The 72,089-nt window shown below is 38.1% G+C and overlaps 1 protein-coding gene across 1 annotated transcript; it reads right to left on the bottom strand.

The window, feature by feature from the left end:
* Nucleotides 1-37,183: 37,183 nt before the first annotated feature.
* On the bottom strand, nucleotides 37,184-68,236 carry fn1a (fibronectin 1a). Its single transcript, XM_077215875.1, has 46 exons — nucleotides 67,899-68,236; nucleotides 67,583-67,708; nucleotides 67,230-67,367; nucleotides 66,998-67,129; nucleotides 66,348-66,485; nucleotides 65,883-66,041; nucleotides 64,760-64,957; nucleotides 64,468-64,650; nucleotides 63,897-64,073; nucleotides 61,981-62,136; nucleotides 61,759-61,887; nucleotides 61,408-61,551; nucleotides 58,927-59,048; nucleotides 58,618-58,786; nucleotides 58,026-58,211; nucleotides 57,778-57,906; nucleotides 56,989-57,078; nucleotides 56,690-56,890; nucleotides 54,793-55,071; nucleotides 53,545-53,808; nucleotides 53,353-53,447; nucleotides 53,014-53,182; nucleotides 52,834-52,920; nucleotides 52,220-52,411; nucleotides 51,513-51,785; nucleotides 49,334-49,525; nucleotides 49,137-49,226; nucleotides 47,838-48,104; nucleotides 47,625-47,741; nucleotides 46,763-46,927; nucleotides 46,505-46,660; nucleotides 46,263-46,376; nucleotides 45,230-45,499; nucleotides 44,031-44,218; nucleotides 43,514-43,601; nucleotides 43,255-43,434; nucleotides 43,064-43,153; nucleotides 42,634-42,822; nucleotides 42,389-42,478; nucleotides 40,943-41,397; nucleotides 39,943-40,081; nucleotides 39,693-39,860; nucleotides 38,699-38,824; nucleotides 38,479-38,585; nucleotides 38,280-38,396; nucleotides 37,184-38,003 (listed from the first exon to the last, which is right to left on the bottom strand). The coding sequence occupies exons 1-46, from the start codon at nucleotides 68,026-68,028 to the stop codon at nucleotides 37,935-37,937; spliced, it is 7,443 nt and encodes a 2,480-aa protein (XP_077071990.1). The 5' UTR covers nucleotides 68,029-68,236; the 3' UTR covers nucleotides 37,184-37,934.
* Between the last annotated feature and the right edge of the window lie 3,853 nt (nucleotides 68,237-72,089).

The following is a 72,089-nucleotide window of genomic DNA, read 5'->3' as shown; positions in this document are numbered from 1 at the left end:
ATATCGCAATCCATGGACGTAAATCAATGCCATAGAGGGTGAGGTGTCCTCCATCAAAAGACAGTAATACCATCCTCCTCCAGAGTGGCTGATTGGTGATGATGGAGAAGAGTCCTTCTCGTCTTGTTAAGTTCCTTTTCATTCTGTCCTCTTATCCGGCCTGGCGGCCTGCCGATAATGGAAAACAGCGCCCGTGTGTCCAGGTTCATGATGACGACCAGGGACAAACAGAATGAATTAGGCCTGCTTAGACAAAAAAAAAAAAAAAAAACTCTAGAATAGTGGGGGTTGTGGTTATGTGAAAAATAAGCACTTTACCTTGAGGAAGATGGGCAGCACGGCTGAAGTACTAATTTTAAATGAGCAATTCGGTCCTGCTGAATAAGATTTCAAGAGATATGTCCATGAGGACACACAGTACTGACGAATGAGCGGACACTACAAATGATCAATATCCTCCATCACTCTATTCACAAGGCTCAATATGTGTAATGTTAAGATAGGAAGTAAATAAGATTTTGAATAAAGTCTAAGTATTTCTAAAAGCACATACAACACTAAATAAGGTATATTTTCTGCTAGTACGGTTGTATGTAGTAATAAAATAAAATACAAAATTAAAGCTGTAGACCGTAAGTTCCGCCTCTTTGTCGCCATCTCTGTTTGAAACCTGCAATTGCAGTTATTTGTGGAATTATCTTCTTTACGTGCGTTTGGTATCGGCACAGCTTCTCAGTGTGGATGAATCTAATGTCTTGAGGTGTATGTGTTTGTTATTCAACGCACCAGTGTGGAAAGTCAATGTACTTCAGATATACAGATGCTACATCTTGGAATTTTACCCGAAAATGTCATCTGAATAAGTAAGTAACATGTCTGCCACTTTTGTTCTGACTAACCGGGGGGAAAAAAAGTTTTACAATAAACTGCGCTACCAATGGTGATCAAATCTAAAAATCACAAAGTTAACTCAGATCACATCCAATCATGCAAACTATTATTATTGTTGTTATAGTTTGTTCTCCAATTGTCAATAATATCAACATTGCGTGACTGTGTATTTAAAGCTCCAGTAGGTAACTTTTGTAATCAAATATTTGTTAAAACTGTCATTAAGTCCTGACAGTAGAATATGAGACAGATAATCTGTGAAAAAATCAAGCTCCTCTGGCTCCCCCCTGTGGTCCTATTGCCATTTGAAGAAATACACCGCTCCCGGTCAGAAACAACCAATCAGAGCCAGGAGGAATGTCTTAGCAGTGTCAATCACGCTCGTGTACGCGCTGATCACCCCTCTCTTGCACAGCGCGAGCGCGTACCGTCGTTCGTGACTCTCCTGTTCGAACTCGTTCATCCAAATGAACGAATCTTTTTTAGAGTCGAAAAGATTTGTTCATTTTGATGAACGAGTTCTAACAGGATCACGAACGTGCATCACAGAACAGAGCAAGGTGAGCATTTGTGCTTATAAAACTTAAAGTTTTTTATTTATTTTTGAAATGACCGATCGTTTCGCTAGATAAGACCATTATTCATCGTCTGGTATCGTTTAAAACCCTTTGAAGCTGCACTGAAACTGTCATTTGGTCCTTGAAACGTTTGTGTCCTATTGAAGTCCATTATATGGAGAAAAAGCCTGGAATGTTTTCATCAAAAACCTTAATGTCTTTTCGACTGAAGAAAGAGACATGGACATCTTGGATGACAAGGGGGTGAGTAAATTATCAGCAAAAGTTTTGTTAAAAGTGAACTAATCCTTTAACGTTATCTTACTAGCTATTTATAACTTATAGAAAGAGTGCAATGTTATAAAGTTACATGTATTGCAAAATACATAATGATTTGAGGACCAAGTTTGTAGTCAAAGTATGGGCAGGCCATAGTCAATGTAAAGCATGTTGTTGATGTTTCGTCCCTATTAGTGAATGTTCCATAACTGTTTATAATCCGCCGTCATCGGTGGTCCTGCTTACTAGCCTGCGCGTTCACGGCAGGCTCCGCTGTGGGGGAGGAGCTGTGGAGGGAGGGCTGTAGCGCAGCAGAGAGCAAGGGGGTTGGACCTGTAAGTTGTGCTTGTTCAAATTTTCAGGCTAAGTCAACATTTTTTCAAAACTCCCTACTGCAGCTTTAAGGCTATATTCCGCCACCTGCAGCATCCTCACATGCGATATAGCCTACTAGCTGGGACTCCTTCTTTATGTAAAAAGACGTGACGTAATGACGCAAAGACAAACGACGGCAAGCTCATATTTCCCACGGAAACCTACCCGTACCACTCAAATTAGAACACATAGTTTTGAACACTGGCTGGGTTATGTACTTGCTCAAAAATTGATTTTGGAAAATTTGTAACCAAAAAAAGTTACGTACTGCAACTTTAAATATGTTCATTGTATAAAGCGATCGAGTCTTTTCAGAAACTTTGGACTAAACCACTCAATTCATTTGGATTAGTTTTACAATCTCTTTATGAACTTTTTTAAGCATCTACTGTAAGTGGTAGATGTGTAGCTGTCAATGGAGGGACAGAAAGCTCTCAAATTTCCTCAAAAAGATCTTCACTTGTGTTACGAAGATGAATGAAAGTATTACGGGTTTGAAATGACATGAGGATGAGGACATGATTTAAGAGGACAGTGATAATTTGGGAGGGCCAAGCTGTGCTTGTTAAATAAGTTAGCTGGTTTCCAGCTCTTGGTGACTAAAGCTTCTATAATCCTACTCAGCACTACTGGATTAGTAAAAGCACGGGGCTAATGAACTCTGCATGGATGCTCCCATTACAAGCCGTGCTGAGATAATAGAGCAAAGGTGTAGGAGAGAAAGCTTGCCATCCTCCACTTCTATCCTCTTACTCCCCATCACTCGTGACCTGGAAGATGTCTGGACTAATCATCAGGTTTGTAAGCCACTTCTGAAGCAGAGGTAAGTCCCAACCCCTGCCTAGATGGAATCGGAACGGCGCAGCGAGAAACAAAATGAGCCAGTCCGTCCAACCGAGACAGACTCGGAAAATTCAGCTCCGGCATCCGCAGGATAGCTGTTTACCTGGTCGCCATGAGCCCGGAGCACGGTGGGGACAAAAGGGACAAAAACCTCTGCCACAGACAAGCTCTGTGGGGAGGGGATTGCACTACACCTGATTGGATGATTGATGGCAGCAGGAGATCCAATCAGGGCCTTTCAGTGAGTACAGTTTGTTTAAGTGGACTGGCAGAAGGTATTTCAGTCAGTCTGGCCCAGCAGGGTCGACATTTGGATTGCACGTTTCTGTTGGATGAGGGAGGAGGAGCTGGGTTGGGTTGAACGGCGCAAAGCGATATACCAGCAAGTTACCAGCGTCGGCTGCCAATAAAAGCCTCATAACCATGGCAACTGGCGAACGGAACGCAGGCCCTCTTTTCGAATGTTATTGGCACACATGTCCAAAGCTTTGCTTTATTTTTCTTAAGCAAACAGCTGTCTCTTGTTCCAGGGGGAGCATAGACCACTGTAGATTCTCCTTGTTTAATGAGCGGTTTGACAGGAAACGTCTTCACCCAGGGGGCTTCTGAGGAGCCGCTCGACTGGGAAAACATGCCGCTACGAGCCCAGCTCCACCCTCATGCAATTAATCACAAATTCAATTGCCTAAACATCTGACGGGAAGGATCAAAGACATGAGATGTGAAATTGGTTGAAGATCGGTTTGACAGAGCTTATCCTTAACTCAGTTAAGTCTTGCAAAACAATGCTCTTTTAACGTGATCTCCCCCCTCAGGAGGTGCCATTGTTCATTCATTTACCCATCATCATTTGTAAGGAAAAAAAAAAATAGCTGCTATGTCATAATTCTGACAGTATGTAGGTGTTGCTAATGGTTTCTTTGGGAACGTTTTCAAAATGAAATGGGTTCGGTGTTGCGTGTCATTTTCGGTCATTGTATATGTCTTCTGTGGCATTGTATTTCCACAAGTCATTGATCTGTATTGGACAGAAAACATTCTGCATTATGTGCACGAATTCTAATAGATCCGACAAAGATTACAAAAGGTTTTGCCGTGTAACCCAGTGAAACAACTATTGATTCGGTCACGGTAGCTGGTTCGCACCGGTGACAGATATAAGTGTTAGAGAAAATGCTCAGGATGGAACTCATTTTGCTTTCAAACCTATAAATCTACACTCGTGGACTCAGTGGTGTTTTTACACAGTACATCGCTGTTGACATATAGGCTACAGGTAACTCTCAAACGGTGTCCTTTCACTAACTTACACACACGCGCACACACACACACGCGCACACGCATGCACAAAGTTCACCATATACAAATGTCAGAACTACAGCAATAATCAATCTACAAAAAAAAAAAATGCTGGGTTGTTTCAACTCATGTTTGGGTCAAATATGGACAAACCTAACCGTGCATTTAGTGATATGAAAGTGAAATATGGGTCAGTCACAAAAAAAAGTCCAAAAAAAGGAATATCTATGTTAGCCTACATTTAACTGAATATCCTTAGTTAAAAATCTAGTTTAAAATCCCACATGGATGATGAACAAAAGTTTTTGAAATATTAGTAAGCAGTACTGCTAAAATATTGCTTTCTAAGAAAAATATTTTCAAGGTATAATAATAATAATAATAATAATATGAATGGATTATTTTTAAATAAAAATAAAATAAAAAAAGAGTGCAACGTAATTTCTTCAACATTTCACATTTAATTCATTGAGCTACTTGCTAATTCTTTGTAGAAAAAAATAAATAAATAAAAAATTAATAAAAAACTGACATTTTATGAATGTCCCCACCCCGCCAGCATACTACCAGCTGAAAACATTAGAAGAAAATCCAGCTTCCTCTCTGTGTTGGTACAGTTATCAGAACGTTCACACATCATTAATCAGAGATGGGTTTGTGTGTGTAGATTGTGATTTTCAGAGGAGAGAATAGAGTTTAATAATCACTAAGGTGAAATTCACACCAGGATTCCACCTCCAACCAACGATGCCTCGAATAACCCATCCGTGAAATGTATCAACACATGGAAATTAGGTTGTGTATAGCCTATATTTGTACACTATTTGCTTAATGTTTATTCATTACTCTCTTTTCAGCTGCGGCTGGAGAATGCATTGCGGTGAAGGTGGGGTTGTATTTATGCACAATCCAAAGGTTTGTTTCTAGATTCAATGCACTTCCTGCAAACTCAAAATTAGAATTCTACAGGCAAATCACAAGGAACACTTGAGTCGCTCGATCAGCAGAGCAGACAGGGCACTAGAGGTCATTGTGTTACACTGCTGGATCATTACAGTATTCAGAGTAGGGGTAACCCCATCTGTTAAACAGTGTCATCTAGTGGTGGAGAGTGAGAAGACCGTAGGTTACATTCAACTGAATGTGCTATCACAATATCAACCATACACATGGGAACTGTATTCCCACATATATGACTGAAGAGGTACTTTTATTTTAAGCAAGAAATAAGCTGTGATTTAAAACTTATTTTACATCATATAGAAGATTCTAAGACTTTGAAGATTGGTAACAATATATCACCAGAAATGTTGGCATAATGGACTGCAACCAGGGGTTAAACTGGGTTGCAACAGCATTCCAGCACCTTTAATAAAAAATACAAAATAAATTTGAATTTTCTAAGAAATAATAATACAAATAAATAATTATGTTTATTATTATTATTATTATTATTATCATCTTTGAAATAATGTAATTTTCTTATTTTTGTTCCAGAATTCCATTGTTTTAATGGGGTTTTCTTTTCTTTTTAACTTTTTTTGGCTCGTCCGTCAGACTCATTAAAAAGCGTGCTATTTTCATTTGATCCATCCAACAACAAGTGTAAATTCTTCAATTATGTAATAATGGTGTTTAAAAGAGCTTTTTTTCTGGATTAGGGTTACTATGAACAATCCAGTTCCGAAATTCCTCAATTCCCTACCCACCTTTTTAAAATTAAACATATATAATATTATATGGTAAATCGGACATAATATCATGTAGTTCAGTTGATGTTTTAATATTTTAACACAATAAATGGAAAAAAGAAAAAACAAATATTTATTTCAAAATGAACAGAAACCTTTATCTGACAGTGTTAAATATTGATGAATTTGACGACAAAAACTGACAGAGTTGACAAAGGTCCAACTGAGGTTACAACAACTGATAAGACAAACAAATTAAGTCAACAAACTAATTTTTAAGCTAATTTTTAATATAGAACAACAATCCTTTAGTGGTTTGTTTTCTCCATTTAGCAGTACTTTCTCCATTAAGTCACAGAAGCGTATGTTAGGTTGAGTGTGATGGTAAGCATTATTATGTGCAGCCCTAGCAGCAACAGAAATGTTCCAATGTGGATCCAAAGGATCTGTAGCCTGTCTTTAAAGCGCATCAATTATGTACATTTTATTTGTTCCAACCTGCATGACTTAAGCAGTGGGAAACTAGCATGTTCGCTCTCTATGAAGTCCATTAAATCAGGGTTTGCTATTGCTGGAATCTCATGTGAGTGACAGGTTGCTAAAAGAAAGAAAGAAAGAAAAGATGTGTACAAATGAATAATTTATAATAAGAACTGCAATATATATAAGGCATGGAAATCAGGCCAAATATATGTAAATAAAATCGTGAAACAACATTAGAATAATTCCCCACATGCAAAAAAATAAAATGGTTACACTTTATTTTAAGCTGATTGTACTTACACAAATAAGTACTGAGTAATATTAATTATCTACATGTACTTACTATAGAGTTACAGTAGGGTTAGATTCAGGGTTAGTTACTTGTAATTATGCATAATTTACTGTTATTACTATAGTAAGTACATGTAGTAACGTGTAATTACGTCACCTTAAAATAAGGTATATTACTATACCAATATATATATATATATATATATATATATATATATATATATATATATATATATATATATATATATATATATATATATATATATATACACTCACCTAAAGGATTATTAGGAACACCATACTAATACTGTGTTTGACCCCCTTTCATCTTCAGAACTGCCTTAATTCTACGAGGCATTGATTCAACAAGGTGCTGAAAGCATTCTTTAGAAATGTTGGCCCATATTGATAGGAGAGCATCTTGCAGTTGATGGAGATTTGTGGGATGTACATCCATGGCACGAAGCTCCCGTTCCACCACATCCCAAAGATGCTCTATTGGGTTGAGATCTGGTGACTGTAGGGGCCATTTTAGTACAGTGAACTCATTGTCATGTTCAAGAAACCAATTTGAAATGATTCGAGCTTTGTGACATGGTGCGTTATCCTGCTGGAAGTAGCCATCAGAGGATGGGTACATGGTGGCCATAAAGGGATGGACATGGTCAGAAACAATGCTCAGCTAGGCCGTGGCATTTAAACGATGCCCAATTGGCACTAAGGGGCCTAAAGTGTGCCAAGAAAACATCCCCCACACCAGGGGCGTCGCTAGGCCCTTTTTAGGGGGCCTAAACTTCTGCCTAGCCCCCCTAAAAATGTGTGATTAATGTAGGCTACACAAATTCGTGTACGCTTCAGTCTTGTTATAATCAGATTCAGCGCGTTCTTCATCTTCAATCCGCAGCGGCGCCGAGCAGAGAGCACGTCAGAAACACAGGACAGGGTGTGTGTGTGTGTGTGTGTGTGTGTGTGTGTGTGTGTGTGTGTGTGTGTGTGTGTGTGTGTGTGTGTGTGTGTGTGTGTGTGTGTGTGTGTGTGTGTGTGTGTGTGTGTGTGTGTGTGTGTGTGTGTGTGTGTGTGTGTGTTAATCTAAGCCTAATTGGTCTGTAACTGATCGTCAATGTCAGAATTTTTGAGATGACCAATCAAATCAAAGTATGCGGGCTTTATGTTCACAGACGCTGCTGAGTGCGAATTTTAACAGTGCGACTCGACGAGTACGGTCAAGTGCGAGATAAGATGTAAGTAGCTAAACTTAACATTTTATATTTGAATTTTTTTTAGGTCATAAATGTTAAATGAATGACAAAAAATAATCAGGCAAACTAATATAGTTTTGTCTATTTTCACCATTTTGAACTGAAAATAGGCCTATGTAACGTGACTCATGTAATGTGGGCTAATAATTAGTTTACTGTCATTGTGAGGGGACAATAAACATTAACAAAGCCGTTTTCATCATGTTAGGCACAAGATTAATAATGAATGTGTACATATTGAGAATATAATACACATTGTAGCCTTTAGTAAATTAAAAAAGCTCAGCTTTAGGAGGGGAAGAGAAAGGGATGAAGAAAGAGTGATGGAGATGAAGAGAGAGCAGCTATTGACAAATAATCTACTGCCCACTAACATGGTTTTAAAGCTATTTCTTATAATTTTTTTGGTCTTCAAACGTCTTGAAATGCACATATCAGAGAAATAATTTTTTTTAACCCCCTACCAACCTCAAATTTAGGACCTCTTTGATCATAAAGCCCTGTCTACGGCCCTGTATTAGGCATAAGATCAATAATGAATGTGTAGCCTACATATTGTGAATGCATTTAATAAACTTAATTACCTAGCTTTAGTAGCTTTCAGTAAATAAACGCACCTGAGAAAATGATTCATAGGCATAATCAACCTATCAGTTGACCCTATGTTTACTCTCTTCACTGACAGACAGTCAGAAAAAGAGTGTGATGCTGATGAGGAGAGAAAAATAATCAGCTGCCCACTGACATGGTTTTAAAGCTGTTATCCAATTTTTTTGTCCTTCAAAACATCTTAAAATGCAGATGTAGATCAGAGAAATCAAAATTTTCTCGGGAAACCCTGAACCGCCCTATCTGCCCTACCTGCACAGTGGTAACAAGGCATGATGGATCCATGTTCTCATTCTGTTCATGCCAAATTCTGACTCTACCATCTGAATGTCTCAACAGAAATCGAGACTCATCAGACCAGGCAACATTTTTCCAGTCTTCAACTGTCCAATTTTGGTGAGCTCTTGCAAATTGTATCCTCTTTTTACTATTTGTAGTGGAGATGAGTGGTACCCGGTGGGGTCTTCTGCTGTTGTAGCCCATCCGCCTCAAGGTTGTGCGTGTTGTGGCTTCACAAATGCTTTGCTGCATACCTCAGTTGTAACGAGTGGTTATTTCAGTCAAAGTTGCTCTTCTATCAGCTTGAATCAGTCGGTCCATTCTCCTCTGACCTCTAGCATCAACAAGGCATTTTCGCCCACAGGAATGCCGCATACTGGATGTTTTTGCCTTTTCACACCATTCTTTGTAAACCCTAGAAATGTTTGTGCGTGAAAATCCCAGTAACTGAGCAGATTGTGAAATACTCAGACCGGTCCGTCTGGCACCAACAACCATGCCACGCTCAAAATTGCTTAAATCACCTTTCTTTCCCATTCTGACATTCAGTTTGGAGTTCAGGAGATTATCTTGACCAGGACCACAACCCCTAAATGTATTGAAGCAACTGCCATGTGATTGGTTGATTAGATAATTGCATTAATGAGAAATTGAACAGGTGTTCCTATAATCCTTTAGGTGAGTGCATATATATATGGACCATACAGAATTTGTTAAAAATCATGCAAATCAGTAGATGCTAATCAGTACATGGTTAGCACAGTTCTGAACATAAAACATAAAAACTACATTTTATGGAATAACACCCAAAAAAGTTTGCTTTGATTGCAGAAAATAAAGGTGTGATGTTCCTTCAAGTTACACACAAATTTTCAGGTTTCATTTTAACACATTTACCTCAAACTGATGGGACCTATCTACTATAAAAGAGAAGCTATTAGAGAGAGGGACACATGAATTCCTGATAAAAAAAAAATGAATGCAATCCTGCAGAATGACCCATGTAATATCACTATATAAAGAGTTTTAGTATACAGTGGAGAAATTTCGTTTTTTTCCCCTCAGTTGTATCTGCCTCAAATAAACATATAAAAATACTAGATTTATCTCACAAATATTCACTGAAACTATTACACTGGGATGACGGAGTTGACATGTTAAAGCTGTGACTGCAGAGACTTTGTTTGACTATGTGTCCTACTGTGAGATCCATAATGATCAGTAAATAGGAAAGTGGTCCTCAGAGTTAAAGATGACCATGACATTGCCTGATTTATTTAGAATGATAAAAAAATCCTGACGGAGTTGACACAAAGTAAGGTATTTTTTTGTATTTTGTATCATGTATTTGTTTTATGGAAGATATAATACAGCTCTCTGCCTTTACATGGGTCATCGTGACCTAATGCTGAGGACAAGTTAAATATCATGTATTTTCCAAGTATAGAGCATTAAAATAATACAAAATAGATTATTTAAAAATAAAATCAATGAATGTCCTGAGTATCCAGATTTCCTTTAGATGTAACTTTTGAATTTTTTTGATGAATTTCTTTATTTTGTAACATAGATATGGTATATATATATGACCCTCATGTAATTTCTAAACCTGCATGACTTTCTTTCTTTAGTGAAACACAAAAGAAGATATTTTGAAATACTGTTTTTGTTCATACAAAACTACTTTGGACCGCTTTGACTTAATATTATGTACAAAAAAAGACGACGACATTTTTCAAAATATCTTATTTTATGATTACATTTCCCATTTATGTATCCCCAAAAGTATTATGCTTCTTTCTAGTCTATGATGGCACTGTTCTCCATTATTATACCATCATGTCATTTCTTTTGTTTTGTTTTTTGCCTATAGTGCACCAGAATAAAAGACAGATTTTAGGGTTCCAAAATCCTTATTTAACCCTTCCTCTTAACATTTCAAAAGCAGGGACGATAATGGCACCTATTGGATCCTCACTCTGTGCTCTTAAAGTTGGGCAAAACTGAAGAAAACACAGCTTGATTGGGCATTTCCTCTCAGAAGCACGCACAAAAGTCATCATCATTCCTCACTATATTAACTGAGGCCAGACAGAGACCTTACTGCCTCAGCGCTTAAATCAACCCTAGAAGAGAGAGAGAAGCAACACAAGCACAAAAACACAAGTCATTAGGCATTCCTCAGTTTCCTTGACATTATTGAGTTTGTGTGGATGCGTTCTGCGGGGGCTGTAACGGACGAGAGGAATCATCCGTCAGGGGCTGATTATGTAATTTGGGGGTAATTGCCCCCTCCCGCCCCCCCATCCCTCCTCTGAGCTTACGGTACGGTGTGACTGTGATGTCTGCTTCGTGCTAACAGGCACTAATAATTCTGTTTATCTGAACCGGCTGCCATATGCATATCCGCCCTGTTCCTCTGGCAATCAAATTACAGTCACCCTACAATAAATCACTGACAAACTGTTTATTAAACAAAGAGGCTGCGATTGCATTAGTAATGACAGAGATTAATTTGGGCTCTGTTGTGTACCAGAGAGTGCGGCCCCCTGGGCTTGAAGTTTTATGCATAATTTGATGCATGACTTTTCTATGTGTGCTTGATGCAGTGTTGCGACTGAGGTGGCAGAAAGTAAACACCACTTGTGACCTCACACCATCAAAAGTTCACTATATGCTCGTGATGGAAGAGTTTAGAGATGCAACATTTAAATTAGAGCCCAACTTCATAATCACAGGACCATATAAAGAGAGGTTACGTGATGTGTACAGATGTGATTGATGTTTCAGCGAATTCACAGCATTGTATTACAGTAGTGAACTGGTAATAATGTTATTTCATGAGATCAGATTTTCACAAGTTGTTTTTTATTCAACATTTATAGATGTTTAAATCAATATATAAAATGTTTGAATATTTGGTTTAATTTGACACAATCTCATCACCTAAAATGTTTCTTTCATCGACTAAAATTAGATTTTATTCAGGGTAACACTGATTAAAATTAATATGATACTGTATGACAAAATATTGACAAACTTATTCTTGTCAAGAGACAAAAATTGTGACTTAAACAAAAAATTCTAAAAATTTGAGTATTAACAGAGTATTAATAGACTGGTAGGGTTAAGGTTGGAATAAGTTGACCTGTGGTTGCAAATTTACTTATAGTCAGTAGAATGTCTGTTGAAGGAGCATCACAATAAAGTGTTAGTAGATATAAGCAGACAGTCTAATACTCTAATGAGAGTTAGTTGACATGAAATTGCAAAGGTACTTATAGTCAACATAATGGTCAAAAGGGGCCATTAAAATAAAGTGTTACCGATTAATTAACTGATTATAAATGTATTATTTATTTTATCGGTTTTCGGCCAGTGCATTCTGAGTTTTAGGTTTTGGCCCAGAATTTTCCGTTCCAAATGGTTGTATTTTGTCAACTTCAACAGATATCCTGTGTTCACTGATAAGGACCTTGTCAATCGGAACAAAGCAATTGTGTCATGGAGGTGACATGAATGTATTTACATTAGAAATTACTTTACAGAGAATTTATATAAAAACTTGTTGCCAAGACAAAAAGTGAGCATACTCTGACTTAGATGGAAAGGAAAAGAAGGAAGGAAGGAAAGAAGGAAGGAAGGAAGGAAGGAAGGAAAGGAGGAAGGAAGGAAGGAAGGGAGGAAGAACGGAAGGAAGGGTGGAAGGGAGGAAGGGAGGAAGGAAGAATCATTCAAATGAAATTAAATTCAGTTGCTATAGTGTAATTTTCAATGTTACTGTAGCAATGTTCAGGGAAGAAGGAGGCGGGAACCGGCGAACAATCAAAATATACTTTATTTAAAATAAAACAAACAAACCAAAGTACAGCCAGCAGCCCCTCGCGGACGACTGCTGGCTACCGAAAATAAACATAACTGAATACAGTTATAAAATAAAATACAAAAACCAAACACAACTAAAATACAGGCCTGTTCCTCTCTCGATCATCAACGTCGTCGCTCCTCCTTTATGCTTCCGCTCCTCCGTGAGAGACGCGCCGTTCTCTCACGTCCCTCGGCCGTCCTGTTCGCCACATACCCCCATCGCCTCTCACAGGCCGGGGGGTACCCACGAGCCTGTGCCTATCCACCCCCACCCCCCCCCCACCCCCCACCCCCCGGCGGCGGCGATCCCTGGGGGGTATGGACCGACAAACCGAGGGAAACGGAGACGGAAGCATGAGGAGCGACAGATCAAGAGAAGGGAGAGAGAGAAAAAAAAAAACTTGGTCCGGTTCCCACAAAGCGCTGCCATCTGGTCCCCCACCAGCTGGGCAATCTCCTCCGTGGTGCCTGGCGGTGACGCTGGGTAGCCCTCGGTGGACGGCTCGACGCTCCTCCGCCGCCAGGTGGACGGCGACGGCTCCTTGGGCTCTAGGGCAGACGGTAGGAGTCCCCCGCTCCCTGCTCCTCCCCTTCGCTGGTGGACGGCAGCAGGCTCCGGCCCACGACGAGGGGCGGCGACTCCCCCGCCCCCTCCCGGACAGCAGCCGCCCCTCCAACTCCCAGGCGGCCGGCAGCGAGCTTGGCCATCCCTCCAGCAACTCACCCCAACGCACCGCCTCGAGCGCCCATGGCCGCTCCTCCCCCGCTCCCTGCTCCTCTCCTGCCCGGCGGATGGCAGCAGGCTCCGGCCCATGGCGAGCGATGGCGACTCGCGCACAATGCTCGATGGCACCACAGATTCCCCACAGCGGCGAGGACTTTCTTACAGCGCGTTCCTCCCTCTTCCCGGGTTTTCGGCACCAGTGTAGCAATGTTCAGGGAAGAAGGAGGCGGTAACCGGCGAACAATCAAAATATACTTTATTTAAAATAAAACAAACAAACCAAAATACCGCCAGCAGCCCCTCGCGGACGACTGCTGGCTACCGAAAATAAATATAACTGCCAGCAGCCCCTCGCGTACGACTGCTGGCTAAAATACAAATACAAAAACCAAACATAACTAAAATACAGGCCTGTTCCTCTCTCGATCATCAACGTCGTCGCTCCTCCTTTATGCTTCCGCTCCTCCGTGAGAGATGCGAGACCGGTGTGCTTCACAGGTGTTGCTCATTAGCAATCGCACCAACGGCCTCGCGCCGTTCTCTCACGTCCCTCAGCTATCCTGTTCGCCACAGTTACATCTAATTTTTCAGAAGTAATTACCCATAATACTTATCATACACATACACACAACATTTGGGGTATTTCAGTCATGAAAACAGTGATGATCTATACTTGAAATGCCATATACAGGTATTTTATGTTTAATTTTAATAAATTAACTTCCATTTTCCTGAAATTAATTTGCATAAATTCTTCTTCCTGTCATGCCAATTAAATTTTTAATTCATCATCCTGTGCAGTGTGACCAATTAAGTTCTCAAATTTAACTCTCATGCAATCTAAAGAACCATCAGTATATTCTCAATTTTGCCCAATCCTGGCATACACAGTTCCCAAAAGCTACATTCTGTCATGAACCATCTCTGCAGCCCATTGGACAGTGGCCACGTCTCAACCCAGGGCGTCCACACACACACACACACACACACACACACACACACACACACACACACACACACACACACACACACACACACACACACACACACACACACACACACACACACACACACGGACACACACACACACACACACACACACACACACACACACGAACACACGCACACACGCACACGAACACACAAACACAGCAGATATTTTTTTATTACAGTATAACACATATGGGGTGAGATGTGCATCTCCGTACAGTGGTTACTGCTGATCAGCTCTCTCCACTCTCGTTAAAGGGACCCAGAGCAGCTGGTGGTGGAGGGATAGAGGGGGAGGGCTGCATTTGGGGAGTATTTGCCTCCTATTCTCCGGACCAGATGGGTGCTGATTATTGGGAACAAAGCTAGAGACACTATGAAGCCAATTTGAAGCTCCCCTGGGGCCCATACAGCCTATTAGCAAAATCCAATTGAAAATGGAGCACAGGACTTTATTAGAGGGATGTTTTTGGCATGCATGATGCTTTCCCTGTCACAAGGGCCTGAGATATGCATACATGTACCCGATCTGGAGCTGCTGCATTAAGAATATGGGGAAAGTAGATGCATTTATCTGTAAATGGTGCATCTTCAAGGTTTTCACAGTGAGTACTTCCCCAAAGGCATCATCTAGAGTTTGATCTCAACACCCGGAGACTCTAATGAGAGACAGTTGTTAAATAGGACTCGTTCAATTACCCTCAATATCTAAACTTGCATCATACACAATGGAATTAATTAGATATTCTCTTCCATGCCTTGTGGACATGCATAGCGATATCCACTGAACTGTTGAGACCTTCTACCGTAGTTTCAGTCAAGGACTCATTACTTTCCTGCTCGTCAAAGTTGGTTGGGAGTTCAGGTGGTGGATTCGCAACTTGTGGAGCACGTTAGTCGTGTGTTAATGTTTTCTGGCACAGTTTTCAGACATTCTGCGGTTGATATACTAGTGGGAGCTCCTGCGGCAGTGAGCAGATGTGTCCGGGTGTCTCTCAACATGTTTTTGTAAAAGTAAAACGCTAGGCTGGTCTTAAATATTTCACTGGGGTTTAAATATTTCACAATTAGCCTACCTCTTCCACAGCACACCAAATGAACTTAAGATAACACCCAATGAAAGCGTAAAAACAACTGTTTTCAAACAGGTTTCCCAAACACTACCACCATCTCCAATTGGCTGCACAAACAGATAGTCCCACTTTCAAACTGACACCAATGAGTGTTGAGATGGTTGGCAACCATGTATGGCAACCAGTATGTTAACATGAACTTTAAAAGTTAGAGTTTAGTTTGACTAAAACATTTTAAAATGTCACATCAAAAAAATTGAGCTTAAAAAGTTGAGTCAAATCCTCTTTTTCTTAAAGTCTAGATAAAATGGATGCAGCAACAGATAATTTATTTAACATTATGACAATCATCAAGAGTAAATTGGACATGGAAATTTGTTTGTTGATTGGATGGAGACATATCAGCTAAATGCAAGTTTGCAATTGCAATTGCAAAAACTGACTAAATGATTGGAAGTCCAGTAAACGTCACTTGAGAGATGTATCTTCACTCAAAATATATTCTTTTGTAATTAACATTATTCTACAAAAGCTGTTGACTGATCTTGACTTGTATTAAATCAGGAATATTCCTTTATCGGACAGGGATAACATTTAACAGACCTAGATAATGTGATTGTAGCTCAGCTTCATCCAGCATGTATTCATATTAATCAAACAATAACTGGCCTCAATATTGAGCAAAAGACATGACAAAATCCTCAATTACACATTGTGTCATGTATACTTGGACAGAGAGATGAAGAATATAGGGTAACACTTAACAATATGGGTGCACTAATAAGCATTAATTCATGCTTAGCTAATGCACAGATAATACTGAATTAATGTGTAACTAATGATTATATAAGCTATTCATTAATGATTACCACATTAGGAACTAATTAAGAGTCTGTATGGGTAATGTATTAGTTCATACATGAATTGTTATTAATTAAATATGTAATTGTGAATTAATTCCCTAATAACTCATTTTTTTAACTAATAGAGTTAATTAATATGTTAATTACCAGAATGAGCCAAAGCCTTGTATTTCAACTTCCAGATAATACAGGTACACGTTAATACATGATTAATTACTTCATTGTTAGTGCAAATTCATGTGTAAATTACTACAATTACTAAATGACTAGTTAATAATGATGTGCCTCATCAAGTAAAGTCATAACATAATGATACCTTTGCAAATCATTAGCTAATGATTAATTAAAGCAGACAACTGGTAGTTGAAGTGCATAGCTTTGACTAATTGTGGTAATTAACACATTAATTTACACTATTAGTTAATAAAATATGTTATTAAGGAATTAATACACAATGACACATTGAATTAATAGCAATTCATGTATTACTTAATCTATTAATCATATAGACTCTTTATTCGTTGCTGATGCAGTAATAATTAATTAATGGTCTAGTTCTTCATGAATAATACATTAACTCATTATTATCTATGCATTAGTTAAACATGAATTAATGCATATTAGTGCACCCATATTGTATAGTGTTACCGACTATAGTTCAATTATGACTGTGCATTATGACAGCACACTAAATCAACCTACTTAATCTCTGGATAATAAACTGTGATTAAAGAAAGGGTTTTAAACAATTGAAAATGTACACATTGGCATTAAACAAGCGCTTTGAGAAAGCTACTTTTAAAGGCGCTATACAAAATAAATATATTATTATTATTATTATTATTATTATTATTATTACACAATTCGCCTTTAATATGAAAATTCTATAAGGTTGTTCTGGTCACTAAATGGCTTTAATACAAATTGCCAGCAGCATGCCTAAGATGCCCTGCACATTGCAAGCTTTGGTCTGTCAATCACAAGAACCATGAGGTCCAACCCCAATCACTCTATCATTATGGATATGTCCGAAGGGAGTTGTCCTTGTTATGGACAGTCAGCAATTACAGGCACTCCTACCAAATAACTAATGAACCACCATCGATAACTTGTAACCCAGGGCCTGACATTGGCATTAAACAACCACAGTCAGCAAATTTTGCCCTTCTGCTTTTATCTTCTCTCTCTCTTGAGCCCTTAAAGAGCTAAATGGTAGAGGAGGGGCCTCATACAGTATGTGCATGGGAACTGATCCTGGAGCTGTCAGAGAGGCTGATGGCCATGCTAATGAACTTTAGTTAATCTTGACATTACCAGTCCAATCACACTTTGTGCTAAGAATCTTTTAAACCACTATCACTCTCCTGAGACTATCATCATAACCATGAGAAGGTTAATTAGCATTTCACATTTAACCTTTCTTTAAGCATAATTGCCAAAAAAGGAGGCAGTTACTTTGAACGGCGAGATGGAAAGTTTTACATGGGAGAGTTGTGATGTTTAAGATTCATTATGTGATACCATAGATGTGTCACATTTATAAAACTCTAAAGGGGTCATATCATACATATTTCTTTTCATTTAGGTTCCACTTGCAAATGCAAGTCAAGTTTTATGACACCAAACACCAAAAACATAATTCATAATTCAGTTTTACATAATTTGCGAATGTATATATAACGTCCTCACATTTGAAATAAATAACAGCTCTTACTCACAGGTTACAGGTTTACTTAAGAAACTTATAGTTTGCACTAAAGCTGGGTGATATCCAGTATGAGCAATATTATTTAAGAATAAGAAGTTTGCACAATAGGAAATAGACAAGCAAACATTTCAGTAAAAAGTAGGCTACATAGGCAATGCTTTAGTAGGTCTACAGCATTAAAGTTAAATAAAATATAAAATTATAATACTTAACTTTGACCTCAGTCAAAACGATTTGCCCGAGAACAAATAATAGATTCATGATACCAAAGATTGGCCGTTACATACTTAAAACAAATTGCCGGTAATGCTGTTCTCAGTGGGGTACATGACTGTACGGAGATCTCACAACTCCGAAAATGTCTGAGCAAATTCTCAAAAGGTGCTTTCTTTATAAATAAACTGCAAATTTGAGGTTTAAACAATTAAATTCTCGCCTTACAAACTCATTTTGTGACACAACAGCAGTAGTATTTTGAAAAGGATTGTGGGTTTTCTCCTCCGCCATTGTCGTTCGCTGGGAGAAATGCTGCCTATCTAAATCAATATAAAGTGACAGTCGATAGGGATATCATAAATATCACAGTGTTGATATATCCACACAGTGCAGGACTGCTTTAGGTTATTGGCACTTTAGGGATATTAAAGGGATATTAAACTGAGTGTAATAAACCGCGAAAGAGTAAATTCGGTATAACTGTCTGACAGGCAGCTTATTGTGCGCCAGCACCCAAAGCACCTCTCAAGATTGTGATGAAAACTATAAGATAAACTGATGCTGTAATTTTCAGCTTGTAACCATTTTTTATGAAGAAAAGTCAAAAAAATTAAGCGCACAAAAAATGTTTATTCGTTAAGATTTAATAAATAATTTTTTTATATATATATGTATATATATATATATATATATATATATATATATATATATATATATATATATATATATATATTTTTTTTTTTTTTTTGGTGGGGCCAATGTCAACTTCTAAAGTGAGGCTCAAGAATCTTTGTAATTTATCATACTTTACAAATGCTCTACAAAGATTTGTTTATGCACTGTTTACAAATTGAATTTTTGTCCTGTATCAATCCATAAATCTAATTTGTCTGGGAGCTTCTGAGAGCTTCCTCTTTAAACAGATATATACAGACATTTATGGAGTGATCCTAATAGACACTTAACATACCCAGATGGCGCTAAAGGAGAGAATGAACATGATACTACCATCTACAAAGTACAGAGCGGTCCAAGAAATCCACCCTATACTGTAAAGTGGACAGTGAAATGAAAAACACATGCCTACTTTGATCTCCTTCCAACATGCTCTTATATAAAACAGATTATGTATCAGAGAAATGGAATTTCAGCAATCTGATAAACACATCGCTCTCAGATCTCAAAATCTATGCAAACATAACCACAGAGGTAAACAAACACTGCATTTCTTTCTCATGTGGTTGGGGAAGAACTGGCAGTTACATGAAGTTTGATGGGCCTTAAACATCTACAGGAATGAGTGCATGTGTGCATACTGCATATGTGACTAAAAGAGATGTCTTCTGACTTCATAGCTTGAGTCAGAAGATTTAAGTGAGATGTTTTTCAGCACAGCCAGCAGAGAATGGGGTCTGAATATTGATCAAACCTCCTCGAAAGCTTCCACAGACCTGAAGAAGATATCTGCTCTTGATTTTGTCTTGGCACCTGAGGATTCTTTCCCCAAGAGTGTAGAAATCCCATCTCAGCCCCTCAAATTGATTCTCGGAGAGAAAGATGAAACAATAAACAGGGACAAACAGAGGAAGCCCCAGGGAATGGATTGTACCAAGTCGACCCACTGCAAATTGACTCAAAAAATTGAGTCAATTACAATGAAAATGAATTCCAGACTTCTCGTAAGCTGAATTCTTATGCAAAACATCTCTGATCTGATACCATAAAGCATGATTCAGTCATGATAAAGCCTTTAACCTGAGCGCAGTGAGCTGAGCTGGTGAAATCATTAAAGACAGTCTCTTTAGAGAGACATGAGAGGTTTTCCCACCTCACTGCATTTCTTCCCTGGTGACCACCATTAAAGAGCAAGTAAAATAGTGTCATTTTTTATGGCGCTAAGCCTATTTCCAGCTGGTGAGGAAAACTACATGTGTGCTAGACGCAAAATCGTGGGAAGAGAGTAAGTTCTTTTCAGTCAGAGTACTTTCAGGACAGTTTGCTCCTCTAATCTCCTCTATGCCACAGTAAGCCGAAATTAATGTCAGCAGATCAGCAAAAATGTAATCTTTAGACACACATACACACTCCCAGTCGTTTTTTTTTTTTTCTGGCACAATAGCTTAAATTTATATATCTGGGTTCTTCCTTTTAGTTTTCAACACAATTCTATTTTCACTTCTACAAGCCAGCACATCAGCAGCAACAAATCAATATGTGTGTGCTAAAACGGCACACATAGCTGTGTAGCATGGTGGTGAAAACACACACACATGTAGACAGCAAGTCTTTACTGATACTGATACAGATATGCTTTACTAAGAAAGCAAGCCTATGTGTCATGTATCTATATCTAATTTCTGTCTCATATTTGACAGAACATATACCTACATACTCTTCTGAGGTGGCAAGGGAGGCAGTGTCTCCTCAAAAAAAGCCATCCACAGTAAAAAAAAACTGCAGGTAAAGGTACGGTGGGAGTCCACGTCTCTCTTGCCTCCCAGTGTGCAGTGGGTTTGGTATTCGATCCATACCGGAAACATGATTTGTACTGCGCATGTGTGAAAATTCACAGCACTTGTTGTTTGACACTACCCAATCCATAACGTAAATAATTCTTTACTAGTGATTCTCTTGATATAAATACGCTTTTTTGGTAAATTATATCAAGGTTAATATGTAAAACAAATTAAATTGATTAAGATATAAGTGTGTGTGTTTTTTACATTTAATATTTCATTTTCCAAAGATATGTTCTACTTAACTGTCCTACTTATTTCAGCATATTTTAACAAATGGCTGCATTTAAGGAACACAGAGGATATAGTATTTATTCATTCTATTTATTTATTCATAAATTAATTAATTCCTTCCATCCTTCATTCCTTCATTCCTTCCTTTCACCGTTTGTTGGTTGGTTGGTTGGTTGGTTCGTTCAGTCAGTCAGTCAGTCGGTCAGTCAGTCAGTCATTAATTTATTCATTCATTCACTCATTCATTCATTCATTCATTCCGTCCTACATTCCTTCCCTCCCTCCCTCACTCACTCGTCTACTGCAAATGCTGATTGAGGAATATGGGATTGACCTTGCTCATCAGCACAGTATGACAAAAAACAAACAAACAAAATGACAACAAAAATTCCATGTCATCCTGACACTGAAATATAAACAAGAAGTCATCCTTTACTTCAGAGAATTCACTCCCCAGTACATTCCTGATGGAATTTTGTTGATCATCACTGTTCATCTGAAGAAAAGCATGCTCTGTCAACTCTCCATGGAATACGTCTCTGTGATTGTGAACCCAGTAACACTGCGCTGTATGAAGGTCTCTCACAATGGTTGGCTGTTGCACCTGGTGAAGTAAATGTATAAATATAAGTAAATATATATATATGTATAAATATAATGGCACATAAACTAATTCAACTATTTATCCAGCATGCATGCAACTTAAGTCAGTGCTGGAAATTCTCTTTTCAGATCCATGCAAAAACATGTGAACAAATGGATTATAAAGAAATCCAATTATATAGAAATCCAATACTTATGTATAAAAGTGTAATTCACCAGTTCACTCAAAAAAATCATGTCGTCACTGGTGTGCAATGAATTCTGGGGTAGGCAAGGCAGCAAAGGATCTATCTGTTGTAACCTTCAATTCACGGAAACGAAAGATGCATTTGGAGGAGGCTTCGAATTGGGACAGGCTTCATCACTTCACGGTGATGCAATCGGCCTTTGAAGGATGCAGCCTGTGAATTGCGTAGACTTGCTCCATAGGTCAAAATAAAGGGGTCGAGGGTTTGTCCATATAAACTTCCCTCGTCCACTTGACAAAGTTGAGCGCACTTCAAAATGGCTTTGGGGATTCCCCAGGGCAGAAGTGCATGTCTAAAATTGGACTTGAATGCAGCCTAGGCATAGCCTAGAAATCTAGACGCACCCTAGCGGTGGTCTAGTTGCTAAGTGTGGTCTAGCAACTCTCCGTTGGCATTCAAGCTGGAAAAACCAAACTCTGGTCAGGCCAATCACATTGTGTATAGAGTTGGTGGGCGAGCTTAACATAATGACGGCAGAGTTGTGACGGTTCCACGTGATTTTTATAGGTGATCTCCCTGCTACTTGAAAACAAAGAAGATGCTGCTGGCGAACAGCGGTCTTTCGAATCGGATTTGGCCGCGACTCTGGATGACTTGGAGTTAAGAGAACGCCACTTAAGTCATTCTTAAAAAAGGAAGATGTGTTCGGAGTTTTGACGACCGGATACGGCAAAAGTTTAATATATCAACTAGCTCCACTGGTGGAAAAACCATAGACTGTAAAAAATATGGACAAAGAGTCTGTGACGTCACCCATAGACTTTCTGAAGAACGGTTTTGAGGCCGTTTATGGGGGGTATGGGCGGCGCCACCTTGGAAAATCTTTTCAGAAAGGATACAGAGGTGGTATGATGTGTTGAGTCAGATCATGGGCGAGACGTCAAATTTCAGGAATTCCACTCGGCGCAGCTGTTATCAGCTGTCAATCCCCCTGTCAATCAAAGTTAACCACGTCCTTATTTGTCATACATTTTATATCTAAATACGATCAAAACTAACGAGTTAGAAAAAATTCCCCCCCCTCACAGTTGTCAGGCACTCAAAAATACAATAAAAGTCCATGGGACCAACCTGTAAAAACATGAATTTATGCTGTGAAAACGGACATTTTAACATGGGGGTCTATGGACATTTGCTCCCTTTTGGGACCTGCCCCTAGCGGATTTGCGATGTATTGCAGTTTTTCGCACTTCCGGGTAGGCTTCATTTTTCAGATTCGAATGTTGCTGCTTGGGAAAAACGCATGGGACTCACTCAGCCACAGCCGTCCGTTGCTCTGGTTGGTTGTAGCGCTGTCCTATTGCATGCAGAGGGAATTTGAAAGACAACCGTTTATCCCGCCCCTCGGATTGAGGTATGCCAATTGTGAGTTCCCAGACCTAACATCTTGATGTAGGTCTGGCTTGCCAGGCTAGCCTAGGCAAGCTTTGGGACATACTACTTCATCATAATTGCATCTTAAAAGGACAGCTCTGTCGCTTAGTTACGTGCATCCTGTCACCGTTTAAACTGCCCTGTCAATCATCTTGTCAAAATCCTCCACAATCGATTTAATTTAATTTACTAACGTTTCGGAGAGAGATGTAGTAGCACGTTGATCTGCTAGTCGTTATTTTTTAATGTGGAGAACACTCCTCATGTGTTTGCAATTTGCATAATGATGCATTTAAAAGTTAATGACCAAACTTATCATTGCAAAAGTTCACAATGCTGTTGCAGATGAAATATAATGTGGATAACATTGGATAAATATCTTTTCCTGAGTTTAGATACTGAAAATCACTCAAACCCCTTTATCTAAACCTCTCTACTTAACCGTCAGACTCAAACATCCACATTTTTGTATTTTTTTAAACATTTTTTAATCGTGTTTGTAGTTCTAATCGAATCCTCTTCCAACGCGCAATGGGTTGTGGGCAATATTAGCCATTAGAGTGTGCACGGACCTGCACTTCGGATTGTAATCGGAAAAAGTAAACCATCCGTGTACTTTTGGAAAACTCATTTCAACACACTACGATTAGGGATACGCTAATTCTAATATCGAATACTATTTAGGACAGAGTATGCGAATTGGGATGCAGCATCAGTGTTTTGAACGAATCGATTGAGTGAATGATGACTCATTAATAAAGACAGGCATAATGTGTCTGTGTACAGCATAAACTTCTAATTCAGCAATTCTTACATTATTCATTAATGTTGAAATGTACTTGTGTCTTTTATTTACTTAAAATTATTTTTTATAACTTAATACTCAGCTAAACCTTTCATTAACATCCTTTAGATTATGACAAAAATTAATTCATGACCATATTAATGATCATTTACTTCAATGTCTCTAGAAGTGTCAATATATATGTCCGGCAGCACACAAATGCACAAAACAAAGAAATATATACTAAAATAAATACAGGCTACAGTGACAGGAGATTGAGCGCCATAGTACAGTGATGGTATCAGACGGTAATACTATGGTATAAATAGCATGGTCATGGAATTCATGAATCATACATGGTTCTCTGATTCATGTCCTAAACACCATGTCAATACCATACTTTTTTGGTGTATATGACAATGTGTATAATTGTGAAGTGTAAAGAGTGCAGGTTAGGTGAGTCTATATTTTTGGAAACACACACTGTAATTCACACTTACAAATAATCGAATAGAGTAAAAGAGTATGCGTATTTGGCATGCTGTCCGAGGAGAGTGCTCAGAGCTCAGAATTTTGGCCCGAATGCCCAAAAAACTGTTCTTAAGCATAGCAAGCAACAAAGTGTTTGTATAGCTTATCCCTGGTGTGGAACAAACAGTGAGAAAGCTCAATAAAAATCACAATAGAAACACTGACATGTCCGACCTGACACCTACTTTGATGCTGAACAACATACCTGTGAGCAAAACCAGCCGTAACCAGCACAAAAAGATGCTTGCCTAAGTTGGTTTTCAGCAAGAGTTCAAGAGTGAGACACACTGAAATGCTATATAAGAATAAAGAGAGAGAGACAGTTAAGAGTAAAAGAGATGTGTTGAGTACCGTGTTTCTGACTGAGGGTCCCTCTGGTCGGACGCTGGGCTGCTATGATTGGAAAAGTAATTATTGGCCTGTGCGGAGCATCAAGGCGAGTGACAAGCTGAGCCAAAGGCTCGAAGGCTGACTGTGTCAACCACTGCACTGCCAAAGAGCCCGGTCTCCACGGGCATGTCAAGCCTCAGACTGTGCCTAACCCCTCTGACACCCACTCAAGGAGAAGAGCTTATTCATTTTGTTACTCCCTTAAAACCACTTAAATACCACTCTCACCTCTGTGAAGAAGGGTATGGGGAGATCAGGGTGCAGGGGTGAGTAACTGTGGCACAAGAGGTGAAATGCTGCTCTCTAGATAAGAATGATTGACAGCCAAACTTCTGAGTGAAGGTTCATCACTCTCACAAGAGAAGCTGTGCTCAGTTGATCTCACCAGAAAAGCAAAAACAAACTCAGACATGCCTTGTTGAAATCTATGGAGCAGGTTGTGCTAACCTCTAAAACAGATCTATCTATTTATCTATCTATATCTATCTATCATTGTTTTTGAACAAATATCACAGGGAGTCACGCCACATGACGTTTTATAACCTGACCAAACCTTGTCTCAAAAGGTCAAATTATCTGATATTTTAAGACATGTATTGATCTCTTGACACACAATCACAAAAGTCTGCAAGGGATCTCTCTATGACACCATTTCCTGTATGTTGGTTGTTGCAACATATGATTTTGTTGGCCACAGCATATGACTTTGATTTGGTGGACTTTAACAAATACTAATAATTAGCTGTTAAAATATTATTTTTCCTAAGAAACAATATTACATATTTATGGAAAACTACAAAAGATGCATAAACATGGGCCCGGGTCTGCTTTGTGTATCCATATCCTTCATTTTTAGATCAAAAGCCTCTATCAAAACCGTGGTGCAAATACCAGAATTAAAAAGCAATCAGGGAAGTGAGGCATCTGATATATTACAGTTTTTCTCCGTCGCTTTGGTGCATTTCTCAAATCATCCTTAATATTTGCAAAGAATGTGCATTCTCAAAACAATTTGTACAAACAGCACCACACATTGCAAAAGCCTATAACTTACTACCCATCTTGGTAACACTTTATAATAACTGCACGCTATGTATCATTAGTTAAGCATTAGTAAACAGTTAATTCATAATTTATAAAGCATTAATAGACAGTAATAAGCAGTTTATAAATACAGCTATGAATGCTTTATTCTTGATTTAGAAGCATACTGTGTTTAACAATTGTATTTTCATACTTTATTAATGATCAATTTATAATTTCTAAATGAAATATAGCATTATTTACAAACCAGTTATTTAGGAGTTGTCAGTGATTCATAAGATCACTTACTATTAGATCACTAATATTCTAAATGTTCCGATCCAATCTGACTTGTAATGCTGCCCGAATCATAAATCATGCACTGTTCCTTCGTTGGCCAGAGGAGAACTGGCCCTCCGACTGAGTCTGGTTTCTCCCAAGGTTTTTTTCTCCATTCTGTCACCTGATGGAGTTTTGGTTCCTTGCCACTGTTGCCTTGGCTTTTGGCTTGCTTAGTTGGGGACATTTAATATTCAATAATATTATTGATCTGCCTTACTTAAGGTGGACGTTGACGCAATTTTCTTTTAGAAACAAACTCTGTTATATCATTTTCATGTTATCACTGTGAAGCTGCTTTGATACAATCTGTATTGTAAAAAGCGCTATATAAATAAAGGTGACTTGACTTGACTTGACTTAAGTGTTAAGGCAGAACTTTGCTTTTGCATGCAGCACTGTATATGCTTGCCAATTGAAGGTTCATGAAATGCAACTTTGAGCTATTTCAGAGAACTGGTTTCTCAATGTTTGATCTACATTCTCTGCATTAGTGAAAGTCAAGATTCATCTGCACAATTCATCAATTCATGGCACTTTAGCAATGAACTATAGCTAATGTACGTATTTCAGTTACAGTATGGGTTTAACATGCTAATTTAGCCAAGAACCATGTAGAAAAGTATGGAAAGTGCAAATTGAATGGCTTCCATATAAGGTTTTCCGGTGTGATCACAGAATTGTCACATGGACAGTCATAAAAGCCTCTAGAGATTCTTTTCTATGAATGAAAATAAAAAATCTACGTAAGTTTTCACAAAACCCTATTACTGCAGTTTCATTTTCAGCTGTTTCACAGAGAACGTTTCCACCTTCCGATGGGACGTTGGGAGTTCTCTGTAAAAGTTCATGTATGTCTGTAGCTCTTGACCCCTGTCTGGAGAGCCTAACATCATTGGCAGAGAGCCAGAGGTGTTTGGGTTCAACAATTGTTGTTTACTGAAGCCTTCGGTCATCTCAAAGACCCCAACCTTACCAGTCCAATATGAAAGTCTGAAATTAATCCTACAGATGGTCGACCATGCAGGCATTACATGATAGAGCCGCCATTAAATTTGTATGGATCACCTTCAGCAAGAATTTAGACCTTGCAAGAGAGTTTAGTAGAGCTAGAGTAAACATACTATCCTTATAAAACAGAATTACCCAATATTCTACATTGATTTTCTGAATGTCGAGTAACTGGTTTAAGGCTCTATAGTATCATAGTGTTTGTTTTTTCTCATGCATCTTTCTTTTAAAACAGCATATGGATGTGAATCAGCATTAAATAATTCATTCATTCAAGGATACCACATGACATTTTACAACCTTAACTAACTTTGTTAAGGTTATGTCTTTTTTCCGGCATGTTGGTTGCACCACATAACTGATTTGGTGAAGATTTGTTTTTTTAAATATTAATAAGCAGTCGTTAAAATACAAAACAGAATTTCCCGATGTGCGCTTGTGCAGTATTGTTTTTTCTCAGTGTCAATAAAAGTATTGATTGATCAATAGATTCATTCTTTATTCGTAAATATTATGTTTAGACATTTCACAACCTGAACTAACCTTGCCTTGTCATAAAAAGGTTAAAATATCTGATATTTTAAGAGAAAGTGGGCCTCTCTATGACATCGTTTCCTGTTTAATGTTTTTTACTGCATATTGATTGCATCACATGACTATTTTGGTTGACATTTTTTGCAAATAGGCTATTAATAAGCAAATGCTAAAAATGTTTTTCTTCTTCCTAAAAACAAAATTGTGCAGTATGTTTCCTTGTTTTTCTCAATGCGAGGCATAGGCTAATATTCAGAGAAAATGAACCACTCTTACAAGTACAAGCTATATTTAGCCATAGATAGGAAGCCAAGAAAACAATTAAATATTATCGGCTAATAGTTTCACTCTTCATTGACAAGCTTACCTGTATCCCTCCCTTCTTTCTGTCTTTCCACACAACCCTGAGCACGACATACAGTTTTATCTTTCCATTTTTAATATCATGCTCTAATTATTTACTCTTCAGGTGTATTAAAGTTGAGCTGAATAGTGACTAGATCCGCCTTGTTAGCTTTAATTATTTCTCTTTGTTCATCCCTTTAATGAATGAGCCGAGCAAAATTAAAAATGCATAATGAAATGAAACCCAAACGGTAGACAGTACGCCACGTTTCCTTGAGATGGGTGCAAGCGGGGGCGGAAAACACAGGCATAAACAATCATTTATCCCTGTAACGTTGAACCATTTAGTGACGTTATTATCATCATAGCCATCTTGGTTTGAACTAATACACCAGTTGAAGAAACAGCAAGCCCTCCCATTTGTTTCAGAAGTTTTTTTCCATGCATCGAAAAAGATTGTTTGTCAAGATTATGCATGACATTAGAAATGTCAGTAGCCTCGTACATAAAGGAGACGGATGTCAGTATGCGGCGAGGAGGTGGAGAAGAGCAGAGGTAGGAGGGAGATGAATGTCAGCCATGGAAAAACAAACGGCGCCCCCAAGCCTGTGCACCGTCTCCGCACAGAATTAAACCCAAATTCATCAACTAACCAGCCTGCCTTATACCAGAGTCCACAATGGAGCCAAGCAGCCATTTAGATGCAAGTTAACAAGTGAAACTGCTCTTTTCAGGGCTGATGGTTTGTCTAAATGCTAATTTATGTTCAAAAAGCGCTCAACATTCCAAAGGCATTATGTGTAGACTCAGACAGACTACAGCAGAGACATCAAACTGCTTTCAGACCGAGCGTTATGCTCTGCTGGAAGGTTATTTTCCCCCACTGGCCAAAGCAAGATTGGATTTCAGTAATGAAACCGGCTAATAATGCTCATTATACCCTTAATCTGGGAACAAATTTGTTTTTTAATAACACAGCGATTCATACGTGTAATTAAAAAGTAACCTGGCATTTGTCACCCCAAATTAAACAAATACAGCTCGACTCACGTGGAACCGAAACGGTGGCTGAAAACATAACAATGACTAAATAAATGATGTGGCAAAAACTATTATGTCACATCGAAAAAAAAGTAGCCCTATACTGTTAAAATATACATGAATGTTCCTGAATCCAACAGCAGGAGTCGTTGAAGCATATGGAAGTCAGAAACAGGGTTTTTCTTTTGTGTTTGCTGTGTTATTGAGGGAGGACAAGTGTGTGTCTTTGATGTTAGGTTTCAGATTAAGGCTTTGGGTGGACAGGGAAGAGTAAAGGTTTCTGATTCTGTTGAACTCTACAGATCACATTCTGAAGGCAGAGCTACTGATCTGGGGTCAGGTGAAGTTTAGATTTTATAAAAGAAATGATTCTGTTTTAATTTCCTGTCTGTCTGCTAAGGCAAGATCGAGTCAGCAGGTTAATCCAGCAAATCAGCACATCTGTAACCAAAACCCAGAGAGAAACAGACAAAGAGAAGACATTTTCCTTTTTCTTGACAGGTCATTTAAAGAACAAAATGCACAAAGTAATCCGTTACAAGCCAAAAGATACATTTTCTTGATTTGGTGTTTCATTGCAGAGATGAAACTCCTTCAGATAACGTCTTAATACCCTGTTTCACGACACTTCTGAAAGGAAGAATGGAAATGTGGCGTGAACACGTTAACGTCTTACAGTCTGTGCTACAATCTGGAGAGAATGGAAAGTCGAGAAAGACCAACTGACACATTTCAGCAGGCATGCCGGACACACACACACACACACACACACACACACACACACACACACACACACACACACACACACACACACACACACACACACACACACACACACACACACACACACACACACACACACACACACACACACCTCTGCTCGACATGTTGCTGTGAAGGACACAGATTCTTCCCTCTGCCATGCAGCCATATGAATCCTGGCTGTGTAGGGTGAGACAGATAGTGAGAGCAGAGAATAATTCACATGGTGAACAGATGAAGGGTTATCTGTCCATATTCTGCAGCATAAATCTCAGAATATGGGCCTGCTGGGGTACAAGGGAAAGGAAAAAAGGAGAAAGGCACCCAGGCTTTGGCTCTTAGTCTGCCCAAATAAGATGGAAGAGACTGAATTTAAGAATTTTGCAGTAGAGCCATACTGACAGTGAATGCTAGTGACCATAGACTGTAAAAAATATGGACAAAGCGTCTGTGACGTCACCCATAAACTTTCTGAAAAACGGTTTTGAGGCCGTTTATGGGGGGTATGGGCGGTGCCACCTTAGAAAATCTTTTCAGAAAGGATACAGAGGTGGTATGATGTGTGATGTGTTGTGTCAGATCATGGCCGAGACGTCCAATTTCAGGAATTCCACTCGGCGCAGCCCGTTATCAGCTGTCAATCACGCTGTCAATCAAAGTTAACCACGTCCTTATTTGTCATACATTTTATATCTAAATACGATCTAAACTAACGAGTTAGAAAAAAAATCACCCCCTCACAGTTGTCAGGCACTCGTAACCTATCGAAAAATACAATAAAAGTCCATGGGACCAACCTGTAAAAACATGAATTTATACTGTGAAACGGACATTTTAACATGGGGGTCTATGGACATTTGCTCCCTTTTGAGACCTGCCCCTAGCGGATTTTCTATGTATTGCAGTTTTCCGCACTTCCCGGTAGGCTTCATTTTTCAGATTCGGATGTTGCCGCTTGGTAGTGACTGAGACAAATCAGACATAATTATTTGTTATAATTAACAAATAATCTTTAAACCCCCTCACCCAACCACAAAACAAGGTGCTTGTGACAACCCCCCAAAAATGATCGAACCAGGCCTCTGTTTACCATGGTTTGACAATCAAAAAGAATGTAAAAAGTTAACTCTCACTCTAGCCTAGAAATCTAGACGCACCCTAGCGGCGGCAAAAATTATTTTGCAGCAAAGTGTGGTCTAGCAACTCTCCGAGCTGGAAAAAACTAACTCTGGTCAGGCCAATCACATCGTGTATAGAGTTGGTGGGCGGGCTTAACATAATGATGGCAGAGTTGTGACGGTTCCGCGTGATTTTTATAGGTGATCTCCCTGCTACTTGAAAACAAAGAAGATGTTGTTGGCGAACAGCGGTCTTTCGAATCGGCTTTGGCCGCGACTCTGGATGATTTGGAGTTAAGAGAACGTCACTTAAGTCATTCTTGAAAAAGGAAGATGTGTTTGGAGTTTTGACGACTGGATACGGCAAAACTTTAATATAACAACTAGCTCCGCTGGTGGAAAAACGCATGGGACACACTCAGCCACAGCCGTCCGTTGCTCTGGTTGGTTGTAGCGCTGTCCTATTGCGTGCAGAGGGAATTTGAAAGACAACTGTTTATCCCGCCCCTCGGATTGAGGTATGCCAATTGTGAGTTCCCAGACCTAACATCTTGGTGTAGGTCTGGGTTGCCCGGCTACTCTCACTCCATTTCCCGATTGAAACATATAATGCCCATTAAAAAGGTCTCCTCCACATTCAATCACAGAATACATTCAATGAAGGAACATGTATATCTCCAGGACATTGTGTGTAAAAAATATTGGTCTTGTATAGTATATTTTGTATTGTATACCATTTTATGCATACTTTATGATAGAACCACCAGTTACGTAAAGTAACATCACCTATACCATGTTTGGTATCTACAAATTTGTATTATAATGATCTAAATAATCATGTACATTATATGTTGATTCCTATGCAACCTATTAGTACTACAAGAATCTTTAATCATTTCTGCATCAACACCTAATCCAGTTTCATATGCAAATGCATGCTCGAAGAAAAAGAGTAATAAAGTTTCCTTCCAAATGAACAACTTTGTTCAAATTATCCAAATTTTTTAAATAATTTATAACGAGTTAGAATTATTTATTCATATTTCTCTTGAGCTAATTTGCTATGACTGCCATTTAATGAAAGACTAGTCAACTAAAATGTTAACCACCTTAATTGCCAATTGTAATATCCCTAGTATTCTTTTTTAATAAACACAAGACTAATAACCAATTTGTTAAACTCCTACCAAAGATGGCCGAGGAATTTCCTTCTTCTTTGCCAAATCAAATATTTGGCCCTCCATACATCATAGAGCATCTGACATTAAGTAGCTCAGTGCGTCACGGCAGGGTAGAGAGGAAGGCCCACGGACTCACCACAGATTGATTTATAGAGACATAAGGCAGTAAATCACCAGCCATAGGGCGAGAGCGCCTAACGGGGCTCCAATAACAGGCCAGCAGCCAAATCGCTGTGTGAGTAATCTATCAAGACCTGTTACAGTCAGACGCAAGCGGGTACAGGGGGTCTACAACCTCAGTTGTGTCTCTGAGACACCAGTGTTGTTGTCACATTGTTGTAGAGAGACTAGCTCCCATCACCAACCATGTAATTCCTTTTATCTTTGAGAGAAAGAACTTTCTTTACGACTTGCAGGTGGAATTCTAAACTTTCACCTGCTTTGCTTTGAAACTTTCTGAAACAAGATACAAGACAGATATTCTTTGACTTAAATTGTCAAACTAAACTAGGGTTTAAAGTTAAATTTACCAGCTCCAAAACGTGTGTAAAAAGGTAATCACTTGGTAGCTTAAGAACCCATAGCTCCAATTAAATTGACCTAACAGCTCTCATAAACATGTTCCTTAATTAAGATCTGAAAGAGCAGGCAGCATGAAATGAATGAGAGAATTTAATTAGTACATAGACAGGAGTTCCGGAGGCTCCGGACACTGCTGATCCTCAGCCATTGTAATGCACTGCACTGATAATACAATTCCAGGATATACATAAGTGAATCACAACTGAACAAAGTGAACATGGCATGATCAGATAACATGCACAGAAACAAATGAAATGCGGAAAAAGATCACGGTAACCCCTTGTGAAAAAACAAGTACATTTACTTTACTTTTAAAAAGAGTATTACAGACATAATATAGTTACAAAAATGCTATGCTTTAAGTGTCAACGAATGTAATGTTTTTTTTTTGTCACTTAATTACATGTTAATTGCGATTAAATGTATTTATAGTTTAAATTTATTTTAATTGCAATTAGTGCTTTTTGACTTAAGTATTAAATTTGTATGTGTCATTTCATTATTACTTCTATTGTCCTTGTAATATGGTTCCAAATATTGGCATTTTACTGTCACATCTGTCCACTGCATTAGAGGATAATGGTAAATATTCTAGAATCACTTCTGCATTTTGCATTTATGCCATAAAATAAAAGCAGAATGACATATAAAGAAGAAAGTGATATAGAATTATAAGAAAGGGTCAAAGGTCATCATCTGTCACACCTTTAATGGTTCAATATCGCTTCTTGTATACTGTATGCGAGTCACGCTAACTACAAGAGACACACACACAAAACACCAGCTTCTGCTAATTAAAATAGGTTCTTTTCAGAGCTAATATTGATTAGAATCATTTATGTAGCAATCACATGTAATGAGGACCCACAAAGCGTACGCATAGAGTCAGAGCATTCATCACTCAGACCACTGCAGACTCATAAATCTTAACAGTTTTTACACAAAACCATAGGCCATTGATCACTTCCATACTTGAAAGCAAGACTCCAGGAAAACAGTGAGAGTGCTAGAGAAAGATTAATAGAGATGTGTTGGTCATACACACAAATGCCATATAAATTAATTGATGGACAAGCTGGGAAATGCAGACTAATCAATCACATTCCTAAAGATGGATGAGAGTATTGGCAATGGAGAGATGTAATCTTGAACAACACAATGGAAATGACCATTTTACTTCTTTCACAAGCTTTCGAGCTTCACACGCTCTGTGGCTTCAAATAACACTCTTATAATTCAATGTGAACCGGTGGATCCCTCATTAAAGCCTTTTTAGATTATAGACTACTTTCAAGTCAAATGAATTCAGAACGAATGGTCAACATTATTTCAAAAGACTGAAAATACTGAGCCTGAATGTGGTGTTTAATCACTCACAGAAACCCTGTTAGTCCTCCCAAGAAATCCTTGAAAAAGAAATCTGTGATTATCAATGCATATCTTAATGGTGGCTAATGAAATTGCACGTTTCCATTAAAGACTATCAGATGTGGTTGAGATTGTTATTTTCCTTGGCTGCACTTCAGCAAACCTAAGCACGGTCTGTTTAGATTTTCCGATGAACTGCGTTGGATCCAATAAGTCAGGGCAAGGCCAAAACTGACTTAAGTAACAGAGACTAAAAAAAACTTTTAAAAAAAAAAAAAACCTTACCTTGGGCAACAATGTAGAGTGGAGTGGCATCTCAATGAACTGGCCTAACCTAATAACAATGATCAAAATAAGTTGTCTTCTGCAATTCATGGACTGAATGAAGTGATTATGAAATATATGTCAAAGCAAAACAATATAAGTGAATGCAACAGTTGGTTCATTAAATATGTCCAATACAAACACACCTGAGAAACATGGCAGAATGTAGGGTGAGATCGCAGTCCCAATCTGTGTAAAGAGCAATACTGCCCTCTGCTGTGAAAAACTGACAACTTGTGCCTTATTTTGTGTCAGTTTAGCAACAGGGTCAGGGTCAGGGTCAGGGTCAGGTTTTTTCAACAACCAGGTTTGTTGAAAAACAAAATGTTAAAATGTCTTATCTGAGGGAGAAAATGTCTGTCTATCAGAACACACACTGGTTAAGCTCAGGCCTCAAATTTCATATGTGGCATAAGAAACTTTCTACCCTGTTACATGACATTTGACAGCAGTGTGTAACAGCATGGACGTTTGAAGCTATTAATAAAAAAGAAAGAAAGGATGAAGCATTTTCATGTCCGGTGTAAATTGACACAACAGGGTGGACATGTTTTATATGTTTTACATATTTTATCAGATAAGCCTCTAAAAATGGGAAAAAGAGAGAAAAAGTTTATGACTAAGGCTACTTCCGAAATCGCATAATTCCTTACTAAATAGTAGGTGAAAAACAGTATGTGACAAAAGTAGTATGTCCGAATTCACAGCACTCATAAAAGAGTAGCCAAAAAGTACTCAGATGACCAATTACTTCAGGTGAGATTCTGAAGTGTGCATTTGATGGACACTTTACTATCCCATGAGGCCACATGAGAGGATTTGTGAATAGCAGTGATGTGATGTAACAGACGCTGGGTCACATGATAATGAAAGCATGGTGGTTGTAGTACATTCAGATTACATTTATACTAGACACACTCATACAGAACGTACTTTTTTAGCGGTCGTGAAGTAATAACTTATTAAAAATAAGTACTCAAGAGAGTAAGCGATTTCGGATCCAGTCTAATACTTTGTTCTTGGATTTGCTTTCCCTCCAAGGAAATTATGTCGCTTCTTGCAAGTCGTGATTTTGAGCATATGCTGAAGATTTTAAAGGGGGAGTACAAATGTAACAGTGAAACCTCCGTGAAATGTAGGATATAGGATTGTATCTCTAGATGGAAGTAAATGTCGTGATGTTATTTCCATCAAGAGGTGCATACATTTTTTGTTCAAGATCTTGAATTGAGAAAATGCAAATGTCAAGCACTCTGTACTCTAGCACATCCCAAAGACTTTCAATGAATTTAAGGGTCTGGACTCAGAGGTGCCAATTCATGTGTGAAAATTATTCTTTCCCAACCATCCTTTCACAATTTGAGCCTGATGAATCTTGGCATTGTCATCCTGACCTGAAAATGGCCATGATGTGTCTTCCTACATGGTTGTCTAAGAAATGAAAAGCTACACACTCCATCTATTAGGGTTAGAAGAACTATTGCCAAACACTTAACATGCTAGAAACATAATAATCACCGCAATAATGATACAATCATAGACTCTTAAGCAGTTGCCTATTTAAATCCAAACAGCGACTTTTTTTTGTACATGAATCTCCTGCTGAATCTGTGTTACGATGAAATGGTTTTCAATGAAGATATCTGATGATGTGATATGTACATAAGCCTGTTTTTTAACATGCAGGCTGAATCTGCTGTTCTGGAAGCTCAAAAGAAAACTCCCCTTTGTCCTGAAGCTCAAATGTAAATGAAAACGAGATTCCAATAAAATGTGCCCAGTCTCAAAAGGAGCCGGAGAATGGATCTGTTGAAAAGGAATTCTTGGCTAAATGAATGGCTAAATCAGCGATAGCCAACAATTTTCTTTAACATGGGAACACAAATTAGTATAATCTTCAAGAAGAAACCAACAAAGTGAAGGATTTCACTCAAAGAGGAATTCCTGCCTTATACTCATATTTCCATGCATGGCTTCAGCTCCATCCAAGCCAACCTCCATCTGTTCGTGCAATAGAAATCACTGAAGGAGAAATATCTGAAGAGTTCCATTCGAACATACTTCCATTAAAAAGTACTTTCCAGCTAGGAAAATGATTGCTCTTCCAATAATTCAGATTTGATTTTTGTAATGCAAACATTTAAGTGAAAAATTTGTGAAGAGCATGTTATACATATTATAGGCCTATGTTTTATAAAAAATAATCAAATATTAAATTCTGCAACCAATAAAATCACTCCCATGTTTTAATTTAGCTAAATTGTTGCCATTTTTAAACTAAAAAAAGGGGGGAAAAATTGTACAATGTGGCCACAACTGACCTAAAACAAGGGAACGAATTACTAAATTGTGGGAACAAATTGGGCCACGATTTCTTTTATATTTTTTTCCCTCTATACATAAGAGAATATTACACATTTCACCGCTATCGCCCCCATATGGAATTACAAATATAGTTACTTTTCAAACAAGTTTCCTGAACACCCGTACCTATTAGACCACAAGAAAAAAGAAGACACCAGCTGAATGCTGCTTTAGTCCCCTGAAAGCTTCTTACAAATAGGCTTTGAATCACAAACATTGTACAAAAAAATGTTTTTATTAAAAAGTATTTTTGTCCACAGTAGTTAAGACTTTGGCACCTAAAACACAAACAAAAAACAGTATACACCCATAATCTGCATTCCATCAAAATCATACATAAAAGGGATAAATAAAAGAAGAAAAAAAGTTCACTTCTTCATTAACACAGTGCTTTCCTTTGTCTCCTGGCAGACACAAAGGCCACAGATTTCAACCAACCAATCAGATTAAGGAGGGGCGAATATTACATCATACAAAAAGGATGCCTACAAGGCACAAAGGTTCTCATTGTAAGACAGTGCTTGTTTTAGAAAAGAACACCAATAAAAGTTTATCACTGACAAAAATACACACAAAAAAGTCACAAAATCATTAAAAAAAAACACAATCAAACAATAGGCAATAATACTGAAAAACACAAAAGGCAAGATGTGTTGATTCTCTGCTGATGTTCCACTGATTTGAGTTTCCAGCGTTTAAGATGTCAACAGCCAAAGTTCAAACCAGTGGAATCTCGGTGTAGACGGATGGCGTCCTTCCATCCACTATGCAGAGGGAGACTGGCTGCAGACTTAACCAATCAGAAGAGTGAGAAGTTTTGTCTCTGGGCGTGATTTCACTGGTGGAATCAGCAGGACAGAGTTTGCAGTGTGAGTAAAAATAAGGACAGAGAAGCACCAAGGATGCTAGATAAAGTCTCTGGGGGTCGTGTCCTCTCCAGTATTGGGCAAAACTAATACGAGCATTTATTCTAGAGGGCTCTGAGCATCTGCTAACAGGTCCGGTCTCAGGCACTCAATGGGACATTGGATGTTCTGTAGGGCAAAAGTAAAAAGTGCACTTGTTTTATGGCAAAATTCAAAATATTTACAAAATCTCCAGATAGTAAAATGTATGTGATGATGAAATAAATGCTGCCTTGGTGAGCAGAAGAGACATCTTCCCGACCCCAAACATTTGAACGGTAATGCATAGTGCATAATAATATACAATATCTATAGCTATAATTACCCTCAAATCTGACATTCATCAAAGATGAATCTAATTTTTCAAAAACGAAATTTTGGGCATCACATCTATAAAAGACTCACTAGTTTGCGTAGGGCGTTCTCTCTGTAGCGGTCGAAAGCATCAGTGCGCACTGGAGGCTGAATGAGGTCCGCGTCAACTTCAGTACCAGGACGACGACAGTTCTCACAGCGCCAGCCCTGGAGAGACAGCGTGGTTTTAAACATGGGAATATACAGTATATATATTGTGTGGAAACTAGGACATAGGACCTAGTGTTACCTGTTGTCCTCCGTGGCAGGTACAGGTGCAAATGGCTCCGAGATACTCCTTCTGCCACTGGTTGCCAACCTGGTACAACTTTCCCTCATCATAACAGGAGGATTCATCTACAGCAGACAATGATTGTCAATCAACTAACCGATTTACAACTACAATGAAATATTCAAACTTGCTTAGACACAACTGTTAAAAAAATAAATAAATAAAAAACGACACTTACGGGGTTCACATTTAAACTCTCCTTTCCCGTTTCCAAGACAGGTGCAGCTCATCATGTGACCGTTCTCAGCATGACGGTCCCACTTCTCGCCAATTCGGTAGTTGTGGCCATTGTCATGGCACCACTCTGTAGATTAAGAGATGCGTGTTGGTTGGCATATAAACTCTCAGAAGTGTGTGGAGAAAGACATTTGAGTTTTCCAGTGTATTCATCCTTCACACACACACATTCATACAGTGGTTATTGCAGTTAATAAGCTGGTCTCAGAGTTTTATACCGTGGCTGACAATACAAATCTGAGACATGAGCCACCTCATCTCTGACTGTCATGTTTGAAAACCTCTATAAACATGTCAGGAAAAAGCTAACATGGGCAAAAGTATGGGGGAAAAACTTATTTCACAAAAGATCTCAAGTGTACTAATTGAAGATATTTTCTTATATTCTAATCTAAGAAAGTCTTTTCTTCCCTATTATGACACATAACAGAGTACCGCTTACAGCGCGTGTCGGAAACGAAACGCCCATTAGTTCTTGGAGAAAATACTATATAAGCTATAATCTGCATGTAATCCCGCGTGCGTTCGGCCAATCAGTGTAGAATTACGTCACTGGTAGTTCCTATATGTGCTTGGTTACACGGAAGTAGGAGATCATTTAGTTCCCTCAAAAGGCCGTTCCTAGACCTAAACTCGTTCCCAGTTCCTGCGATGCGGATACGCCAAAAAGCGAGTATTTCCGCCATTAGTTCTAGGAACAATGAAAAGGTGCGAAAACCCCTAATAACTCAATTTCTTCGTGCACTTTAATCTTTAAAACTTTGCAGAACTTTTACTGTACATTCACAAAAAGCTAAATTATAAACTACATGAAAGGTTATATCTGAAGAAAAAGCATAAGAGGGGCACTTGAAACAAACATAACACATTATTAAAATGGTAAACGGTTGCCCATGCTAGAGTGAGGAGTTTAGCGGCACTGCTCATTCACTCACTGGATGAATCACATCTGAAATGACCACTGCCGAGGCCAAGGCACGTGCACCAGAGTTTAAAGCCTGTCTCAGACATGCGCTCCCACTCAGCGCCCACTTCATGGTAGGTGGCAGTGAATGTGTCGTAGCACACATCCTTGCTTGAGGGAGTCACTCCAGCCCCTGGAACTAAAGCATATGAGGGGTTAAGATCAAGCATGTACACTTCTGAAATGTGGTTATGTGAGATTTGAAATTTTGGATGATTTACCACTGTTTCCAACAGTCACAACATCATCGAGGACTTTTTGTTTTTGGTCTCCGTTGACAGACTCCACAAGAACATTATAGGAGGCACCAGAGGTGAGACCGATCAGTGTAGCGCTAGTAGACGTACCAGGCAGACGCATCTGAAAGGGAGAATGCAATCGAATTAATAATCACTGAAAATATCATACCATTAAAAAAACATCAACAGCTAGACGAGGCATTAATTAGGACCTACTGTACGTTTCCAAACGGGTAAATTTGCACTTTGATTTTTAGTTTTTAAACTGTGTGATTGTTTCAGTATACCAATGTATTAATTAGCGCTGGCAAATTTAAATGTAAATTTAATACAATTAATTACATACAAATATTTTTCAAAATAAATACATTTATATAATTATTAATAGTTAAAAAATGTCTGCAACAATAATGTACAGTATAATAACGGTTTTGATAATAATATGTTTCTTTAGCAGCAAATCAGCCTATCAGAATGATTTCTGAATTAGATCACATGAGAGCATGTGACTGAAGACTGGAGTAATAAAAATACTTTACAAGTTTACATGCTAATACTAGTATATATATATATATATATATATATATATATATATATATATAGTCAGTTATAACAGTTATTTTAAATTGTAAAAATATTTTTTACTGTATTTTTTATCAAATAAATGCATTAAAAAAACTATTATCCCCAAACTTATGAACAGTTGTGCATATATAAAATACTTAATTATATAAATAATTATTATTAAATAAAGAATAGTAATTTCAATTGAAATGTCCTTCTGCACGTGGCTCAAATCAACTTTTTTTACTGACCATTGTTTTAATGGTGTAATGTTTTAAATTATCTGGATTTGGGGCTTTATTAGTAAGTGTTGATATTTGTGATTAATTGGGATTTTTTTATTAAATTATATAATTGAATTGATTGATAACACTAGTATTTAATACCAATATTAAATACTGTCAGCTAGTTTACTCACCTGGAAGCTCTTCTCATTGATCTCTGTGATGGGACTGCATGACACCACATACTCTGAGGTGTGCGGCACGGGCTGCCATATGATTGTGGTCTGGGTCTGAGATTCCTGGGGCAGGTTTGTCTCATTATAAAGGCCACCAAAGGGGAAGCCCGGTTCAGGGCCCTCGTTCACCTTCACCACCGGCACCCTCTGGCCATCTGCTCCTGGCAGAGGGATGTAGACTAGGGGCTCGCGGTGGTTTGGGGGATGAGGCTGCTGGCCGTTGTTTCCCAGGTTGAAGCTCTGATATTCAGTGTAGATGTGTTGGCCCTGCTGCCCCAGTGTGTTGTGTCGGTTTGGCCCCAGCATTTGCACGTGGTTGTTGAAGTGGTCATTGTCCTCGGGGACATCTAGTATGTCATGACGGGGCCGGCTGGGGTCGGGGAGCTGAGGGAGCAGCTGGTGACTTTCCAGTTCTAGCATAAAAATTGTGTTAGGGGCAAGCAACTGAGTAATGCGATAGCAAATTTTTGCCAGCAGAGGGCAATTTAAAGCATATTTAATTTACTGTGATTTGCTTAGATCAACCTTGCATTTCTTTCTTTTGAATTAACACATATACAATTTTGAACAAAGAAAAATTACATAAATGAGTGAGTACAGCATCAACTGCTAGAGTGGCAAAAGTTACACGGTGTAGTTTTAAAGCAATTTAAAAATGAGTAGCTTTAAAGTGTTTCTTTCAAACTCAGGCGTTGCTATGTAATATGTATTAATAGCTTAGTTGAAATGAATTATAAAATGTATTATAATATAAACAGTTTGACCGCCAATAACATCCCCAAAATACTTAAAAACTGTATTTCAACATGTACATGTACAGTTACAAAGTTTGGGGTCAGTAAGAGATCTTTTATTAATAAATTATATATATATATATAAAAATTGTAATTAATATAAACATATTATTAATATTTTTATACAGCAAAAAAGCAGTACGGACAGTGAAGACATTTATAATGTTAAAAAGATTTCGGTTTCAATAGGATCCTGAATAGAAAATCATTTATTGCAGCTTCCACAAAATGATTAAGCTGCACAACTGTATTCAACATATATAATAATAAAAAAATATTTCTTAAGCAGCAAATCATCATATTAGAATGATTTCTGTAATGGCTGCTGGAAATTCAGCTTTGCTATCACAAGAATAAATTACATTTTAAAATATACTAAAATAGAATTATATTATATATATATATGTATATATATATATATATATATATATATATATATATATATATATATACTGTATATACATACATATACATATAAATACAGTTTATACTGTATTTTCAATAGAATACATGCAGCGTTGGTGGGCATAAAAGAAAATATAAAAAAATCGTTCTGACCCCAAACTGTTGAACAGTAGTAAAAAAAAAAGGTTAATAAAGGTGTACTTACGAGTTTTTGCCTTTCCAGTCAGTGGAGTGCTTCTCTGAGCATTATTTAATGCAACAATCTTGATAATGTACTCAGTGCCTGGTTTCAAACCTACACACACAGAACCCAAAAATAAAATAAAACAGAATAAAAAAAAAAAGAGAATTCAATAGTGAGCAGTCTAAAAAAAAAGTATAAATAAATTTAAATAAGGAGAAACAAAAGATAGAACATTATGAAAGGCATAAACTGAGAAAAAGCAGTACCAGAGATATAAGCGTAGGTCCTGTCAGCCTGGGGTCGAGGGGTCAACTCTTTAGGACGGTCTCCAGCCTCCTCATAGGTCACGTAGTATCCAGTGATAGTGCTTCGTGGAGACTCCCAGGTGAAAGAGATAGAAGTGGAAGTCAGAGAGGTGAAATGGAGCTTTGTAGGTGGGCTAATCACTGGTTTCGCTGGAAAAAAAAAAAATTAAAGGTGCAGTCTGTAAGAATGGCAGCTAGTGGTCGAAATATGTACTGCAGTCGAATTCAAAATATCGGAGATCGTCGTGTTTTTCAGAAAAACGAGTATGTGAACTTAGCATTTTGCTGCAATATATGCAAGCACATTATGGTATTTTTATGCTTTAATAGAGTGAAAAAGTTACATACAGCACCTTCAAAGTAATTGTATTATATTATATTATACATGTACCTGTAGTAGCTGTAAGGGTAAAAGGCTCACTACGTCCATTTTCATTCAGAGTATAGATATTGATCTTATAAATGGTTCCTGGCTCCAGACCTATAGGACACAGAATCATATGATCATAAAAATATGATTTGCCAAGCAAATGATGCAGCCTGTTACATAAGTTGCTATAACCGTGTGGAGTTGTACAGTACCAGTAATCGTGTGGGTGCGTGAATCCGGTTCAATGGTTCTCTGGATAGGATTATGGCCACCCATAATTGGTGTGGCTTCTACCAGGAAGCCTGAGATAGTTTCGGTCTTAGAGCGCCAGGTGAGAGTGATGGAGGAGTCCTTCACATTGGATATACGGACACGTCGCGGTGGACTGATGTCTGGGAAAATGAGATCTAGATTGAGTTTTGGCCAGCACACACATGAAGAATGTGGGTCTGATTTAGAGACGTGGCTTACTGTCAGGTGTTGTGACTTCTCCCTTGACACGACGGCTGGTGAGAGAGTTCTTCACACCGTAAACCTCCACTTCATAATCAGTGCCAGGCTATAAACACGCATACAAGGTGGAAAAAATGAAGCTAAGCCTTGAAATCATGCTCCACAAAATACCATATCATTTTCTGAAATAATCTGGTGAAGGCTTTAATCTTTGATTTACCCACTGACCAAAATTACAAGGTAGATATACAAAGTGAGGTTTGCCTGATGGAGATTAGCATTGTTCTCTGAGAACCAGTAACCCACAACCACAGCGAAAATCAAGAGTAGATAAGTCAAAAAAGAGGAACAGCTGTTTCAATAGTGATCTTTCCATGAAACCCTTCAGTGCTGTTTATAAGGGCTACTTTCTAGCATTAAAAGTGTGATGCAAAGACTCCAAGGAATGAAGTAGCTTGTTCTATACTAGTCACTAATATAAGTGAGGTTAACGTGTTGAGAGAATGAACTTCTCCAGTATGAGAAGGTTATTCACCATGAGTCCAGTGGCGTGGAACTCGGTGGAGTCAGGGGAGATGTTGTCCTCTTTAGTGGGGCCGTTCTTGCTCTTGGGGGTGATGGCCACACGGTAACCCGTCAGCCTGGCGTTAGAGGAAGACCAGGAGACAGTAAAGGATGTTGGACCCACCTGGGAGAAGTGCAGACTGGTGGGCCCAGGAATAGCTACAGAAAGAAAAGGGAATATTAAAAAGAACATTAATTATATTACCAGATTTTTCTGAAGAACTTTGCCGATTGCAAAAAAATTTTTAAAAAATTGAGGGGTTGGTAAGATTTTTTGTTTTTAAATGTATTTCAGTCTGTTATGCTCAACAAGGCTGCATTTATTTGATCAAAATACAGTAAAAACAGAAGTATTGTGAAATAGTATTACAATTTAAAATGCATAATATATATTAAAATGAAAATTAATGTAATTTATTCCTGTGAATTTTCAACATCATTACTCCAGTCTTCAGTCACATGATCCTTCAGGAATCATTCTAATATGCTGATTTGATGCGCTAGAAACACGTATTATTATTATTATCACTGTTGAAAACAGTTGAGCTGCTTGATATTTTTGTGAACATCGTGATAATTATTTTTTCAGGATTTTTTTGGACAAACAGAAAGTTTAAAAGAACAGCATTTATTTGCAATTGTAAAATAACAAATGTCTTTACTGTCACTTTTGATCAAATTAATGCATCCTTGCTGATGCTGAATAAAAGTATAAACATTTTCAAAAAATAAAAATCTTGCTGATCCCAAACATTTGAAATAACAATAATAATAATAATAATAATAATAATGATAACCAAACATAATAGGTAGCCTCATTTACATTCATGTTTCAAGATAAGTTTATAAATCTTGCATCATTGTATCAATCATTGCATTGACGATTGCATCCACAGTGCAGAACTTATACATCAAAGACTTATAGTGCGAACTGATTAAATAGTAATAATAAACAGTATTACTACTACTGCTAATAATAATAATAATTAATTAAAATATATATATAAATAAATATATTTAATATACTGATTAAATTAAAATTGAGTATTCAAATATACTCATTTAATAAAAATGAGTATGCATGTCAATAATTATTATAGTTAGAAAGGCCGAATATAAATGCTCATCGGTGGACATGTTATTAAATAGTGCAGTTGTTGAATGTAATACCTGTTGTCTGAGTGCCCACCAGAGGAGGGCTGGGGGTCCGGTCGTGCACTGCGATGACTTTAACAGTGTATTCTGTGCCCGGTCTGAGGTCACGGATCACTGCAGACTCCTCATCTCCATTCGGGACAGGGAACAGCTCTCTCTCTCCCTCCTCTGGACTGTAGTACAACACTCTGTACGAGGAGACCACGCCATCAGGACTCTCCCAGGAGATGCGCATGGAGGTTGAGTCCACGTCACTGAAGGACAAGTCTTTGGGTTTGTCCACCGCTGGAGAGAGAAATATTTGAAACTATGAATTCATCTGTTTCAATTAAACCTGATGTCATTACATCTGCACTGTTTACATTGCAAGCACTTTTTAATATTTACAAACAATGAATTAATAGTGAATCGGTACCATGTTTTTGACACTTTCATGTCTTTAATATCCTGTGTGAAATTAAGTGTGCTAAATTGTATATTGAATGTGCACTTGTAGTGCACCTCAACTCTTAAAAGCTTATTAAAAAAAAACAAAAAAACTGTACATCCAAATTATTTAATATTAATGAAATAAAAGGTTTACTTAAGTGTTCTTAATGACATTCGTGACTATGTTTTTAACACACTTTTTTGCACATTTTATAATATTAAATTAAACATTAACTTTAAAAGTACATTTTAAATTACTATGTAACAATCTTTAGTTGTGCTATAAAGAAGTGCACTTATTTTGATGAGCTGACTAACATTCTGAGGCACATGTGAAGGACTTGATTATAATTTAAACTGTGTGTTATTCTGTATTGCTTTTAAAGTTAATTTTGAACGAGTCAAAAAAGCACTTTAAGGTTCAGCTAATTGCATTTAATAAACATGTAACTTATAATACATTTTGATTTAAGATTAACATGGAATTAAGTGTTTGATAACATTATTTTAAAGTATATTATTTCTAGTACTCTTTTTAAAACTATGCTAAATTGTACTTCTATTTCATAAGGGATCCAATCACTTTCATCCTTCTATTTTTCTCAGTTTGTACACCTACTTGTGAGCACATTTTCGACCAGAGGGGGGCTCTCTCCGTTCTGGCCCAGAGCGTAGACGCTGACGGTGTACTCTGCTGTCGGCATCAGGCCAGAGAACGTCATTTCAGTCTGGTCTGGATTTACATATAAAAAACACACAAACTTAACTCTCACTTTGACAACATTACTTCCTTCATTTCAAATGTACATAAGAGAAGGCACAACACAATATTTGTATTATATATACATTGATATACATTACCTGGGGCCACCACTTCAGAGAAAACGGGTCCCTGTCCATTTAGTGGAGTTCCTGTGACACGATATCCTGTGATGGGACCAACTGCCGGACTCCAGCGTACAGTAATAGTGTTGTCCTTCACATCAGTCACCTCCATCCCGGGTGGAGACTCAATATCTGTTTGAAGAAAAGAAGTTCATTTATACATTTTTGACTTCCTAAATCCTTAAAAAAGTCTGACAAACTAGTGAACAAAGACCCGACAGACTCTTGGATTACCTGTTCTATGTATAACATGGATGGGGGTGCTGGACGCAGGGCTGTCCCCTCTGCCGGTCACAGCGTAAACGGTGATGGTGTAATCGGTGCCAGGACGTAGGCCTTCAATAGTAGCAGTAGACTGGGAGCCGGGGACAGTAAATTCCAGAGGAGCGTCAAACCCTCCTGCATGGGAAAAATTAGAATGATTTAGCCAACGGCAGACAAAAACTCTTCACACCAACACAGATATTCAGTGCAAATATTGGATAAATGACTGTTAATGCATCTGTTCACATCAGACCATCACAATTATTTGTACACAGTCAATGCGACAGATTATTATTATTAACATTTTTGCAGAGATGGGTTCTAATCACTTTTCTATCACTGTGACTACAGCTAGCCCACTAAACGAATAAATGAACATAACATTGTTTTTTTATATCTAAAATGTATGGAATTTAACACTTAATTTACTACATAACTACATAAAGATTATTGCGAATACATGTAAGGTAAGTGCAAATGTGTGGTGTATAAGCTAAGCTATCAGGCTAATTGGGTATCTGTATGCTATGCTAGTACGTAAGCTAACTAAAGCAGGCAACAATGGCAGGAAAACATGCAAATACTGTTTTTCTTTATGAAAAGCGCGTGTTAGAAATGTAAACTCACGTAGCGCTTTGTGTCCCAAAGTAACCAGGGTATTTATGCACAGAGAGTGAATTAGTATTTTAATTCAGTCCGTCTGCTAGTTTTTTACAAACTGGTTTGAACAGGCAATCACATGCGAAAATCTGACCAAATTTGTGCGCCGAATATTCATGTTGGTGTGAACTCAACAACATTATTTGATCAACAACAGGATCCAATGACCTACCTGACTCTCCGTGCGTGATCCTGTAGTACCTCACAGTGACCGAAGGGGCGTCCCAACGAACTGTGATGCTGGTTGGTGTTGAGGAAATGACTTCCAGGTCAGTGGGGGCATCAGAGACTAAGAGAAATAGTGATGAGAGACAATTAGTACTAATAAGATCTAAAGTGAGTCGCAATGAGAAGTCAAAAGAGAGGAAGAGATGTAGAAGCATACTGGTAGACTGGGTTCCAGTTAAAGGCAGGCTCTCGCGGGATCCGCTGACGGCAAAGACGTTGATGCTGTACTCTGTCTCCGGGGTCAGGCCTGTAAGGGTGAAATGGCTTCTAGATGGGGGCAGTCTCTCCTCCTTAGCACGCCCCCCACTGGTCATTTGGTAGTGGATACGGTATCCTGAGATAACGGCCTGAGGAGCCTGCCAGCGCACGGTGAAGGAGTTGGTGCCGACATCAGAGAACTGCAGGCCGACAGGAGCGTCAAGGACTGTGAAGTAAAATGCATCAATTAGTCAACCAATGAAACAGGCTTGAAATAGGATGATCCCATTTGTTTTACGGAAACCCTTTCTAAAGCTATATATTTTCATATTAAAACCCATATATGCTTGTTTGAGACAATAAATAAAATGTAATAAAATAAGGAGATTAATAAAAATAACTAAAGCATTGAAAAAATAGGTAACAATTTACATGTGCTTACTATAGTAATAACAGTAAATGATGCATAATTACAAGCAACTAACCCTAAACCAAACCCTAACCCTATAGAAAGGACATGTAGTTAATTAATATAATTTGGTGCCTATTTGTGTAATTACACTGTAATGACTTCACCTATTTTAAAGTGTCATGTTACGGTGTAATTATATTTTTAAGTACTGAGTAATATTAATCAACAATTTATACTTACCATAGGGTTAAGGTTAGGGTTTGGTTTAGGGTTAGTTGCATGTAATTATGCACAATTTACTGTTATTACTATGGTAAGTACATGAAACGGACACTGTAAAATAAACTTTATCGATAAACTTTATCAATTCAAATTTCTTGTATAGAAATTTTCACAAATATGGTTCAAGGCAAATACAGTTTAAAGTTTTGACAGTCCAAAAAATGATTGATTTAGAGAACCCTGATTTAACTAAACGACTAATTTAACATTGTTTTCGGACACTAGTTAGAAGAGCTGATATTTATAGATGATATTTCATGATATACCAATACCAATTTAGATACCACAGTAAAAAAAAAAAAAACACTCCTTAAAATATTCAAAAGTTCATAATAATGTATACATTAACAAATAACATTCTTTAATTGGAAATCTCCACTTGTTAGTTTCTTTTTTTTTTAGCTGGCAAAATTAGTAGTTTTTTTCTTAATGTTTTCTAAATTTTTAAGGGATATTTCATTTCATTTTACGGACAGAAATAAAAGGGTAATTACGGTAACAGAAATTTGTTCTGTCTACGTCGGCCTATATCGAAGCAAAAAAAGTAAAAATCACCATTATTACCTGTTCTCTGAGTGCCAATCGCAGGTGAGCTCTCTCTCCCCTCATAGACACAAATCACACTCACCAGGTACTCAGTGTTGGGAACCAGATCTAAAAATCACACAGAGAGACTCATTACTAACAACTTTTCATTAGTGACACTAAAGACAGGACTGCACAAACAAACATAAATCAATTCTGCTGTAAAAGTCACGCACGGCGAAGAACGACAAATTTTTCGCTTCCTTCCACAGTACGCTCGGTGGTGTCATCGTCCTCATCGACTGGATGATAGTGGATGATGTAGCGATCGATATCAGCGGATTTGGGGACCTGAGGGGCATTCCAGGACACCAGCATACTGTCTGCAGTCACTCCACCGAAGGACAGGCCAGATGGGGCAGGGACAGCTAAAAGAGACAGGAGGCAAGTGCAAGATTTTTTATTTCCATTTAAAAGCAGCTGTGTTTTGGAAGCATCAAACAATGGTTAAAACATCTCCAAGAATATAATGAAATATTTTCAATGTCCGATTTGTGGAAGGCTCTTCCATTACTATTATAGTATTTTTATTTCAGTTATTTTAAAAGTAACCGGTGGAGGACGGAATTAGAAAATGAGCACCATTTCTAGAGGTTAGACCAAGAATATGTTTATGTGAAAAGCAGAAGTCACACATATTGATGCCATGTGGGTCTACACATCAGTTTTCTCCAGACAAAAAGAGAGTGAGGAAGAAAAGGAGACATAAAATGGTGTGGTAGAGGGAGGAAAAAATAAAAGAGTATGAAGGAAAGAAGGATAAAGTGCTGCAACAAGAAACAGCTGCTAGTTTTTCCTCAAGCCACTTTCAAATAGGGATATGGCTGCCATATGTACATAAAGAAATACTGTAGCAACAAAGAGCAGGAATGTTCAGCAAGTATGAAGACACAGATTTACTGCACATTCATTCGGGCCAACAGGTTATTAAATTCACAGGTTTTCTTCACTTAAAAGGTGCACATAATATATATATATATATATATATATAGTACAAAAACATATATATATATATATATATAGATATATATAGATATAGTACAAAAACATATATATATATATATATATATATATATAGATATAGTACAAAAACATACATATATATATATATATATATATATATATATAGATATAGTACAAAAACATACATATATATATAGATATAGTACAAAAACATACATATATATATATGTATGTTTTTGTACTATATCTATATATATATGTATGTTTTTGTACTATATCTATATATATATATATATATATATATATATATATATATATATATATATATATATATATATGTTTTTGTACTATATATATATATATGTATGTTTTTGTACTATATCTATATATATATGTTTTTGTACTATATATATATATATATGTATGTTTTTGTACTATATATATATATATATATATATATATGTATGTTTTGTACTATATCAATAAATATATATATATATATATAGTACAAAAACATATATATATATATAGTACAAAAACATACATATATATATATATATATATAGTACAAAAACATATATATATATATATATATATATATATATATATATATATATATAGTACAAAAACATACATACATATATATATATATGTTTTTGTACTATATCTATTTTTACTCCCAAAAAAACATCCAACTCTAACCCTTTTTTTTTTAAGCATTGCCGGTCGGAAATTTTGTGTCAGTAAGATTTTTTTGGAAGGAGTTGATGCTTATTTACTAATGATGCATTAAATTGGTCATAAGTAACAGTAAAGCCATTTATAATGTTACCAAATATTTGTGTTCAAATAAATGCTGTTCTTTTGAACTTTTAATTTAACAAAGAATCCCGAAATAAAATCACGGTTTCCACAAAAATATTAAGCAACAACAACATCAATAATATATTATCAACATTGATCATTTCTTGAGCATCAAATCAGCATATAAGAATGATTTCTGAAGGATCATGTGATCAGTAATGATGCTGAAAATTCAGCTTTGCGTCACAGGAATAAATTACATTTTAAAATATATTTAAATAGAAATCAGTTAAATTGTATAAATGAATTGTGAAATATTTCACAATATTACTGTTATTACTATATTTTTTAACAAATAAATGCAGCCTTGGTGAGCATACGAGACTTCTTTCAAAAAGATTTAAAAAAAAATCTTACTGAGAAAGAAAAAGAAAGTTTGTGTAAACAAAATTACTATTGTTACTATTATTTAAAAAGCCCTATTTGGAGCCTTTTTAAAAGCCTTATTTTTCATCATACATGCATGTAAAGTCTTGAAGACATTTTGTTCAGCAATTTTTATCCCTACAAGTTCCCCACCCTCTTTACCTGTTTGCTGGGTGATGGTGATGGGTTCACTCTCTCCGTTTTCCGTGACTGTGGTGACGGTGATGTCATAATCAATACCGGGCTCCAGACCATGGACGGTATAAAAGCCTGTCGTGGGCTCCACAAATTCAACAAAGATTGGGACACTGTCCCCTGCAGCCAACACCGTGATGCGGTAGCCCGTAATGGCGGTGGAGTTAAGAGGACTCCAGCTGAGGCCAATAGTGGAGTCAGTGATGTTGATGAAGTTAAAATCAGTTATTTTGGGCACATCTGGGGAGGAGAGAAGGTGCCAGAGGCCCAACACAGACAGAGACACAACACAGAGTGGCGGAGGTAAGTCATCGGCACAAAAAACAGATCCTTCATGGTTCATATTGTGAATGCTGAACCATGGAGATGAGCATTAGGAATTTGTGATAAGAGAATATAATATATTAAAATACAGACCAAAAATTATGTTCTGTTTGCCAAAATCGGCTGACAACAGAAACATATGCTGATTTTATTGTTGCTTCACATTTTTTGGTCATTATTGAGAAAGCAATGTGTATTTAGTAATCTGCATGTTCTCTGTATTTAAAGCCTCAATAGGCATTAAAAGCAAGTACTGCACTGATTACAATACACATGCTTTAAGCAAAGTTACTGATGCAAAATTATTGAGGTATGGGGTGATTTGTCTCTCAAAAAGCTCTTATGCCTACCCGGAGTCACAGTGCTGGAGACAGGAATGCTCTCCATGTCATCCTTCACAGTAAACACGCTGACATTGTATTCCACTCCTGGACTCAGGTTCTCTAACGTACACGAGTTCTGTCCCGCCTTCACAAACTCCTCCACAGAGTTCCCCTGCTGTCCTTTGGTGGGGGTGCAGGTCACTCTGTATCCCGTGATGTCTACGGGAACAGAACAAGTGTTGCCAAGGGAACACATGAGCTCATTTGACAGAGTGCTTCACATTCTTTTATTACACAGTAATCCTGCATTTTTTTTTGTATTTTATTTCCATGACTTTTCAGGCTGTCTGTAATTAATGGAACACTGTCGCTGCATTCGAAATCAAATACTTTCCTACTATATTCTATGCAAAAAGAGTACGCCAAAAGAGTAGTATGTCCAAATAGCCTACATATTATTCACGATTTGATTGACAGCAGTGGTCCTAGAGGCAAAGTGGTTCCGAATAAGGAGTTCTATCATATGTTATGAATATCTTGTGCATGTGTGAAATGTATTATTTTTAAAAAATCACATGATATACAATAACTTATGCACTTGAAAAACGTGATGGCCCCCACCCCACCCCCTTGATACTAACCAGGGATTTTAGCATCGCTCCACTGAACAGTCAGTTCTCCGGTGTTCGGGTTGGACTCCAGGTTCAGATCGGTGGGTGGAGAAAGAGCTATAGACAGATAAAACAGAGAGAAAAACTTCTCTCACACTCTCCCACATCTTTAATAAGCTCAATATAATAAGAACAGAAAAATGCGCTTACGAGTGACCACCCGTCGAGTGATGGGGTTGCCGTGCTCGTGACCGCCGATGACCGGCTGGACGCTGTAGGTGTACTCAACTCCAGGGGTTAGACCTGAGATGATGACACTACCAGACTCGGAGATCTCATCCCTAGGGGCTTCTCCGCCTTGGCTGGGCCTCACGGTTAACTGCAGAGCAAAATTAAAGTGTAAACATTGTGTGTTGAGTGTGTCAGAATGTAAGAAATGTCAGAAATGTCAAAAGCCTGTTTCTCAAGAGTACTTTCTCACAGTAGCCGTTAAAGCAAAACGCAATGGCCTATAGCTGCTTCAGTGTCTATATTTCAATGCTAACCTACCTTGTATCCAATTTTAGGCACAGGGATCCAGGAGACAACGATGGAAGTGTCTGTGACATCAGTGCTGAAGTAAGGAGCATTTCCCATTGGCTGAACTAAAAGCCAGAAAATACAGAATTATTCCTTTAGAAATTGAGGTTAATGATTTGTGAGTGTATTTGGAAGTGTTTTGACAGGCAAACAGAAACTCACTTGTGGCGAATGTGGCGAGGGACCCCTCACTAAGCACATTGCCTTTTTCTGCATGCAGAGTGGCAGTGTACACCGTATCAGGCTGCAGGTTGAGGATGGTGTACTGTGACAAGCGGGCGGGAATACGCAGCTGTTTGGGGTTTGAGCCCTCAACAGTCAGGAAAAGTCTGTAACCTGTGATTTGAGCCTTAGGAGCCGACCAGATGATTACAGTACTGTCCTCAGTAATGTTAGTGAAATGAATATCGGTGGGTTTGTCAGGCTCTGTGAAGGGAAAGATGTACAGGGTTAGCATGCATCATAGTGCCAAAATGGTTACACTTTATTTTGATGGTCCCCTTTAGATATTCTGTTGACTATAAGTTAGGTTGCACTTACATGTCAACTAACTCTCAATAGAGTATAAGGGGTATGGTAAGGTTAGTAGAATAAGGCGTTAGGTTTAGAGTAATGTGGCATGAACTTGCATAGTTACTTATATTAAGTAAAATGTCTGTTGGGGGACCATCATGATAAATAGCTAGTAGATTTTAAGCAGACAGTCTACACATACTCTAATGAGAGATATGACATGTAGGTGCAACATTACTTATAGTCAACAGAATGTCTAAAGGCCGGGACACACCAAGCCGAGGGTTGGCCATCTGACAACGACGGGCCGCCAGCGAGCGTCTGTCAGGCTAGTTTTTGCGCCGGCACTCATCGGGCTCACGTCGGCGGCAGTTTGCCCGATTTAGCATGTTGAAATTTGGTGTCAGATCAACAAAACTGATATTCAAAATGGTAAGCAAGCACTGCTTTGTTTACGTTTTGTATATCTGCATATATCTTGTATATATATATATGCTTGTTTCGGTTTCTCCTTTTGAATGACGAATATATACTATTGACACCTGCTGATATAGACAGTTAATTCCTTACACGCAGGCGCAGAACGCATGTGCTAGTTTGCAGTTGGCTCTAGTCTGTGCTGTGTGATCAAGCGCCACTTTTTGGTCCAGATGCAGCAGATGCAAGAACGTCGGTTTTCGACATAGCTAGTTCTTTGAAATAGGTTTTGTGTGTCCCAGGCTTAAAGGGGACCATCAAAATAAAGTGTTACCGCAAAATAATAGCAACACTGAGCCAAGATTTTTTGTATTGTAAAATTATCAAATTCTTTTACATTATATTATATTGCAATGTTGTTTCTCAAGTAAATTGTTTTATATTTATTTATTTATTTTTGTAGAAACAATCTTTTCTCACTTGTAGCTTGCTCTCCAACCAGTGGCTCGCTCTCTTCACCCGATTTGAGAGAAAAGATGAAGAAACGGTAGAGGGTTCCAGGGTGGAGGTGCGAGACCTCAGCGTAGGCGTTCTGTGTCACCGGGAGCGGGATTTCTCTTTCGGTCAATCCATCTGGACTCACCTCACCCACAGAAACACGGTACCCAGACACCTCAGTGGATGGACCGGTCCAGGTGATTGTGATCTTAGAGTCAGACACCTCAAAGAACTGCAGATCGGTTGGAGAGGGAACTTCCTCTGTGGGTAGAAATTTTTTTTTTTCCTTTATTCAGACCTTGGAATATAATGGAAAACGTTTCATGCTATTCTAATACTTTCAAGAAATAAAAGGTGGCTCCTTACAAAACAATATCATGATCCTTTCTACCTTTTTGAGTCACAAACCTGATTCTGAGGGACCTTCCTTTGAAGGGCTTAACTTTATTGTAGCCTCTCATTCAGACATGTGTTTACCATTCTGTAAAAGTTGCTCATCTGAGCAAAAGAATTCAGACACCCTACCGGCAGACCAGAGGGCCTGACAGGGAAAAGAATAATAGGCTTTCAAGACTGTTTGTTTTAGAAGCAGCCATAATATTTCAGCAGACATCCAAAACCTCATTACATGTAAAGCAGAACTGTTGAACCCTTTTTGCACCTTCGAAGAATCAGAGCATACTATAAAGGCTACATGGGGCGACAGTGGCTCAGTGGTTCATGTAGGTTGTCTACAAACCGAAAGGTTGGTGGTTCTATCCCCGGTTCCACCTGACCAAGTGTCGAGGTGTCCATGAGCAAGACACCTAACCCCAACTGCTCCCGACGAGCTGAGTGGCGCCTTGCATGGCTGACACCGCCGTCGGTGTATGAATGACTGAGTGAATGGGTGAATGACAGGCATATATGTAAACCGCTTTGGTGGCCATTGGGTCTGTGAAAGCGCTATATAAATGCAGTCCATTTACCATTTACCATAAAAGTCAATGTGAATATATATTAGATAAAACGTTCTCATTGAGACGTTTTGTAAAGTTGCAATGTTTGCTGATTTACCAGATCAGTATGAAACAGTCAGAACTCTGTCATTTTCTCCAAGTCAGTCCCCACAAAATCAAAATCCACACACTTTCGACATATTACCCTATAAGGATTCACAGGCGTTTGGACGCCGACTCGCTGACTCAACTCAAATGTGATCTTATCTTTGGGCTGCCAGACAAAACACCTAAATCTACTCAAAAGAAAACAATAAAAAGACATTTATGGCTTGATGACATCATGCTATGTTTCCACTGCACCCCAAAGATCAAACCATTTGTTAAACAGAAGTTATTATCTTCAGATGTATCCTGACACACATCTGAGGTCATGTAACACATCTCTTCTTTAAAGATGTGGGTGAATCTCATAAAACCTGTCAAGAACAGGTCTAGGTCATAATATTATTTTAGATTTATTTATTTTAGATTTGGGGTGAATTAACTAAATAAAATAGAAGCCTATTTTAGGAACATCACAGATTTTTGCAATGTCACACCATTATACAGTATGATAATTATATATTATTATTATTATTATATTATACACACACACACACACACACACACACACACACACACACACACACACACACACACACACACACACACACACACACACACACACACACACACACACACACACACACACACACACACACACACACATAAATGAAGACAGTTTTAGGGGACAATGTATTTAACTGTCATGAAAATGATGTCACAATATTAAAACTCTTAATGGTCATTAAAAAAAGGCTTCATACTTTATGTAAAATAAAAAAAAATAAAAATTATATCCATGTTTTTCACGATTCACCCATGTAGTGATTTCATACCTGCCAGTGGTTCTCCAGCAGTAGTGACCTGCACAAAAATAGGTTCACTCTCCAGACTCTCTTCCACTGAGTAGATGCTGATGTTATAGAGCAGACCAGGGCGAAGGTCACCCAGGGTCACTGAGGTGGCAGTGTTAGGCAGGTTCAGCTCAGTGCTGCCAGAACTGCCCTCTTCAGATGGGGTGTACACCACACGGTAACCTAAATATACAAGATATACACTTATCATCTGTATTTTGTGTACAATTTGTATATAGCTCACATAATGATTTGTTTTACTAAAGAGAGCCTGTGTTTACCCGTGATGGGAGCCACAGGTTTAGACCAGCTGATAATCATGGAAGTCTCCCCCACATCCTCCACTTCATGATCAGAAGGAGCATCAGGAGCTGTGGAATCATTAGCCAAAACATAAGCCAAAATGATCACATCATCATACAGTCAAATACTGCAAGTAGGAGTATTTGTAAGTGGAAGATGTTGTGGAGTTGACTTTTTACAGCAGTGAAATTTCTGACATAAAAATGCTTGAGATATAAGTTGTTAGACATTATTTAATTGTTTTATATATTATATTACATTTTTATGGTATATTATCAGAAGTGAACAAATTAAATGATATTCTTATCTTTTTACTTAAGATGAAAATAAAGACATACAAATATAAATAGTATAATTTAATATTGGTATTTTTGACCCCCTTTATGCTTTTTAGAGCCCTGTTTACACCTGGTATTAAGATGCGTTTTGGTCGACCGGATCACAAGTACACGAGGGAGACGAATACCCGTTTACCTCTGGTGTTTTAAAGACCACGCGAAACACGTGTTTGAAATCAGGAATGGTGAGAAAATATTGCGCTTGGTGTGTTTTTCATCTTCAAACCAAACTTCGGTCTTTAGCCGACAAAGTTTAAATCCCGTTTGGCTATTCCTACACTGTTTCCTGCTGAATATTTAACAGCCTCAAAAATAGGCTCAAGTCATATATGGCTTTTCCAGGAGGTTCGATTTTTATAATATTATAAAGAGGATGAAAGAGGAAGAGGGAACAAGAAAAACCAAGAAAGACAGAGAGAAAAGGTTCACCTGTAGTCTGGGAAGTGGTAAGGATCAGGTTGGGTTCTCCTTCTCCTGTCACTTCATACACATTCACAGTATACTTTCTTCCTGGGAGAAGTTCACTGATGTTCACGAATGTAGCCGTATGAGGAAGGTCTGGAAACGGATAATCAAGTTGACATTACAGACATTGACATATTTAACTTCCAAAAATGAGGTTTACTAGTCTCATCTGACTAAACCAATGACACTACACTTGAGATGCACATACTAACCCAAGACCATGGGCTGTCCTGTCTGGCCTCCCTCCTCACTCAGCTCATATTCCACCCTGAATCCAGACACTGTGTCAGACGCAGACACCCAAGAGATGACGAAACTGCTGGAAGTGATCTCAGTCACAGACTCGGAGGTGTCCACCATTGGAGGGGGCTGGGTGGTATATCCCTCAGAGGTAGCCACTAGGGAAGATATGGAAAGGGGTACATTAGCAAACATGCTCTTAAACATGTTTGTGGAATGCACTTCCTTTAACGGTTAGGAATGCTACAACATTAACGAGTTTTAAGAAACTGTTAAAAACCCATCTTTTTTAAGAAGGTGTTTGTGTCTTAATTGGTGTATGTTAATGTATCTTAATTTTTAATGCATGTACTTTTGTACTGTACTTGTAGCGCTTTGGGTACAAGAAAAGCACAATATAAATAAAATGTATTATTATTATGCTGCTTTTGGATACACTAAATCCCATTCAAAAACTTGCTGATGAATAATTATTTATGCATGAAAACTGTGGTTTCACAAATACATGCACATGCACTTTTAATGAATGAGACACATAGCCATTAGCACTGTTGAATAACCTACATGAGCCATGCACGGTGGAGAAATCAAAGCGAGTGGTTTCTCTACGTCCGAAACGCAGGATGCTGATGAGTTGGCCCTCGTAAGTGACTCCTGGCTTCAGTCCTGCGATAGTGTAGGAGTTCAGATGGCCTGGAATAACGACCTCCATCCATTGGGTATGGGTGTTTTTCTGTATAAAATAAGTAGTGCAGCTCAACTATCACATACTATTGTGTATTAGATAATTAACCACTGTAATGTAATCAGAATTCAATTTGATTCAAAGAGCAAAGGGCCACTAAAGTTTATGACGTCTCAAAAGAGACTCACCGGTCTCCATTTGAGTATGTACTGTGTGATGTGTTCAGAAGCCGGGGCGTTCCATTGGATGGGGTGGGAGTTGGGCTGGTTGCCAGATTCTGATATAATCACCTGGACTGGACGATGACCACCTGATAGAGGTATATAAAATATTCAGAATTTAAATAATATTTACATCCAAGAGCACCCATACTTGCAAATTACAATATGTAAAATATGTCTTAAGAGAATACCATGCCAGTAGCTCATCATGCTAATACTATAAAACAACAAAAACAGAGTATTTGAACAGTGTTTTCACAACGCGCATATTGGGAACAAACCGTGATGTTTTCTGGCCTAAAAAATACATTAAGGTGTTCTAGGAAAGAGAGGAAAAAAATTGTTTGTAGCATTAGTGTGTTCTGTTCCTTTTGGGAAACACTGAAATGGGAAACGTAGCACTAGCTTGTGAGATTCTTACCACAGTTTCAGCACTAAGACATGAGGATGAGAGGACCACCACCACGTCTCAGGCTTTCAAACCTTTAAATCCAGAAACCCTCAACAACTTTTCTGAAGTGATAAATCTCTATTATTTACCAACAAAATTTCTCAACACTGTATTTACAACTCATTTTTCTTCAAGTGTCTTGTAGCCTCATATAGCAAAATCCTCAAATTGCTTCTGATTTCAATCTGGTCCCCATTTCTCCCAATTACTGCCATGAGGGTAGTCTGTGTACAGCACTTAAAGTTCACTTAGTCTGCATTACGTTCCGCCAGCCTGCACCAGCCTCGCTCCCACTGTTCCCAGCCTTCTCACAGCTGGACGCCATTACTGAGGGATATTGCTCTGAGGTTGCTTTCACTCAATGAATAAAGGGAGCACTTCTGACCCCAACAAGCTCTCACAAACTGGGAAAACATTATGCAGACCTTATCAGATATTGTGGGGGAATTTAGTGGTTGTGAATGAATACATATTATTAACAACAAATTTATGTTGTGATAAAAAGGAATGGATTAATATAAACAACACACTGTACTGGATATTAGTGATGGGCAATATGACCAATATCACAGTAAATGGTACAAAAACTTTGTTTTATATCATATTATATGATATTCACTATACCGATCAGAAGTTTGGGGTCTTCTTTTGGAAGAAATTAAAACTTGTACTCAGCAAAGGATGCATTACATTGATCAAAAGTGACAGTAAAGACATTTACAATATTATAAAAGATTTATATTTCAAATAAATGCTGTTATTTTGTACTTTCTAAAGGATCACGTGACACTGAAGACTGGAGTAATGACTACTGCAATTTCAGCTTTGCCATCACAAATTACATTTTACAATATACTAAAATAGATTTTTTTTTATTGTAATCATATTTTCACAACGTTATTGTTTTATTGCAGTGTTTTTTATCAAATAAATGCAGCTTTGGAGAGCAGAAGAGACTAACATTAAAAAAAATTCCGACCCCAAACTATTGAAAGGTAGTGTATAGATCACATAACAAACGATAAGACAGCACAGAACCAGCTTTATATTATCACAATATGACTCAAAACAGTGGTGAATTATTAATATAACTGTCATCATTAAATAGGCAAAATATGCACAACAGGCCTGGCATGGCATTGTGCAACACGTCAAATTCAAACCACTCCCAAATCAACAAAGCTGTCTAGACTAGAAGAGTATGCTATAGTTTTCTTCTTAATCTTGGATGTATTTTTTTTTTTTTTACATGACCATTTAACACATTTCTGTTTAGCCGTGTATGAGTATGTGTATATACTGATGTCTACATAAAGAATTGGACAATAAAGAAAGGACAATAAAGTTAAGTTTCTACCATCATTCCATCCAGCCCTAATTGTTGGTTTTCCTCTACAAAAGTTCAGAGGCAACCATTAACAATGGAAAGTACATAATCTCTGAATTACTTTACAGATGCTGTGCAAGCAGAAAAAGTAACAGGTTTGGTTGAAATTCAAACTAATTCTCAACACAGGACGAAAGAAACTCAAAGACAAACAAACAGTGCCAAAAGGGCTGCAGGGGGTGATTTAGACAGCTGTGTTGATTGGGTGTGTGCCTTTCCCCATCCAGGGAACTTCAAAAGAACAGACGGTAAACACAAGGCATGGGCCCACCCAAATCAAGGTGTGGATGAGGGCATCTTAAAACCAACATCCTTGATTTCAAACGCTGCCAGAGGACGAGCATTTGTCCGTTGTAAAAGAAAAGATCACAAGGAAGAGCAAATCCTAATCACCACTCCAACAAAACACCTGGGAGAAATGGCAAACAGCACACTTGCACTCGGTAAACATCTGGAAGCCTTTGACTTCCAAACCTCTCCCCACCCATGCCCACAAGACTACTTATAGCAGTACACAGTGTGACCCACATACTGTGTGTGTGCGTGCGCAAGAGAGGGAACTTGTGCCTCATACAAAAAAAAATCTCTCTAAAAGATGCTGTTTACTCACCAGAGAAAGACTGCTGAGGCTCGCAGCTCAACTCTCCAATGCCATTTCCATAGCAGTGACATCTGTAGTGGATTCCCTGAATGAGTTTGTCCCAGGACTCTCCAATCTGATAGAACACTCTAGTCTCTGGCTCTTGGCACTGATCTGGTAATGTAAAATCGGAATAACACAGTCATTTTCCAATCATTAGCTCGGTCATTTATGGGGAAAAAGGCTAAAACTGCTAATCCTAAGGCTAAAATCTAGAGGAAGAGGCACTCTAATTGTTTCAAGAAAAGTTCATTTAAGCAAATGAAGACAAATTATCCATTTCAGTTCTAATTGATGAAACCATAGATGTGGCTGGCTCACCAATAGCATCACACTTCCAGCGTCCACGGCCTTGACCAAAACAGCTACAGTTCATCATGTAGCCTTCCTCATGCTGTTTAGTGAAAGTCTGATTGACTTCATAGGTCAAATTATCCACAATGCACTGGTCTGAAAGAAGAAAAGACATGCATGAAGATATATAAATAATGGATATATTTACTATAAACTCATCACTTACAAATGGGAGATGACAACGCTCACCTTTGATTTGTGAGTAGGCAATGCAGCTCCATTCCCCACGGCCATTGCCCACACATGTACAGCGCATCATGTGACCCAGAACATCATGGCGTCTGTCCCACTGATCTCCCAGACGATACATCACACCCTCGCCAGTGGTACACACCTCCTCATGAGCTGGTGGAAACCCATCAAGATCAACATTATTCACAAACCTTGACATTTAAATTCTCCTCAACTGTCCTTCTTAAAAATGTAAGGCAGTTTAGCCAATGAGACAAGAACATACCTCTTTCACTTGAGGACTTTTCCCAAAAACAACCCTCTAACTCCTTCAAAGAACAACATTAAAGGCCCGTTCACATCAAAAACAATAACTATTGTCTTTATTGTTATAGTTTTAGTTAATATATTTGGTGTGAACGGGCTGAGGGGAACTTGAAGGAGTACCTAGGCCTGTCACGATTAATCGCTTGATCCTGTTGCAATTATTATCAATCAAATACCTTTCTTTATATGGAATGAAGTTTTGAATGGAGGGACAGAAAGCGCTCAGACAATAAATTAAAAAAAAATTAAATCTTCATTTGCGTTCCGAAAGCGAGCGAAAGTCTTACGGGTTAGGAAACGTCATGAGGGTGAGTGATTAATGAAGGAATTTTCTTTAAATCATTAATCACATTTATTTGTATGACAATTAATCGTCAGCACAAAATGCATGATCCTGGCAGGCCTAGGAGGGACATTTGTAGCTTTCAAGTTAACACCAAAGTTAATAATTTAGCTTGAGGAAGGGACCAAATCCAGTTAATTGAGTTTTTAATGGTCAAAAGAGTAATTAGGGGGTCAATTAGGGTCAAACAGCTAAAACTCAATTCTAATAACCATAGATCCATTAAGCTCAAGGCAGTTCCTCCCAAACAGCCTCATTGTTTCAACTTGGATATCATTGATTGGTGTATCTGGTTAATAAAAGAGGATGAGAGTTAGGAAATATCTCCAAGGTTAAGAGTGGAGGAGGTTACACAGCTGCCCTGGAGAGTAGCAAGATATATATGCTTCACTTCCAGCCAGACTGGTCCAAAGCCAACCTCTCTCCGCACAGCTGAGGGGCCACGGCTATCACAGACGGGCAGAAATCTGTGCTTAAACAATAGCTGCAGCTTCCAAAGTACAAGTTTTTAAAGTTCTTTTCCACATGTTCAGATTCAATACGGCAAGTAATATATTACTTATTATACTGGGGGGGAAAAAACAGTTGATGGATGATAATGGTTCCTGTGTTGAGACAGAAATCCCTACCCCCTACAAAACAAACACGTCAAAGAAACACAAAGAGCAGCTCTGGTTTCAATCTATGTCAGATCACTGAATCTCATAAACTCCCCAGGGTTCGCCTGGCTCTAACTGGCACCTTGGTGACAGAGACACCAATCAAAGCTCAGGCCGAATGAGGTGTTTATGTAAATATGTCTGAAAAAGGTGCTGAGTGATCTTTATTCCACTTAGTTAACGTCCTCATATTAACTGTTACCAGATCTTCTCCAACTCAGACCACAAGGTAATTGAAAATGTCACATGGAATGTCACTTATTTTATATATATTCATTCTTTTTGCTGGTATTCCTCAAGTAAGGAAAACCATGTGACATGGACTGCAACGTTCCTCAATATCTTAGTAGAAGTTTGGGATACAATTATTTGCTCAACGCACGTTATTAAGATCCATGGCTGTGTTTCCCAAAAGTTGCCACCAACTTTTGGGAAAAGATACTTTTGAGAAACGCAGCCCTGGATACTTACAGGAATAAAGTGCCTTATTAACATTATAGTTCTCCATCTTCTTATGTGCAAAGCTCCAGTCAAGTCCTAACCTGTTACTATCTCTCTCTCTCTCTGCCTCCAACATTTATTGCTTGTGTAAAACTGGCACTTACCTGCCATGGGACAGAAGCCAAACCGTTGCTCTTGGTCATAGTTATAAGTTGTGCCGCACCATTTCATGCCATCTCTCCTGCCGTCAGCGGTGCAGTCGGTGTAGTTACGCCCATTGTAGAGGAACGGGAGCTGACAGAGTGCACCATTGGAGTTCCCTCCTCTGGTTGTGACCATAACTAAAAATAAAGATATTTACCAGTGAAAAACTGTAGAAGTTCCAAGGAGAGGTTTTGACTTCCAAAAAAATGACAGGGATAATCCCTCAAAAAGAGCCTGGGGTTAAAAAAAGAGCCTGCTTATGGGTACATGGCTCATTCAGCAATATTTCTTGAGCACCAAATAAGCATATTAGAATGATTTCTAAAGGATCATGTGACTGAAAACTGTAATGAGGCTGAAAATTCAGCTTTGGTATCACAGGACATTTTAAAACATATTAAAAATAGAAAACTTTAAATTGAATAATATTTTTACTGTATTTTGATCAAATAAACGCAGCCTTGGTGGTCATAAGACAAATAAAAACCTTACCAAGCCCAATCTTTTGAATGGTAGTATATATAAACTTACCATGGTTGTTGGTACAGAAGGAGTACTTGTAGTCCTTTTCGAAGTCAGATGAGGTGCTGCACCAGAGCTGCCCATCACTGCGTCCCTCGGATGTGCAGGAGTAGAAAGTTTTCCCCATAAACACAAAAGGGAACACGCACGGCTGCCCACCTGAGGTCCCACCATACACCTGGGACTGGCTCTCTATGCACACATGAGAAAAGAGACAATGAAAAGGAAAAATTCGAAGTGAACAGCAGCAGATTCAATCACATAAAACCGCAAACAAAACTTGATGAATAAAGACACTAACCTGACTCTTCACAGCTGACACCATTCCCTAAGCACGTACACAACATCTGTTTGCTGCCTTGGGTCTTGATCCACCGCATTCCCAGGGCGTAGGAAATGCCTGCATCTGTCAGACAGGATCCCTCCGCGGGGTGTTCAGGCACCGCCTGTGGCTGGTACACCCCAGGCTGGACATTGGTCACCACACGAGACCCAGTACCTAGAGCACAAAATAACATATGAGGATACACATTTTGTCTCTACATCCATACACTGATTCTCAACCACTAGGAGGCCACTGCAAACTTAGCATGGGGTATTTACATTTAATTATTTTAACAATCTTAACTAAAATGCAACAAAAAAAAAAATCTATATATAAAGATATACAGCTCTCAAATTAAATATGTTGGACATGATGTTCTGTCACGAGACATTTAATGCCGAGGTCATCAGTAAACAATGATTTCTGCCTCATGCACAAAGCAATAGTATGATTTCAAAACACTTAAAAATATAGGGCACATTTTTATTTTCAATGCCAGCAAATCTTTCATAGCAAAGTCATAGAATACTTGTGTGTTCACTACTCCATGCTGCCCAGTGCGTAGCTTTTTAGCTGTGCGTAGCACAGCTTTGCACAGATTTAAGAGTTCATCAGCTAGATAAAACAGACGGTTTATGCTAAAGAAGTAGACTAATGGGTAATTTGGGAGCAGACGCGAGATACATCCATATTCTGAAATAAACACCTATAATAGCTTATTTCTCTGGTACGCGTAGTTAGCCATAGTGAACCTACTATATGTCGACACAGAAGAGATCCCCGTCTAGGCACAGTATGGTGTAAGGCGCAGTAAATGTGTCGAGAAAAGAAGTGAAATAGCTATATTATAATAGTAATATATTTTACAATTTGAATTTTACATTATAGTTTTAATTTTAGTAATTTTGTTATGTCCTTTTGTCAGTATTTGTATTATTTCTATTTAGGTTTAATTTATTTTAGGTTTTTTTTCAGTAATTTTAGTAATAGAACTTCAACAAACTCATTTTATTTCAGTTAGGCAAGATTTCAAATATTTCAATTCATGTTATATTTAAATTTCATTTTATTTCATTTAACAAAAATTTGAGGTTCTTACCCAGGCTAGTGGTGTGCAGTGATGCATGTCTCTCACACTTCCACTCTCCACGTCCATTTCCAGTACACAAACACTGCAGCACATGTCCACGAGAATCTGTCTTGCTCCATGTGTCTCCGATCCGGTAAGAAGTGCGTGTGTCCTGGTCGTTACAGCGGTCTGTGATGCACAAACAATCAAACAATGCAGATGTTTCTCATCAGAAACCATGTTGTGGTTCTTCATCACAAACAAAATAACAGGTTAAGCTCTTCTGAGTAAACGTTTTTTTAATAAAACACAGTAAAGTTAAAGTTTTTCCCTCTTCTGCCCAGTTAAAAGAAGTTATTGCGCTGATGCCAGAGGTTTAAATGCACTTTGAGTGGCTAGTTAAAGTGAAATCCAGTTGGACAGATGGAAGACTGGGAAAGGGAGTTTTGTGTGGTTTGGACTGTTCCACTATTCTAAAAGGGGTGGAGTTCTTACTTCTGGATGTGCATGTAATACGTCCACTTCCTTCTCCGAGGCAGGTGCAGTCTACCATCATCCAGCCTTGGTAGGGTTTCTCCCAGGTCTCACCAACCATGTAGGACATGCCAGCTGTATTGTCGTAACAGCGCTCCGCTATCAAGCAAAAGAATAAAAAGGGTGATAACATGATGTTATTATACTACTACTAATATGACACATCTAATTTCCTTTCCATCATGAACAAAACCACTGTAAATAATTTAAAGAGCCCATTTAATTACTTAATGATAGCAGATTCTTTCTTGTGTCAACATATTTCGTATTGAAACTGGAACTATTGGCAGGACATATTGAAGGGCCGATAAAAAAAAAGTTTGTTATGAACCATGATTTGCTACTTGCTAGTCGATTACAGGTGGTATTAAGGCGAGAGAGATTCTCATTCTAAAGAGCATTTGATCTACAAAAATCTGTGTAGTGCAGGATGAGTGATCAATTATTTTGGTCCATTTTCCTGGAAGTGAAAGTCATTTTTAAATGCATATATCTGCTAAATATAATCTGCTAATCATGTTTAAAAGTATACTATCATATATATATCAAAGCAGACACAGAAAAAAGCCATAAAATTCTCAGCTTGATAGTCTTTAAATGCCCAAACTCACCAACAGGTTTGCAGGTCCACTCTCCTTTCCCATTTCCCAAACAGACGCACTCCAGCATGTAGTCTCCAGTGTCATGGGGTCTCTTCCATGTGTCTCCAATCTTGTAGGAGTGCCCTCCCTCATGACAGCGGTCTACAACAGAGTCCAAGACGGTAAACAGCAGCACAACTTCCAAAAGTATAATTCCCAAAGTGCGGTTAAGTGAAGTGAAGGAAAGTTCCAGTCTACCCACTTGCAATGGTGCAACTGATTTTCCCTTTGCCAGAGCCAATGCAAGTGCAGTCCCAGATCATCCCGTCCTTGGGCCTCTCATAAGTCTCTCCAACCCGATAGGAGCGAGTGTTTACTTTATCATAGCAGGTTTCTTCAGCTGGGAAAAGACATGGACTCTTTGTTCTTCATACTATTCAGTACTTCAAACTTAACTTGTCATATATATATATATATATATATATATATATATATATATATATATATATATATATATATAGATATATAGATATATAGTTATTAATTCAAACAAGTCAGGAAACATTAATTCCAGTGCTGTGTCCCAAAGAATAAAACCAATATAAAGGCACTCACCATCAGGCTTCGATTTACACTTTATACCAGAAACTCCATGACAAGTGCAGATCAGTGTGCTGCCCAGATAACTTCGTTCCCATTGCTCTCCAACTCCATACAACTTACTATTTTCAACACAGCCATCTGCAGAGGACACAACAAAACCCTTATGAGCTCTAAAATATTTTTACTTTCTCAACAAATAAAAACAACGATCCCACAAAGAAGAAAAAAAGAATCCATGGAGTACATTTTCCAGCTTTTAAATAACAATTTGCGTGCGTAAAACCACCTAATTGCCCATTTCAAAACAAACAAAAGGAGGACCGCATACCTTGGGACACGGATGACGCCGAGTGTTCCTGAGTTTGTCTCCTATGTTTCCCCGTTCCTTTCGGCATACATTGCACAGTGCAGGCGAGCAAAGCCACTGCCAACGCCGTGCCCAACGGGCCACCGGTCATTTTCACAGGTAAGATGAAACTGTATACCAGACGTCAAGCCTTCCTTTCCTAGCAATGGAGGTTCGAGGAGACCCAGTAATACACTGGCTGCGTGATTCAGGGTCACTACAGGCTCTTTCAGTCTCCAAGTTCCCTCTGTGTGTTTCCCTCCCTGTGCGTCCTGCCCCTCCAGCTCTTGCGCACACCTCTGCGGAGAGCTCAGATGTGCGGAGCGCTTTTATTTGACCTCAACATTCCGCCCTGGAGGAGGAACTACCCGTGCCCACGCGTACGAGAGCGTCGAATAGCCATGCACGCAGACACCCAATCTGAAGCTCGCTTTTTGCGTAAAAATATGTAAGATTATATTGAATCCAAAGCTAGCGCGTGCAAACAAACACTCAGAGGTGCAGTGTTGGCTACTTGGCTTTTGTTTTATAAATACTGTTAATCCAACACGCCATTTTCCAATAATGACCCAAATCTGTCCGTTTAAGGAAGCCTTTGACTGTACTAATCTAATAAAGATCATGCTACAGTTGGAGTGCATGAATGTCCCGTTCACAGATGGTTCAGGGCTGCACCCATCTGAAACCAATTAGAAAAACTCTTAACTTTAATAATATTTCCCTGGTGATAAAATAAAGTAATTCTCAGTTTACTGTCATCCTTAAAAATGCATAAAGATTGAAAGAGGACTTATACCACAGATGTGACTGGTAAATAAAAGACAAATAATTTCAGTTCTGAGTTTACATGGCTATTAGTTCCCAACATACTTAAAGTATTGAACCTTCATAGACTCTATCATTGATAATATGATGTTTTATTTTATTTTCCTCCTTAAAAGTGTTTTAGGAAGCCATTTTGTTATTATAAATGTAATAGACTTTAAAAAAAAACTTGCTGCCTTAATATATATATATATATATATATATATATATATATATATATCATAAATCATTTTTGTTTTCAGAAAAAGAAATAACATTGCAAAATTGCAACTATGGGCTTTCAGGGTTGCAAAATTGCTTTGACGTCTTGGCTTTGACTTTGTTTAGACATTTATCCACCAAGCTAGGAGGCTGAATTTTGAAAATGTTCATCTAAGGCAACCCGATGACAATTTATAACGTTCCAAAACCTTTCCATATTCTACACTCATGGACCCCTTGTAAAACACCAGAAAATGCATAAGCCTACAATGCATCTACTTTGACCTTTATAAAAGTCTTCCCAAGTATAAGGCTGAAACTTCTGTATGTTGTCAATAATATATATATATATATATATATATATAAACACTGGACCCGTAATGTTTTATTTTTTGAAGATAAAACTTAGAAGATGTGTCTCAAATATTCATAGGCTGATATTTGGGGTGATGTAATCATTTCAGTGGGGAAACACATTGGGAATCAAGAAAGAATGTATTACAGATTATATCACTAAATATGTTCCAAACATGATAGCAATGGTGTCAGTAAGCAGTGACCTTGCTGTGATCTAATATATAGGCTATATACAGTTTTGCTAGAGTGAGGGTAAATACAGCAATGTTTTTCTTTTTAACTTTTCTGCTACTCACAGCTTGATGGATCTAGCTCTGTCTATATGTCTTATCTTTAAGGCATCTTGCAGGTCATTCATGGAAATGCAGGACTGATGTCAACACCCTCTCATTTTAAAACTGTACCCCTCTCTCTCTATGAATGGAGATCACTATGCTGACAGAGCTCCCATTTAAACATCATCAGACTTTTAGAAACTGCTTTCTGAGCTTTCTGTGTTTGCAATAACCATACCACCATGTAGTTCAATCCTCCATATGATGAGATGAGACAGATTGCTGTTTAACAGATGATTCAGTGATATCCAGGCCAGATGTTTGGTTTGACTCATGCTTTATTCTACATGTCTGTCTCCCTGCTGCTCCCTCTGTCTTTCTGTATCCTCCCCCAGGATAAGTGTAATCTATGCTTATGAGCTGATATGCAAGATCTCTCTCTCTCTCTCTCTCTCTCTCTCTCTCTCTCTCTTAATGGGCTTATAAAGACGTCTGTCCACAAAGTTTTAACGACATTTTGCTGCTCTTTAAACATCTCAGTTAATCCAGTTTTCTCCTTTGAATTTGGATGACTCTCTCTACATGTTCTCTTGTGGTTTCTCAATGCAGCCCACATTGTCATCGATGAGGTACATAGTCTGTATGAATCCGTTTTCATTTTCTCAAGATTTGTCTTTTTAGGAGCACATGTTGAGGTTGGTCTTCCAGCACTTTGGTTTCTCTGTATCTGAAACCACTGGCGGTAGTGAGTGAAAAATATGTTCTTGTTTGGGGAATTTTTGTGGAAAAGGAAGAAGTTACAGAGATTGAACCTAAAGCTGCTGCGTCATGGAGGTCAACACACAAAGAGTGAACCTATGAGGTCTGACTCCTCTACCAATATATGAGCACATGTGGCTGCATTTGCTATGACTCAATGAATGACTCAAAGCCAGTGTTTTTGTGCATAGCTGCACAACAATATTCCAGAAACATCCATAGGTCATGAAAATGTTGCCAGTTGACAGATGTGTTCAGGAAAGACATTAAGTTCTCAAATAAAACAAGTTAGCAATTTAGCACTTTCGGTTTTGTTGTCCTGAAGTCAATGAGTTTTTTTTAATATGTTTTTGTTTAAATGCTTGAAATTACGTCAGTGGTTAACGCAAGCTCAAAATATTTTCACGCTTTATTCTACGATATGAAATACATTACTATTTTACAGATTTTACTTTTCTTGAAATAAGTGTATAGCTAAGAAGTGTCTAAATGGGTCTTCAGAGGTTGTCGGGATATTAAACGTCATCAGTCGAACAGGTAAACTCATCTCCTGAGTATTCATTTTGACCGCCTCGCTGTTTTTATAATCACACTCTTGCAAACTATTATAACTCGAACTTTCAGGAAAAATGTTATTAAACAAAGACTGAAAGAGTTTAGTTAGTCGGAAGTTTAGTGATGCCGATGTTGAAGTTTGTTTGACTTCTGCCGATTGTATTTATGCTCCAAAATTCAGAAAAGTTGTGTTAATTTGTGAAGATTATCATGATGAACAAAACATGTAAGAATCATAAGCTTTTGTTAGTCACAGACCTGATTTTCTGCAATAACCTAAAAGCCAATGAAAAAATCCTATTGGGTTTTTGTCTCGAGAACCAGGGTAGTGCAATCCTCCGGACAGGCCTACAAAAATACATCATCCCTGTACCACTCTATATGTTGATTTGCTGCTCAAGAAACATTTCTTATCATTATCAATTTTAAAAACAGTTGTGCTGCTTAATATTTTTCTGGAAACAGTGATACTTTTTTTCTGGCTTCTTTAATGAATAGGAAAGAAAAGAACAGCATTTATTTGAAATATAAATACTTTGTAACAATATAAAATTTCTTCACTTTTGATCAATTTAATGCATCCTTGCTGAATAAGCCAGTAAAAAATGTTTTTATGGTCCCCATATAATGCATTACATTTGATTAGAGATTTAAAAATAAATCTTTTATCTGTCATTATGTGGCCTTCTGTTTTGCCACGTTGACAAACAGTTGAAGAAATTTCAATCTTTGCCCAATTATTCCTCATGTAAACAGAAACTGTACTTTCAGGCTTACTGCTCACATAGAAACATCTGCCAGGGAATATTTCCAAGATGGCCACCCAGCGAACTGAGGTGGCTTAAAGGAACAGGACTTTGGTAATGGCTAGTCTAAGCTCTTTGTAATCTCTACATCTCTGCTGCAGTGTATGACATAATTCTCCCAGAGGACAGGGGCGGGGTACAGCTGCAACCCCCATCAGTTTTACCCAGACATCACTAAACTCCTGCAACCCCCACAGAATCCACAAAATCATATCTAACTGCTGCTTTCTGCCTCCAAACTAAATTTATTTAGCCATCAGATAGTTTTGGCTGTGTTGTGGACTTAAGAGGAATGTGTGTGTAGTATGTGTGGGAATTAATATAAAAGTTTCTGTTTGATCCTGATATTTGTGCAGTTTTATATAAAATAAATAAAAAATACTAATCACAACACT

This window comes from Siphateles boraxobius, unplaced genomic scaffold (genome assembly GCF_051911475.1).
Source record: "Siphateles boraxobius isolate OS27281-9 unplaced genomic scaffold, OSU_SipBor_1 7, whole genome shotgun sequence".
Lineage (NCBI taxonomy): Eukaryota > Metazoa > Chordata > Actinopteri > Cypriniformes > Leuciscidae > Siphateles > Siphateles boraxobius.
Note: the sequence above shows the minus strand (reverse complement) of the source record. Positions and strands in the feature narration are given on the sequence as shown.

What these genes read in the sequence shown, in the direction of transcription:
- fn1a (XM_077215875.1), bottom strand. Translation starts at nt 68,028, where the DNA reads ATGACCGGTGGCCCGTTGGGCACGGCGTTGGCAGTGGCTTTGCTCGCC. An exon ending in CACCATCACCCAGCAAACAG is followed by an intron (nt 49,526 to 51,512) that starts GTAAAGAGGGTG and finishes TGTCTCTTTTAG; the next exon opens with CTGTCCCTGCCCCATCTGGC. An exon ending in AAAATTTGTCGTTCTTCGCC is followed by an intron (nt 49,227 to 49,333) that starts GTGCGTGACTTT and finishes TGTGATTTTTAG; the next exon opens with ATCTGGTTCCCAACACTGAG.